The sequence below is a fragment of the Brassica napus genome, chromosome C2, assembly GCF_020379485.1.
Source record: "Brassica napus cultivar Da-Ae chromosome C2, Da-Ae, whole genome shotgun sequence".
NCBI lineage: Eukaryota > Viridiplantae > Streptophyta > Magnoliopsida > Brassicales > Brassicaceae > Brassica > Brassica napus.
This window is the reverse complement of record NC_063445.1, coordinates 33,058,197-33,130,285: the sequence shown is the minus strand read 5'-3', so window position 1 is coordinate 33,130,285 and position 72,089 is coordinate 33,058,197. Positions and strand designations below refer to the sequence as shown.

The following is a 72,089-nucleotide window of genomic DNA, read 5'->3' as shown; positions in this document are numbered from 1 at the left end:
AGGTATATTTAGCTACTCATGCTTTTCTCAAGCTCTAACTTTTAAAGCTGAAATTTAGAGCTTGTGTCTTCAACGTCTGTTATGCATGTTTTCTGCGGACGGTTTTGGTGTTTTCTGTAGCATCAAGACCACCTTTAACAATGATTACAATCTGAGTTGACAGGTTGGCTAGCTTAACGCTTTAGGTTATATAGTTTTAGTTGTTTTTTATTCTTAGTTAGTGTCCTTGGTTGCAGTACAACCGTATATTTACTACCGCCATATAATACAACAACATCGTACCATTTTCTTTAATTTCCTCATATCTAATTGCTGGTAAGCTTTTCTGAATGCAACCTCGGGAACACTTTTTCGACAACGAATGTCAAGCCAGCCAGAGTATTCTTGAAGCGTCAAAATTTTCAACCTCAATCTCTTCTTACCAAATTTATCTAATTGGTGTTCTTGATAAAAAAAAAAACTGTTCTTAGGTTATCTTGTTCTGAGATCGCTGGCAATACATTTCCACCAAGTATGGAGGTGTGACGAAAATAGAAACAGTCACCATTGTTGAGCTGAATAACTATGTTCTAACTCTCGGCCACAAGTATGTCCCGTCAATTTCTGGTCTAACTATATCTTTGCTCTTTATTTATCATGACTGCATACACATAACCATCCTCCACCTGTTGACCTCTAGATGGTGGAGTTTCTCCGCACCGCCGAAGTTGGTGACATTAATACATGGATGGTGTTACATTTCCTGCTATAATTTCTATCAAAAACTGCAGCCTGGATTCACTTCATTCACATGCGGAGGCTGTCACGACGACAATGTGTTTGGGTGTTGTAAGGTATTGTATTTCCACCTTAACTTTAGACATTCTATTTGTAGCATGAAGGACACGTTAGTGCAATACTTCACTTACACAATCGCTACATCCCATAACCTAGGTTATGTGTTCAGATGGTGGTCACCGATTCAACAGACTCAGCCGTGTTCCTAGCTTTGGCCGTGAGATAATGAAGCTTATCAATGTTCCCGCACCACATGTTGCACAGCTCATGGTATAATTCCAAGCTTCAAGTATCCTTACCTATCCATGGACTCCACATATTCTTACCTAAGTTGTTGACATTGTAATATTGCACAGAGGAAAGGTCTGGAAGCTCACATGCAGCACTTCCACAATGAATCCAGGAACTTTTGCTCTCGGAATTCAATTTCTCCTCCAAGCATCAATCATTCACTATGTTCAGAATTTTTGAGAGCAACCAGCATCCACATGTGTTTGCTTTTGTAGACCAGGTTTGTATCATATGTCGATTAAACATTTCAACGATCACAAAAGTACAACACTAATCTCTGTAAATCGAAGCTGACAGGGTAGTGATGACTATCCCGATGAGGACATGCCTGGAGCTGTCAGAAAATCTCATCAGCCAACTCCTACGCTGAAGAAGAGTTTCCCGGACAACACCACATGTAGAGATGATGATCCTGCAATTGGAGAAACTCTGGTGGACCGATCAGCACAACCTTCTCAGACTGATGCAATTGGTAGCTTCGATGATGAAACTTCTGTTTCCAAGAAAGTACCCATTTCTAAGAATGCGCAAGGCATGTATTTTTTTTTTTACATATATTTGATACTTGGCTTACCTTGAACGAGTAATGAATTTTTCGACTTGTACTTGACTTGTCAGAAACGAGTATTTGTTATTTCGAGTAATTGTCCAAAAATATGTTACTTATAAGTTACTTGCCTTGTTTGATTACTTACTACTTACAAGTATTTATTAATTACTTGGATATATTTTCAAGTTTCTAAAAATTATTTGATAGATGATATTTTACGAGAGAAGGTTATGAAAGTTTGTTTTATTTACTCGACTTGGTAAAAACACGAGAGTTATTTTAAATAAAATATTTGCACCTAATATAAAAAAAGAAGATAGAATTCGATAAGAAAGTATTGTTTACTTCTTACAACAAAGAAATATATTTTTAGGGCTTTGGTTTTTATGTTTTAGTTATCATTTTTTAGTCGTAAAACAAGTAACGAGTAATATCAAGGCGAGTCGTAACTTTTTTTATGATATTTGTTACTTGTCTTGTACTTGCATGTAGCAAAACTCAACGACTTGATACTTGATTTGGCAACGACGAGTACTTGAAAAAACGAGGCGAGTACGGGTCAAGTAACGGGTATAAGGCAAGTGTAACGAGTATTCGTGCCCAGCCCTACCCGTCACACCTGAGCTCTTAACAAATGGAGATTTAGCGCTTAAAACAGAGTCTGAAAACACATTTGCTATCCTTAATTTTAAGAGTTAATCCAAAAAAAGTACACGAACCCTATGTGATCTGCCTATTGTCATTTTATATTTGAGATGTAATTCTGAATGCTTTTGTTTTAGTTATACCAATTTAAAGAGTTTAAATTGAAAAGAGTTTGTCCCTTTTATTATTGGCCGAGTTATTTAAGATGAGGGATCACACCCTGAGATTATAACCATTATGTTAAGTCGAAGCTGAGGATAACAATATTCCGAAAGATAATCCTCGCGTCGAACCAATGGAGTTCCAAACCTGACATCCATCGACACATTTTTATTTTTACCTTACATATCAGCAGAACATATTAGCAACAAAAACTTTGCCCTCATACACGTTAAAGCGGGGGCGAACCTAGAAAATACTTTAACATGTGGCACAATCTATATTTATTAAAATGTTAAATATAATTTGTTTCATTAAATTATATCTTTTAAAAAAAAATTACATTAGTCACTAAAAGTTTACATTTTATAAATTTCAGAAAATAGATCATATAAAAAGAGATAAATGTTTTTTATAAATTTATAAATTTCATTTTATGTAATATTATAAAATTATATATAGAAGATAATATTTTTATTACAAAAAGATTTATTTATGCATTTCAATTTTTTTATTTTAATGTAAGTACTGAAAAAATAATAAAATAACTGTTAGAGTGAAATTTGAAAAAATATATATTTTATTTTTGGAAAAATTAATATTAGAAAAAGGAAAGAAAAGAAAACAATTGTAAAAAGAAATAGAAACATAATTGTACGTAGCAAAATAAGTGAAAACTGAAAAAATAATAAAATAACTATTAGAGTGAAATTTAAATAAATTATATTTTTTTAGAAAATGAAATATTAGAGAAAAGAAAGAAAAGAAAACAATTGTAAAATGAAATAGAAACATAATTGTAGGTAGCAAAATAAATGAAAAGAGAAAGGTAATTAAAAGAGTAGAAACAAATAAAAAAAGGGACGCTTGGTGGACTCAAACTCAGTCAGAATAGGGCACAACATGATCTTTTGAACCATAAGATCATGATTAACCAGAGTTTTTAATTTGAGATTCTTAACTCATGATTTGACATTTTTTTTTCTTTTTTTTTTACACTTTTCGCCTAAGAACCATCTTTTATATCTCTTATTTAAGAGTCGGTTCTTAGCTTTTTTTAGTTAAAAGCTAAGAAACGGGTCTTAGCCGAAGTTAAGAACTCCACCCTAAGAACCCGGGTTAATCATGGTCCAAGAACTGCATAATAATACATGTAGGTTTGTTAACGACACAAGAAAGTTATATTATTTAGTATGTGGCATGTGCCGCACCTTTACCACACCTGGGTCCGCCCCTGCGTGAAGCAATCTGTAAGAATTATTCCCAAATCCTCACAGTACGTCTACGGCAGAGTCAGCGCAATCATCTCTTCTGTACAAAACCCGCAGCTTCCTTTCGTTACAAGTTTTATTAAAAGCACACCTTCATAAACAAATTCCTAACTTACTTCTTTTCTAACGTTAAAAAATATTTGTCTAGAAAAATAAAACATATTAGCCCTTTGTTCAAACCAACGACAGGTCCCTCCAACTAATTTAAAATGACGCCAAAAAGAATCAAAACATAATATAGTCTCAAGAAGATTAAAAACAAAGCACAGGTTACAATGAAGCTAATCATTTTTCACTTGCACGAGTTAGTCAATACTTATAATATTTATCCGCTCCATTTGTTAAGTTCCACCGCTGTTACGCCAAAAAGAAAAGGTTCCACATGAGCCCGTTAACTACCACTCACAACAACATAACCACATTCAATCTGTTTCCACACGCAATTGCTCAAAGGTAGCATCAACTTTAAGTGAGAAACTCCCCACGTATGCAGCCTTAGCGAGAACCACCTCAGTTATAGGGGTTCACCAACTACAACACTGTTCACCTTTGTCCCAGCCCAACAAACCAAAAATATAGACACACATCAGGTCCACCGACTTAAAGAACAATCAATATAAACAATCTATTCCAACTCTTAAACCAAACCAACTATTAATTAAAATGAAAGTAATTATATTCCATCCATCTAATGATCATCCACATATAGCAACCTAAGATTAGTAAGCATCCACAAGGAACAACAAGAGTACGAACAATTATACAAAACTAGAGCTTGATCAGCACGCTGTGCGGCTTTCAATTTTTACTTTTTTTTTTATAAATTGTATAATGACTTTTCTAAACACAAAGGTTATTTAGATTGTTTAGGCTTCTACAAACCTACTCAGACCCGAAAGGATCTGACTCGAACCCGGTCCGGAAATTGATAATATCTGAATAGAGTTTAATTTTAAAACTCAAAAACATGATATCCAAAAAAAATGATTCGTACTCGAATGAGTACTACTTGGATGTCCATGTCTAACTGATTCTGTAAACACAAGTCCACAACATGCATAACATTCAACAAACAAAACATAGCACCCCGTCCAAAGCGCGGACACACCACTAGTATTAATATAAAATTATAATTCATTGTGTATTTCAAAAACACTGGCAGCTGTGAAAGAACGCCATCTATTTCAAAAACTGAGTACCTACAATCTTTTGCAGCAGAACCACTCAAGATGATAAATCATTACATTCATTAAATGAATCAATCTTTAGATAATGACAATCTAGAGGCTCACTACATCAAGGGCTTAAATCAATTGTTCTACCACCGCAAACCTATCAAAGGAATCAACCATCTTTGCCAATTTGCAATTGGAAAATATGACAATGGTATATATCATTATGGTATATTAATGGGAAATTTCGAAGAGGGAAAAAAGTATCTGGATAAGCTATCCAAAAAAATAGTCAATTCAGATCCAATCACTTAGTGGATTCTTAATCATTTTGAAAACAAAGTATGTAACCAATACGTCTAAAATGAAATCCTAACAGATTCCTACATCCATGACATTTATAAAACATGCGAGGATTGTTACTACTTTAAGAGGATGAACGAATTTACACGATTATCACAAACAAACACATGCATTTACATTTTTTCATTTTGGAACATCAATTTAACTTTATGTTTTAAGCTTAATTTATATTAACTTTGATGCAACTATCAACTATTTATTCTATTTTTAGTGAATCAATGAAAACAACTTATATTACTGTCACTAACCACTATTAAATGGATCGAAAAAATAATCTTGAACTCATTGGAGAATAAATCTTACGAACCTGGCGCGTAGCGCCAAAATAGCACTTGTAAATATATAAAATATACTTTTTAACAACAAATGTTTATATTAAAATTAGACGCCCGATGGGTTAAGTAGGTTATGACCGGAGAGATACTCGACTGTAAGCTGATAAGGTAACATAACTAAACATAACAAAAGAAAGTGGTGGCTAAGGAGAGAAGAACCCCGTAGAAAATCTTCACTTTTAGTTCTAAAGCCCGCGTTCGAAAGAACACAAAGAAGTCAAAATCGACGTTGAAGAACCCAACCAATGGGTTTTGAGAGCAGTTGAAATCTGTCTCTGAATATGCATGGATCTCCCGACGTTGCAGTGAGGTGCGGAGAGGCTGCCGGAGTAAGACTACACACAGAGTCGTCAATGGTACAGCCTCTAAAGGATAGCAGTTGACAGAGTCGGGAGATGCTGAGTTTATGTGACATTGCAGTGAGATGGTGGAGAGGCTTTGCCTTCATCGATTTGGAAATATATTTCCGGCTGAACATAGTAAAGGGTGACAAAGATACAAGCTTAACTCGAGATGAAGGCGGCCGCGGCAGCAAGCGTAAAGGCCGATACATCGCTGTTAACACTCCTGAAGGTGGTGAAATCCTAGTTTTGACGAGCCATGGTCTGAACACGCCAGCTGAGACTCGATGAGCAGCGGTGCCGCGTCAGCAAGAAATCCAAGAATTCCCGTAGAAGATAGCAGCTATGGTGAGAAAGTCGGAGACACAACTCTGTGAAGAACCGTCAATGTTTAAGACGGCGTAATGTGATGGAGACGCAGCGGTGACGTAGTAGCGAGCAGGTCTGGCGAGTCCACACTCTTGCACAGTAATTCCGGCGACGTGGGAAGGGGTGAGAGGGCTATAGAGCCGATTGTGAAGAATCGTCTATGTTTGAGACGGCGAAATGTGATAGAGACGGAGGGTTATGTAGTAGTGAGCAGATATGGCGAGTCCACACTCTTGCACACTAAAAACACCCCTGGCTGAGACTGAATTCTTGACAAACACAATTACCATTTTTGCAGCACAATAGCAAACTGAATCTCTGAGAGGCCTATGCCTGAAATGACAAAACCATAAGCCCAACAAGGAAAGGATGCTCAAGCTGAAGGTGACCGGGTCTGTAGTTGCCGTCGCTGAACAAGAAGCAAAGCTCGTCGTGTCAGTGCAGAGCTCGACATACTTGATTTGAAGTGGAGGAGGAGGAGAGGTCGCAGCTGGAGAGTCTGTGAAAAGTTGATGATGTAAATCCGGAGGAGACGGCATGGCTTGTAGATCCGACATAACAGGCAGGCGAATTTTAGATCTAGTGAACAGATGACGGCAGTGTGACGAGACTGGACGTTCCACAGCAGGAGAAAGTGCTAGTACCAGAGGAAGTGGTTTTAGATGGTCGATTATTTTCCGACGCAAACGCTTATGTAGAAGTTGTGGTCACAAATCGAACACATAGCAAAGAAGATGGAGATGAGAGGTATGAGTAGAGGAAGGAGAAAGAGGGACGAGGCATGCAAGCTTATACTCCACTGGTTAAGTGCTCAAATTATCCAAGAGAAACTCTCTCAAATAAGAGATCGATTGTAGTACTTGAGGATCGTATCATCAGAGACTCGATATCTCACACAATAGACTTGAGTTTCAGATCAAGCAAGGTTAAAATATTAAAAGCAATAAATAAAATAAGAATGTAAATAAAAGAGTTTGTTTGTGATGGAAGAAGTGGTGCTTAGAGTTCCATTCAGGTTATCAGAACTACAATTAATTGATGTTAAGGGTCGATCCTAGAACTCGAATACTAAAGTAAGATATCCAGCTCTCGCTGTGAGTATGATCAGATGACTAAGTCATATGTTTCAGCTCTCGCCGTGTGAACAAGGAACGAGTATCAATCGATACTATAGAGTGAGTGTTGATCAATAATTCATTAGATAAGTGTTAGCGACCTAATCGATATGTTCACTAGATGTCTAGACCAGCTCTCGCATGTATCTAACAACCTAGCTCAACTCAAATGGCTCAACTCAGACATGATCAGAGAAACAAAAAGCATAGAAAGAATAAATGAAATAGAAATCCATGTAAGAACCAAAGGAGTTCCAGGAGGACAAGGAGTTCCACGAGGACTCTGAAGGAGTTCCTCCCTTCTCTCTTAATCTAATAGAGAAAACTTAATAAAATAAAAGCTTCGTCTAAACAATGGCTTAGAAAACACATATATAGGATTTAAAGTCGGCCGACGGCATTCTGGTAATTTGTGGTGACTTCTGAGCCTAAGTTGGTTTTGAAATAGACTTGGCCAGTCTTCTGGCATCAGCCTCGAGAAACACCAAGGGTGTAGTGTCGATCGACACTCCTTATAATCCTCGACAACTTCCTCTCACGACTCAGGCATACCACTCTTCAGTAAAATGAGCTTAACTTTATATCTAACTGCCAAATAGACCTCAAATTGGTGGTATTGGAAAGCTAACTCAAAGCTATATCTTGTATCAAAAGATGAGCTCAATCTCATCATGGGAAGATATCTATCCATAGCTAAACTTCTGACTCGACTGTGCAGTTCTGCACCTCAAATAGCTCTAAAATCACCAAAGTCCCCCAAAATGTACCTCAATCTGAAAAGACTCCAAACACATCAAATAAAATGTGCATCTTCTTCAAAAAAATAATATGCATTTAATGATATTTTTATAAATAATATGCATCTTCTTCAAAAAAAAATAGACCACATCAAATAAAATGTTTAAATAGCCATAATGTATAGAAAACTTAAAAATAACAATTAAAATCTAAAATCAATATGAAAAATACATTTGAACTTTATTCGCAGATCTTATCACTCTAAATCTTCATCACCTTTTAAAAAAAATTATATACACATTAGGTAAAAGTTATATTTTGAAATACAAATTTCACAAACGTAAATGTTTCAATTATTTAAAGTCTTCAAAACAAGTGATCATAAAATAAAATTTAAACAAAGTGAGAAGTAGACAAAAACAATATCTTGACATGAATATTAAAATTTGTGAATCTTGTAATTTATGAGTTGTAGAGACGACAGAAGAAAAAGACGAGATAAAATACTTTATTAATCTTTATTAAATCTTATTTTTACTTTTAAAAAAGAAAAATTAATTGGTTCATTAACAAAGTTTTGGCTTATATACGAACCGGGGTTTGGTCGGTTCATTGGGTCGCTGGTTCCCTGGTTTTTTACGGTTCGACAGGAATTTTTAACTGTTTCTATTTTAGTTGGATTTTAGCATTAACCCAACCCGGATTGTTTTTGGTTCATGGTTCAATCCAGTCTGACCGCCGGTTCTGGACCGTAGTGGCTTTCGCTAGCGGCTTATATACAGGCTGCTAAGCACAAATCAACAGCTTTTACCGGTGTAATCCGGGTTCATCCAAGATTTTTGGGTGAACCCGATTCGATTTACGTATGATATATGTTTTATGGACAAAAGCTTAATCTAACTCGTTTTTTCTCAAGAACTTGTGTAAACATGTCAGTTTAGATCTTTTTGAAGTTTTAAACATTTTCTTCATCTTATCTTGTGTTTATTTTGATTATCTCTCTATCTATCATGTTATCTCTAAATGTTCCATGTGTTTAGAGGATTTCATGATGATTAGTCAGTAGTCACTTGCTTGTTAGACTCATGTGTTAGGTAGACTTAGTGATGATTTTGGGATGCTTAGATCTTAATCTCTATAATTCTTACTTGATTGGTATTTTAGGCTAGATTAAGGTTGAAAAATCATGAATCTAGATCTAAAGCATTTCATACCCAGAAGATGTTTGAAAAAATGCTTGATTGAACCAATCTATGTGCTTATTATTTTAGGCCAATGATAATATATGTTATTAAAACATAAACATTTTCTTGGAGCCTATTCTTTTTGTAATATTTTAAATTAAATACATCATTTTATTATAAAGTGATACCCACATATATCTATTAATTATCTCCTCCTTATGATTTGAGTGTTTAGGAAATAAAGGAACTAACACTTTTAATTATCTATACTATTAAAAGGGAAGGTTTCTCAAAAAATCTACTTAAACAAGGTTATTGAACCATTTCATTAGACTTAACTATTTTTTGGTCTTACCTTATATTTTTCTAACTATATAAATATTTTACATAATTTAAATGAACTCATTTATTATTCTCCCATAATCTATTATATAATTACCCTAACAATAAATTTCCATGAATTTAGGACAGATTATTCAAACATGTTTACACATGACGTGATCATTACCACATATATCTACTAATAGTATAAAATTTACAATGGTTTAGTTATGTTTAATAGGTATACAATTTGTATTTTAAAAATTTAAGTACTCATTTACTTCTCAGTTTGGTTTATACTTTTTTGGTTCCAAAGATATAGAATATGCTCGGTTATTTATGAAATTCATCTTAAATTTGATTTTTTTAAGTTTGGTACGTTTCAGTGCACTCGGGTAAATGTACTCAAACCTATACATTATCTTATATAGAATTTATATAAAAATAATTTATTTAATTTCATAAATAAACTCGTGCTTTCTAATCGCGAATCAAAATCTAGTATATCTTTATGAATCATCATTTTTAGATCTATCTATTAATTATCATTTCCTTATGAATCAAAACATGTTCGACAGGTGTATTATATCTAATATAATTATTTTAACAACTAACCTACGTACATGCTTTTATGTAATTCATTTTTTTAAAGAAAATTGAAAATGTAACACGCGCAGATTCAGATCTAGTTCATGCTTAATATGATTTGTGGTTGTATGGACTAGTTATTAATGCATACTTGAATGTGCTTACCCAGTGAGAATTGATGTTAATTGTATGATTAGTATAAGGATTAAAATTAGGAAGTGGGTTAATCTAATTGTGTGTTTCTAGACCTAAGGATTTACATTTGAATGTTTGACTAACATCCTAGATGACCATTAGATCACCTAATCAATTGTGAAACTCCATAAGTCTCTATTTATAAACATTAATTAAAGCTTATTTATTGTTTTAGTAATTGATTGAGATTGAGTTCATTTGCTTATTTTCTGTTTTATTACTTCAAAAAATCATCTTTGACTTAGATTAATTATGAATTTGTATTCTTTTGTTCTTGAAATACTTAGGTTTGATTGACACATTAACTGTTACAATTACATTGTTGTGGCTGACAAAAAAGTACATTGTTGTGCTTACAACTTAAGTGATTAAGGAATACAACTTTTTCCACAGACGCCGCCAGCTACCGGAGAAAAAATCCAACGAGAAGGGCGAGACAGAAACTAGGTTTAGAGGCGGAGAGAGAAAGTTCAATTCTTTTTCCTTCTTTCCCTATTACTATTTGGAAAAATTTCGGACAACTAAACAAGAATAAAAGAACAGAAGAAATTTTCTGTTATCACTTTTAAGGTGACGTAAGGAGGAATGGAGTCGACTCAAGTCCCAACGGGTTTCATACAAATGGCTCTGGAATAATGTCCACTAATTTGGTGATACTGTTTACTGAGAAAGTTCATAAAAAACCTTGGTAAAAACCATACAATAACATTCAAGTGGATTATGGGGGTATATACAAGGTTATATAAAATGTCAGTAAAATATCACATTCACAAAAAAAGCAAAGTTTATTATTAGATGTGTTTTGTTATTCGAAACATATGATGTATAGAGATGAAAACACCATGCACCATGATGTTAAGTTATATTTTATTTGCCAGAGTGTGTCACAAGGAAGAAACAAGGAATTTAAACTATACATGATATACTATGGGTTCACCAGTTTTAGCCATAGTATAAGTCCTATTTAGAAGCTTTATATTATATTTGGAGTCTATTTTAAAGTCTTTTGAGGTCTAGGTACGTTTTGAAGTATTGTGGAGATCATAGAGCCATTTGGAGCTTAAAAATTGCATAAACTAGTAGCTGTGCAGGAAAAAAGAAGCCAGAATCGAGATTTTGAATGAGTATACGGGGTCGACTCTATTTCCAGAATCAAGTTTGGCTTAGAAGTTTCTACAAATACAAGATTGCCCCTAGTGTTTTAACCTATATATTATTTTACGGCCATTGTTTAGGATAAACTTAGTATTATTCTTAAAGAGGTTTTTGGAGAGAAGACAAGACTCCATTAAAGATTTTATTGGAACTCTAGTATTTATATCTCTACTTTTAAAAAAAAATCATTAATTTTATCTATATGTCTTGCTTTAATATGTCCGAGTAGTTTACTTGTTAGATTTAGGATTTTCTAGGGTTTTGGCGAACTTGTAATATATAGAACTGATAGGATTATTCTCTTTGATCCTTCACAATGTTGATTTTATTGCTTGTATTCTAGAATATCTAACTAGTTAAACATGATCATGGGATAATCGATAACCGCGAGAGTGGGTTCGACTCTTGAATCTAATCCTGCTGAGCTAGGTTGGGTTGGTTTAGAAAACTAGTGAACATATCGAACTGAACATTAATGCTTGTCTTGAATAATTAAAATCGCACACGAGAGCTAAAATTTAATAGTTTAGACATCATATTAGACTTGCAGGGAGAGCTGGATATCTTACTAACCGAACTTGAGTTCTAGGACGGCTCTTATTAAAACCCTTAGCATCTATAGGTTTGAGTTCTGATTGCATGTTTGAAACCTTAAGTTTTGCCCTTTTCCCATATATCTTACAACCGATTTTATTGCATCAATTACTGATTTTATATATTTTGCCTAGCTTAATATTGATTCTAAAGTCTATTGTGTGATCCACTCTCCCGGTGGATTTCATTCCTAAGTCTTGCAACCGATCTCTTATTTGAGAGAGTTACTCTAGAGTAATTTGAGCTACATAAAATTGGGCAACTTTGCCGGAGACTGTACGATTCGACACTAGACTTGGTGGAGAGATTTATTCTTGTTTTTTTTCTTTCCATTTGTTATTTTAAAAATTTTCTTGTGTCTTTCAGGTGCATGCATAGCAGTACCTCTTCTTCGTCGATTTATTGGAATTTATTGGAATTTTCAGATCCTCCATGACTTGAACATACCCTCCGCAAAAAAGAAGCGAGCATCATCGATTGACACCTCCTCTTCGTCGATCAACACCTCTTGCGAGCAAGAAAATATCGACACTTCTGAGGCTTGATCGGCGCTTCTGAGGCGTGATCGACACCAACCTGCAAAAAAGAAAAATCGTCGCAACTCTTGTGTTGATTCAGGATGAGAATGGTAACCTGGATGAACTTGAGGGTCATCTGCGTAATGCAGCATGTCATAAGATTGACAGTTATGGGGGTTGTAATCCCTGATCCAGGAGCAGCTGCTGTAGAAGCTGCTAATGCTGAGAACTCTGCAGCTGCTAAAAATGCTCTGGCTGCTCGACCCAGAGAGTTGGCTCAGTACAACCGTTCAGATCAGTATTACACAAACAGGTCTGCGATTTATCCTTCTACCTTTCATAGGCACGATTTCGAGCTTAAACCAGCTTATTTTACACTTGTGGGACAACAGCCTTATCATTGGCTCCCACATGACTATCATAAGGACCATCTAGAGCGGTTTGTGGATTTGGTTTATGCTATAAAAATAATGGAGTCCCTGATGACTACCTTCTGTTTAAGCTCTTCAAGTACTCACTTGCTGGAGACGCTTTCATACTGGCTTAAGTAGTTACCACCTGGATCTCTTACTTCCTGGACAGCCATCAAAAATGCCTTCCTGCATAACTTCTTTGATGATGCTAGATCTGAAGACTTGAAGAACATAATCTCCATGTTTACTCAGAGGCCTATAGAGTCTTCTAAGAGTTTCTGGATCAGATCAGATTCAGATCAAATCAGAGAGACTGTCTGCACCATAGGTTCAACGAGGTACAACTGCCAGGTACTTTTTTCAGAGGTCTCGCCTTGGTTTACTAGATGGCTCTAGACACAACTAGTGAGGGAAATGTCAACACTATGAATCTAGAAGAAACTGTGAGGTATTGAGAACTTGGTGTCTAGTAACAACACCAAAAACACCGATTATGAGAGGAAAAAAATTGGCTGACAACCTGGACAAGGAGCAGTTGGTTTAGGTTAAGGCAAAAATGGAGAATGTTCACAATCTTTTCAAGAAACAAATCAGTTTCGCAGAAGATGTACAGGCTTTAAAGGCCGCATATGATAGAGGCGACAAGGAGAACGCGAACTACGTCAGTGGTACTTGTTTTCAAAGTTGAGTCAGAGAGAAACAAAAACTTCAATGGCACTGGCCCAAGAAATAATTCCAGCAACAACCAAAATTAGCAGTACCAAAAGCCTTTCAATATTCCAGCAACCTAAGCATCCAAGGAGAGAGGCCAGTGTATAAAGAGATGGATGATTTCACAAAGAGGGTACTGAGGATCCATGAAGAAGAGTATATTGATGAGGCTTACTACCACTACAGGTTCTGGATGTTCTTCAGAGAGAGAGAGAGAGAGAGAGAGCGAAAGAGAGAGAGAGAGAGAGAGAGAGAGAGAGAGAGAGAGAGAGAGAGAGAGAGAGAGAGAGAGAGAGAGAGAGAGAGAGAGAGAGAGAGAGAGAGAGAGAGAGAGAGAGAGAGAGAGAACATTAAGCAAATGTTCTATCAGCTCAGAGGCAAAATAAAGTAAGTGATTAAGTTGAAGAAGGAAAGTGACCCTGGGAAATTTTGTGGTTCCATGTACTGTTGCAAGCCACATCTATCCAAATGTTATTTGTGATACATGTTCTTCAATGAGCATAATACCAAGAACGATGGCAAATCAGCTGGGTCTAAAAATCAAGCCTTTTCGTGACACATTCACTTTTGTGGATTGCTCTATGATTGATTATGGAGGGTTCATCAGAGACCTGCATGTTGAAATAGGAGATGTTGTGTTCCATGTGGACTTCCATATGATGGACATTCAGATTGAGTAGAATACATCCCTTCTTTTTGGGAGAGCCTTCATTGCTACTGTAAAAGTGTTTTGCAACATGCACACGTATAAGTTGTGCCTGATGTTCGTTGATAAGAATGTTTTCTACGACCCTGTTTCAGTGTTCAGAGGGCACACATCCTACATTGAGTTGGGTGATGACCCAAAATTCGTGGCAGCGATTGATTCTGATTCTAATCGTGAGAATGCAGAAGACGATGAAGTGTTGATTGACACCCAACCAGCATCGTTCGACATCATGATATATGTTGTTTTTAATACCATTATATGTGTGTTTTGAGTTAATTCTCAGTCCTAATTCGTGCTTATTTGATATCATTCTAGGTTTGGAGCAGGTGAAAGAGCAAAGAAGAGAGTTCCATGAAGAAAGATGTCATTTTGGAATATCCGACGCAGAACAGCCAGTCAGACCAATCCGAAGGTTGTTCCCAAAGAGAACAAGCGTCTGACTGTTCCCGATCACTAAGGAAACTTCCTAGATTTCGGAAGTTTGCCCTAGATTCCATCTCTTCTCTCTTTACCACCGGCGCCTCCATATAAAAAGCCTATCCTATCATTTCTTTTTGACTACGCTAGTTTGGCAAAAAACCTAGAACTATTTTGGCGATTTAGCAACTTGTAAGGGAGAATGCTTCATCTCTCATTTTCACCAGAAGATCATCCTGAACCCTTGTCTTTCTACTTTATTTTATATGCAGTATTATTCAGAAATCATGTCTGTATCACTTTCCTTTATGATTGAGTAGTCGGCTAAGCTTGCTTAGGGTTTTAGAGTGTCAATTGCATGAGCTAAACGCAAATAAGTGATTTTAATTGTTCTTCATTCATATTGTTCTTACTGCTTGCATTTAATTGATCACTTAATGTTCGATCTCAACTTTAATCACCTAGCCAACCGCTTAGGAGATAAATTGACATATATTGAATGAGCTTCATATCCCTAATCAGTGAGAATAGATATTAGGGTATTAAGTGAACTAATCGGACCTGATCTCTAAGGCTTGGTATCGCGTCTTGTTCCAAGTGAGAGCTTAGGACTCAAGACTGATCAGCAAAGGGAACAAGTCCACGATAGTGGATTGTTCTAGCCGAGTGATCCGAGTGCTAGACTGCACCTCATTGCACTTGAATAGTTGTTTGGTTCCGCATTGACACCCGATGAACAACCCTAAGCCGGCTTTCATTTAAATCGAATTTGAATCTCTAGGTATTCTAGTTACTTGCGTTGCCATTGATTTTAAAACCCCACTTGTTTCCTAGCTTAATATTGAACTCATAAGAGTAAAGAGTAAACTGGTCCTCTGGATTGAATCTCAAATATTATAATTACCACTGTTAACTTGACAGTAGCAAGGATTCATTTTTAGTGTATCAAGTTTTGGCGCCGTTGCGACGGGGACCAGGCTTTTACCTTTATTTTTTGGTTTAATATTTAGTCTGAGATATCTAACTTGCTTTTAATTCTTTGTTGAAACAGATGATCCAAGTGCATGACCAGTAGACATACTCGGAGCAACGCACAAGGACAACTATATCAACTGACCAATGACAAACTCGCAAGATTAGAAAGACAAAACCGTCAACAGCCGAGAACAACCGACACCAACATGGGTGATCACGGCAATCAGGATGATCTCACTGCTGCACTGGCAATCATTCAACAACAAATGCAGACTCAGCAACAACAGATGTTGCAGATGCAGCAGACCATCTAGAATCAGCAATAAGCTGCTCAAGAAGCAGCTGAGAACACCGCGCGAGAAGAGCGTGGTGCTCCTACTGGGGAGCAGAACCTTCTGCGGAACTTCGCTACTAACCGCTCCCCCATCAACCCTCCTCCTTGCACTCGGCAAGACTATGAGATCAAACTTGCACTGATAAGTCTGGTACAGAAGAGCACGTTCAGCGGTCTCACTACTGACACCCCGATGGACCACATCGAAGCCTTTGAGAGAATCTGCAATTTCTCTCGCTCTACGGAATGCCACCGGACTATGTCAAATGCACCCTGTTCCCATTCTCTCTTGAAGGGAAAGCTTCTCGCTGGCTCAAATCTCTGCCAACCGGCTCTCTTACCTCATGGGACCAGGTCCGATCAGCTTCCTGAGCCACTTCTACACGAAGTCTAAAACCACGGCTCTACGGCACAGGATCTCCAATTTCAAGCAGAAGTCTGATGAACCTTTTCATGAAGCTTGGGAGAGGTACAAGGAGTACCAGAGAGAGTGCCCGCACCATGGGTTTGACGATGACTATATATGGGAGGTGTTCTATGATGGAGTGAGCTATCAGTTTCGAAACACCCTTGATTATTCGAGTAATTGAGATTTCATGACTCAAACCACTGGAAACAAGAAGAGGAAATTCTTAAGAGAGGCGAAGCAGTATGTTTGGGATGAACCACACTTGTACAAACATTGCAAGGATGGCATATTCAGAAGGTGTGTTCCAGAGGCAGATATTCCAGGGATTCTACATCATTGCCATGGTTCCTCTTATGCAGGGCATTTCACCACATTCAAAACGGTTTCCAAAATCCTCCAAGCAGGTTTCTGGTGGCCAACTATGTTCAGAGATGCTCACGCCTACATAGCTCAATGCGATGCATGCCAGCGACTTGGGAACATCAGCAAAAGGAATGAGATGGCTCAGAATTACATTTTAGAAGTTGAGGTGTTCGACTGTTGGGGAGTCGATTTCATGGGACCATTCCCTCCGTCCTTCAAGAACGAGTACATCCTGGTCGCCGTTGACTATGTCTCCAAGTGGGTAGAAGTAGTGGCGAGTCCCACTAATGATGTAAAAGTGGTGACTAAGATGTTCAGCTCCATCATCTTTCCGAGATTTGGGGTGCCTAGAGTGGTCATTAGCGATGGCGGAACACATTTCATCAACAAGGCATTTCAGGGCCTATTGAAGAAGAATGGGGTGAAACACAAGGTGGCTACCTCTTATCATCCCCAGACGAGTGGACAGGTTAAAGTTTCCAACAGGGAGGTCAAGAACATTCTCTAAAAAACTGTCAATACCTCGCGCAAGGACTGGTCGCTTAAGCTGGACGATGCTCTCTGGGCCTACAGAATAGCCTACAAAACGCCGCTAGGGACCACCCCCTATCACCTGGTCTACGGTAAGGCTTGTCATCTTCCTGTCAAGCTAGAATACAAGGCTGCATGGGCAGTCAATTTACTGAATTTTGACATCAAGCCAGCAACTGAGAAGCGCATGATCCAAGTCCATGAGCTGGAAGAGATAAGGCACCTCGCCTATGAGAGTTCCAAAATTTATAAGGAGAAGACCAAAGCCTACCATGACAAGCGAATCATTGCCAGACGTTTCGAACCAAACGATAAGGTCTTGCTCTTCAACTCCAGACTTAGGCTGTTCCCAGACAAGCTGAAATCTAGATGGTCCGGACCCTTCACCATTAAGGAAATCCGACCTTACGGAGCTGTTGTGTTGCTGGACAGAAAGGGAGATGAGTTCGTCGTCAATGGTCAGCGCATCAAGCATTACCTTGCTGACTCCACTATCGCAGAGGGTGAAGAAAATCCCCTAAGCGATCCCCCATCAGCCTGATCGGCTGAGCCAAGTCAAGCTAATGACTTTAACTAAGCGCTTGGTGGGAGGCAACCTACTGGTGAGTGTATATATTGTTTTCTATAGTCTATTATATTTCTTTTCAGGTTTAGTTTGTAAGTCAAAAACAAGAAAAAGCGAACACTTCAGTCAGAACAACCGAAGGACTGTTCTCCTAGTGGAACAACCCATCGCTTGTTCCAGGTAAGTGTCTCGGACCCACAAAAAATAAAAATAAAAATAATAATAATAATAAATAAAAAAAATGGGGGGATAAAAGGAAGCGGTTAGGGTTTCGCCTATTTAAGGCCTCACTCTACCTCTTTCCCGTCTCACTCACCGTACACCTCCCCACTTGCGAATTAGAGCAATCACCAAAACCTCAATTTTTCATTCATTTTAAGTGATTTTTGCTTCTAATTTGCTTGGATTTTCGAGTTCTCTCTGTCTTTTCAGTCAATTTCCCCCGATTCATAAGATGCCACACACTAAGCAATCGGCCAAGAGAACGAGGGTGAACCTCGCAAGCAACACGCCACCGCCGCGAGAACAACAACCAACCTCCGCGTCCTACCCATGGCCTTGTGAACAAGAGGGTGAACTGATTGATCTCAACAGCCCAATGCTTTTAGACTTTAACTGCGAGGGGTGGGACAAGGAAACAGCTGGGCGTTACAACTCCCTCCTCAAGGTCGATATCCTACCTACTCGTTTCGGCCATGCGGAAACTCTTGCTGATCTCGGGATCGACGAGGATGTGTTCGAAACATTGCAAGCAATGGGGATAGCTCCCCTCTGTTATCAGGCACATGAGCTCTACCCAGACCTTGCCCGCCAAGTGCTCGCTACTGCCACCATTACTTACGAGGACTCCTCTGCGCCCTTCTACGCCAACTGCTCCTTCTCATTCATGGCTGATGGAGAGTATTGCTCACTGTCCCTCGACAAACTCAACGAAATCTATGAGATCGCGAATGAGCCGAGAGGGGTAGCAATGGCGAAAAAATTTGCCCCATCAAACGCCTTCTGGGACTTCATCGCAAATGGGAACTTCACACCTGGCAAAGCCTACCAGTCGCAGATCAGGAACCCGGCACTTAGAGTCATTGCAAAGATCATTTCAAACCTCATGTTCGCCAAGGTTCAGACTTCCAAAGTGACAAACGGGGAACTGCAAACCCTGTATGCAGGTATTGAGGATGAGATCCGCGCTTCAGGGTCTAGCATTCAAATTCAGAAGGTCAAAATGAACCCAGGCTTTCATTTCATCACCATGCTTTGCGAGAGGAGGCAGTGTCTTATGCACGGTTCGAACAAGAAGGACAGAAGCGGTAGCTTGCTCACGCCGCTCTTCAAGCATTTCGGCATTGATCTCAGCAAATACAAGGTGAACACGGAGATTCAGTACCTCGACATCAGGTACCTTATGGTGTGCCACATCATGCGAGATGAGGATACCTACAGCTTCTTCGACAAGGAGGGTACCCAGCTGTTCACCAAGCTGCCTCACCCCGAGATCACCAGGCTCAGCGTTTCGACAACATACGCTTCCTCCCACCACCCGAGCTCCTAAGCATTGATCCTCGTGCTGCTGCACCTGACGCGAATACGGAGGATGTCGAGGACATTACCCCAGAAGCTGACCCATCATACGACCTCGGAGAGCTGGGGGATGTGACAGATGATCAGACTTACCGACGCTGGATGGTTGACTCGCAGCGGAACAGCAACAGTCTCATGCGGAGGATCCTCCATCTCGTTACCGACAGCTGTATTGGCGGAAGTAACCAGCGACAGTCACCAGCAGCGCAGACCCCACGACCACACCGTCTAGGCAAGGAGCCTATGGGAACAGGCCCTTCAACTGAGGAGGTTCATCGCTCGCGCAACAGACGTTCGCTTGATCCAGCCGAGAGCGGCGAGTCCGATTGAGTCCACCAGGATTTTTCTCTATCCATTGTTTTATCCATCTGAACTCTTTATCTATTTGCTGTGTATTTGGCTGACTCCGATTTGATGTCACACCATGGATGGTGTGAATTAAGTCTGGGGGAAGCACTTGTTTGTGTGCTGCTACTCTATGTTTTTATTTCTGAGTCAGTCCTTATGTCATTTGGATGTTTTATTGAGTCAGTTTAGGATCGAGTCAGCTAAAACTCTTGTGGGAATTAGGACCTTGTGTTGTGATAATCTTTTAACCACCTCGTGCTCTAACATTCTTATCCAGTGACCTTAGCAGTGATGAAAGACCCACACTTGGACCTGGAACACCCCTGACTTATCTCATTTGATTCTCCAGAAGCTCTCAACCGATCAGGTTACACTGGGTAGACTCAACTCCACCTAACTTGAATCTAATCTTGACTGAAATTCTTCTTGTTATGGGCACCAGATCAAGGAAACGAGACTTACACTCAGGACTTCTTACTCTTTTTACCAATCTTACTGATCCTGAGTGGCTAGCTCATCTTTAGCTAGTTCTCACCTTGCGCCTAAGCCTTTATTTTCACCCTCATGCACTATGTTTTTCAGTGTCATATGTGCTGTGCAAAAGGGTCAGAGAGGAAAGGATCGACGCAGCCTCTTACTCGTTAATGCCATACATTCAGAGAAGAGAGATCAAGCATGAAGAGAACAGTCGATGAGACCATGCTCTAACAAGAGAACAGTCTATGGCGACCAGTGAGAAACAAAAGAATAGACCACCAGTGGCTACAAAACATTCATTATGTTGCCTCTCCCTCCCAACCCTATTTTTTTTTTTCTATGGTGATGGAGATGGGGAAGGTGAATCCGAAAAATACACGCCATTGGGAAGGTTGAGCAAGGAGTTGGTACCAATTTTTGAGGAGTAGGCAAAGGAAGTCAAGAATTGAAGAACAGTCCCACGGTTGATCCGAAGGAGAGAACAACTGCACCCGTGAAGCAGAAATGAGTAAGGGCTGCGGACATCAATGGATCCGTCCTCTCCTGCTATTTTGCGCGATATCCTGCATCCACTTAAAATTGGTAGCCCCTAAACACTCTTAGCTCCACCATGAAATAGCATGTTCCTTACCTAGCCCGTCTTCCTTGACTAGTGCCTGTGATGAGAAGGTCACGCTGTTCTTAATTGAATTTAAGAAGTTTTGTCTTGATAGTGTACCCTTTTCAGGTATGAGATACAGAGTATGGAGCTGATTTTCGAACAGCGATCGTGGGTGTTCTGGTAAGGGTGTGTGGCCTGAGTCTACAGCTTGTATGGTTCAGAGATGTGTGGTAAGAGTATGGTTATTGAGGACAAGCGAGTTCCCACTCTTTCAAACCTTTCTCCCTGCTCTTGAGGCTTGGCCTTGTTCGAGGACAAACAAGGATCTAAGTCTGGGGAAATTGATATATGGTGTTTTTAATACCATTATATGTGTGCTTTGAGTTAATTCTCAGTCCTAATTCGTGCTTATTTGATATCATTCTAGGTTTGGAGCAGGTGAAAGAGCAAAGAAGAGAGTTCCATGAAGAAATATGTCATTTAGAAATATCTAACGCATAACAGCCAGTCAGACCAATCCGAAGGTTGTTCCCGAAGAGAACAAGCGTCTGACTGTTCCCGATCACTAAGGAAACTTCCAAGATTTCAGAAGTTTGCCCTAGATTCCATCTCTTCTCTCTTTACCACCGGCGCCTCCATATAAAAAGCCTATCCTATCATTTATTTTTGACTACGCTAGTTTGGCAAAAAACCTAGAACTATTTTGGCGATTTAGCAACTTGTAAGGGAGAAGGCTTCATCTCTCATTTTCACGAGAAGATCATCCTGAACCCTTGTCTTTCTACTTTATTTTATATGCAGTATTATTCAGAAATCATGTCTGTATCACTTTGCTTTATGATTGAGTAGTCGGCTAAGCTTGCTTAGGGTTTTAGAGTGTCAATCGCATGAGCTAAACGCAAATAAGTGATTTTAATTGTTCTTCATTCATATTGTTCTTACTGCTTGCATTGAATTGATCACTTAATGTTCGATCTCAAGTTTAATCACCTAGCTAACCGCTTAGGAGATAAATTGACAAATATTGAATGAGCTTCATATCCCTAATCAGCGCGAGTAGATATTAGGGTATTAAGTGAACTAATCGGACCTGATCTCTAAGGCTTGCTATAGCGTCTTGTTCCAAGTGAAAGCTTAGGACTTAAGACCGATCAGCTAAGGGAACAAGTCCACGATAGTGGATTGTTCTAGTCGAGTGATCCGAGTTCTAGACTGCACCTCATTGCACTTGAATAGTTGTTTGGTTCCGCATTGACACCCGATGAACAACCCTAAGCCGGCTTTCATTTAAATCGAATTTGAATCTCTAGGTATTCTAGTTACTTGCGTCGCCATTGATTTTAAAACCCCACTTGTTTCCTAGCTTAATATTGAACTCATAAGAGTAAAGAGTAAACTGGTCCTCTGGATTTAATCTCAAATATTACAATTACCACTGTTAACTTGACAGTAGCAAGGATTCATTTTTAGTGTATCACGTCACTGTGATTTCAGAACAGCTGAAACCTTTAACCCTTGAATCTGCCACTCCTCCCAAAGCTATTCCACAAAGACACCCATGAACAGTCATTGCACCTGATGAACATGGGGTCTACAGAGATATAGAAGGGCGTGCTCGAGGTATAGATGGAAAGGTTATTGATATATCAAAGGCTGATCCTCGAAATGGCAGAAAGTGTGGGAAGCCACTATGTGAGTCTACATGAATATGCAGAACCATTTTAGAGGAACAACAACTATGCTGATCCTACTATCAGACTGAGTCGGCTGCGACTAGGAGAGATCATGTTGAAGTCATGATAGACCAGATTGTTGATGCCCATGAGAAGATGATAGACGATTCTGCAGAAAGCTGGATGCAACTTACATTCAACTAAACAACAGTATCGGTTGGGTGAGTGACTGTTTGGAAAATCTGGGACTTTTAGTGGATCATATCAGTGATATTGTGAAGAAGCAAGAAAAACATAGAACTAGAGGAGAAAAAGCCATAAGAAGCTTTGTGGGCTAATGGATCAAAATAAAAAAAAGAAGATGTTGAGACTTGTTTTCCAACAAGTTCTCATTTGCCTCCAAACTAGCCCATAACTCCAAAATGTCAAGCTAAAGACTATAAACAAGCGCTGAATGGGAGGCAACCCGTTCGTAAGTTTCAATTTCAATTTTAATTTTATTTTTTTACTAGTTTTCGCATTGGTTTTATTTCAGTTTTTGATAAATATCCGAGGACGACGAGTCCTGAACCAGCATCGATCGACAACTGGCCGCTGTCGGTCGACACTACATGAGCATCGATCGCCACTTCACTGTGTCGATCGGCACTCATATCAAACGGCAGGTATGACATGATTTTCCTTGTTAAATTTTTATAGTTTTTATTTATTTACTTCTTCAGACTGGATAACGCTGGGGGCAATGTTTTTTAAGCCTGGAGGAGGAAGTTACTGACATTGTATTTTGTTTTGAGTGTCAGTTGAGTCGTTTTATAGAGTCAAAAATGGATGATGAACTTTTTCTTGAAACAAACCGCCTAACCACTCTATAGCACAATTTTTGGATTTACTGACTCGAAGGTGTACTGAATGAAAATCTCAAAGTGGATCACCTGCCAATAACATCCATACTTGCTGAGAATGTCTAAGGGAACCAAAGTTGACCTCAAACCTAATCAACTCAAATTGCTTGTCTTGGGCTTGGAATACACTGGATCGGATTCCTCTTGCATGTCTGGAAGGTAAAAGTCTATGTGTTTCTGGTTCTCCTCTCTCCCATGTTCATCATCTAGAAAGAGAGAGAAAAAAAGATCGATATGACTTCCAGAGTAGTAAAGGAGTAGGGAAATTTCATATGACGCCATTATTTGCCTAGACTTTTCAGAGTTGAAAAACAGAAGAAAATTAAAAAAAAAACAAAAAAAAGAGAGAAAAAGATTCAGAGAAGAGAGAAAGAGGCAGGAAATGGACCAGAGAAGACTGCATGTGTGTTCAGAAACCAAGTTGAGTAAGAGTATATGTGTCCTTTGATCGATATTCCCAAAATAAAACCTACACTTTTATATTTAAGAGATGGGGTTAGTAGAGGATAATGTTGATGGTATCTAGTGAGCTGTGGTATAGCAGAATTGCTAAGCTGGAGTTTAGTACATGGAAATGCCTCAGATGCATGTGGCTGCAACATTGTAGAGGTGATGGTGGTGTTATAAAGAGCTGGTGAATCCCATCGTTTACAAACCTCTTCTGCAGGTACATTCTTTGTTTTACTTGAGGCCAAACAAAAGATAAGTCTGGGGAACTTGATATACAATGGGTTTTACCGGTTTTTAGCCATATTATAACTCATATTTAGAGTCTTTATAATATGCTTCGAGTCTATTTTAGGTTCTTTTCAGGTCTAGGTACGTTTCAGATTATTGTGGAGATCATGAAGCCATTTGAAACTTAAAGATGAAGAAATACGTAGATGTATAGGAAAACAAAAGCCAGAGCCAAGATTTTGAAGGAGTGTCAATCGACACCTCTTTGGTGTCGGTCGATCCCGACGCGAGTATGTGGGTCGACTTTATTTCCAGAATAAAGTTTGGCCTTGAAATATCTAAAAATTACAAGATTTTCCCATAGCCGTGTTTTTGACGTATATATATTATTTTACAGCCATTGTTTAGGCTAAGATTATTATTATTCATAAAGAGGTTTTTGGAGAGAAGATCACAAGAGTCCTTTAGAAATTCGATTGGAACTCCAATATTTATATCTCTTCTTTTTTAATACAATTCATACATTTTATCTCCATGTCTTGCTTTAATATATCTGAGCAGTTTACTTGTTTGATTTAGGGGTTTCTAGGGTTTTGGTGAACTTGTAAAATATAGAACTACTCGGATTATTATCTTGGATCCTTCAGATGATAGATCGTATTGCTTATATACTAGAATAGCTAACGAGAAATATGATCATGGGATAATCGACAACCGTGAGAGTGGGTTCGACTAATGATTCTAACCCAGCTGAGCTAGGTTGATAAATACAACGAGAGGTTGTTTAGAAAACTAGTGAACATATCTTATTGAACATTAATGCTTGATTAATCAAATTCACATAAGGGAGTTGGAATTTAATAGTTTAGACATCTGATTAGACTTGCAGAGAGAGCTGTATATCTTACTAATTGATTCGAGTTCTAGGACGGTTCTTATTTAAACCCTTACCATCTATAGGTCTGAGTTCTGATTGCCTGTTTGAAACCCTGACTTTGACTGTTTTCCCATATATATCTTACAATCTCTTTTGTTGATTTATTTACTGCTTTTATATATTTTTCCTAGCTTAATCTTGATTCTAAAGTCTATTATGTGATCCACACTCCCTATGGATTTGATCATCAAGTGTTGCAATCGATCTCTTATTTGAGAGAGTTGCTCTAGAGTAATTTTGAAGAGGTAAGATGTCTACTCCGAAGTAGTCACTGACGTAGTTACTGAAGCAGACGTCGTGGTGAGTGGTGAAGACCATGTGGAGTTAAAGTGCTGAGCTGGAGTCGTGTAGATTTGGAGAGCAAGAGAGTATCTTGGAGACAAGGAAAGATGAATAAACTTGATGAGCAAGTTTATGACTTAAAGGAAGAGGAATAAGTGCATTCCAAGAAAATGAAAGTTGCACTTAATGTTATGGAAGATGTCCATATCCATGTTGCCTTGGAGACTAGGGTTTCAGGAATGTGGAGAATAATATAAGATAGCTATGGGTCGTCTGCAGAGAGACATAGACACATAGGCTGATCTTATAGAGAGAGAGAAGCTCTTGGGAGTGTTCTGGGTTGTGCTGAAGCAGTAGCTGAAGTACTTGACGAAAGAGAGACATAAGCGGGTAGCTTAGGATTCCTTCCGTATCGTGTGTTAGGGTGTTAACACTAGATGTGCAAAGATTAATAAACAAGGTCTTGTAATAGATTGTTTAAAGGAGATTCTAAGAAAGCATAGTGTTTGCTTGTAGTTGTTTTGTCTCTTGGTTTACTTTCTACAGTACTATTGTACTATCATCTTGCACTAACAAGTGGTATCAGAGCGAGGCACCTAAGTTATCGGTGTAATCCTGAAGGTGAAGATGGACAAGATTGTTTCTATGCAGAAGGCGATCATGTTGAATGCGTACCAGTATGGTCATTGGAAGGCTCGTATGAAGCAGATGATTCGAGGAATCAATGAAGATGCGTGGACAGCTGTGGAGATTGGTTGGGAGGAGCCTACCATAATTACAAGAGATGGAAGGAAGCCTAAGCCAAAAGAGGATTGGTCAGAGGCAGAACGCAATGCATCGAAGTTTAATGCAAAGGCGCTTTCGATGATTTTTGGAGCTGTTGAAGCAGAACAATTCCAACTGGTTCAGAGGAGTACGTCAGCTAAAGAGGCGGGGAAGATCCTGCTGAATTCATTTGAAGGAGATGAGAGTGTCAAGAGGACACATCTGTATCATCTTGGGTCGCAGTTTGAGAATCCCAGATGCTCTGGTAATGATTATGTGGGAAGCTTCAGTGCCAAACTCAGTGCTATGGCGCATGAAGCATGTGTACTTTGGAAGAAGTACAAGGAGAAGAAGCTGGTAAAGAAGTTACTACGCTGTCTTCCAACGAAGTTTGGGGCTCACAAGGCGGTCTTGAATATGACCAAAAACACAGATGAGCTCAAGTTTGACAAATTTGTGGGTATACTGAAGGCAGAAGGGATGGAGACATACAGTAGCTCGGTCTCTACGTCAGCTGGTGCATCAAGGAGTACATCGCTTGTTGCTGACAAAGATGGAGATAGATCTCTGAATTTTGAAGATGCAATGGGTATGTTTGCTAGGAATATTGGTAAGATGATGAATCCCTCTGGTGGGAGGAATCAGTACGGTCGCCAGGGAGGTGGTCACGACAGTAACAGAAGAAGAGAAGGTCTCAAGTGCTACGAGTGTGAAGGAGTTGGTCATATGAGGACTGGCTGTCATGTTGCACAACAAAGGGAACTCAAGTGCCCTGAGTGTAGAGGTGTTGGACACACACAGCGTAAATGTCCAAACTCAAAAAAGGGAAAAAGATTTTTATTGGAGTCGTCTGATGATTCAGAATCTGAAGAAGATGGAAAGGTGATGAAGAATCTTGTTGTATTTGGTGCACCCAAGCAGGAATCTAGTGAATCCTCGGATTCAGATGTTGGTACAGACGATGAGGAGTATCACGTGCTGTACAACAAGTGGTTGAATCTCAAGGATCAGAACTGAGATGGGAGGATGTGACTCATAAGCTAATAGAGATGCTTAAAGAAGTCAGTGAAGAATTTGCGGCTATGAAAGAGAAAAATGTCTCTAGAGCAGGAGGTTAGCAAACTGAGAAAGGTTGCTATTGATTAACGACAGAGAGAAAGGATGCTGGAAGGTGATTTGGCTGACAATCGCAAACAGATCAGGATGCTCAACAGTGGATCCGAGGACTTGGATAATATACTCTCGATGGGACAACCAGCCAAGGCGAATTGGGAACTGGAAAACTGAGGAGCTGAGAGTACTGATGTACATCACAAGGGGCTGTCACAATTCGTGCAGGGAAGCACATCAAAAAGTGGAGCCAAAGAAGCTTGTCAGGAAGTACTTCGGGACGTACGACAAGGACTAAAGCAGGAAGTTCTACAACGCGTAGCTGTGAGTAACAAGCCAAAAGTAGTACATCAGTGCAACAACATGAAGGTCAAATAGGAGGTTCTGAAGCATGGTTGTGCAACTGGTACAAGGAAGGAGACTGATCGGTGCATCAGCAACTGTGTCAGGCCAAGCAAGAAGCAACATCGGATGTGCTGTTGGTTTAGTGGGAAGGTTGGACACAAGAAGGTGGATTATTTTTCTCGTGAGAAGAGCAAAAACATGGCCAAGAAGGTGAACAAGACGCTCATTAAATCCAAGAAGGTTGAAGAGGTGCTCTTAGCCAAGAGTGACTTACTTGATGAGGTCAAGGAAGAGACGTCATAAGATGGGTGCAGCTCTGTTAAGACTGATCTTGAGGTTGATCAAGAAGCACCAAGCATGGAGCCATGACACGAGGTTGCTTATGGCACAAAGGGGAAGAAGATCGAAGTGCGTCAGGAAGTGATGCGAAATGATCTTTAGGAGGGTGATAGTGAAATCACTCCAAGACAATAACAACGAGTGCATAGTGCACTCGGTGTGGATGGGGAAGGGCTCATGGTCAAGAAGACGGCACATGACGGAAGCCAGGTCCTCAACAGAAGCTGGTCGAAGGGTAGTTCGACAGGTGCGTCAAATCGTGATGCAGTACTTGTTATTCTGCTGCAGCAGGGGCTGTGTCCTGATTATACATGAAGAAACAGACGGGTGGGTCTGTAAGGCTTGACATCTAAGCATCTGTGTTTTAGCTTAGTATGCAATCAAGCAGGGGGAGAATGGTGATGTTCTGGTCCAGAGTATGCATATCTCATGGGAGAGAAAAGCATGGTGTGGCGCACATCTCGTGGGGGAGAAAAACACATTTGGCGTGGAAGTTTCCAGGTGAGGAACGTGGTTGCAACTTGGTTGCTGAATCAGAAGATTGTTGTGCTTGATCGGCACACAAAGCTGAAAGGAGGATATTGAAGATGTAAGATGTCTGCCCTGAAGTAGTCGCTGACGTAGTTGCTGAAGCAGACGTCGTGGTGAGTGGTGAAGACCATGTGGAGTCAAGGTGCTGAGCTGGAGTCGTGTAGACTTGGAGAGCAAGAGAGTATCTTGGAGATAAGGAAAGAGGAATAAACTTGAGGAGCAAGTTTAGGACGTAAAGGAAGAGGAATAAGTGCATTCCAAGAAAAGGAAAGTTGCATTTAATGTTATGGAAGATGTGCATATCCATGTTCCATTGGAGACTAGGGTTTCAGGAACGTGGAGAATAATATAAGATAGTTATGGGTCGTCTGTAGAGAGACAGAGACACAGAGGCTGATATTATATAGAGAGAGAGAAGCTCCTGGAATTGTTTTGGATCATGTTGAAGCAGTGGCTGAAGTAATTGACGGAAGAGAGACATAAGCAGGTAACTTAGGATTCCTTCAGTATCATGTGTTAGGGTGTTAACACTAGACGTGTAAAGATGAATAAACAAGGTCTTGTAATAGATTGTTTAAAGGAGATTCTAATAAAGCATAGTGTTTACTTGTAGTTGTTTTGTCTCTTGGTTTAGTTTCTGCAGTACTATTGTAGTGTCATCTTGCACTAACAAATTTGAGCTACATCAATACACATAGAATAAATTCAAAAGATGTTTGAAAATTGTTGACAAAAAAATTCAGTGTAGTCATAGTTAAGGATTGGGGAAGAGGATGACTAGATGTGAAGATAGAGATTCGTGAGGCGATCCCTTGCTACTTTAACTGAAATATACACAAATCTTTTCAACAAAATTGGCAGGAATGGCTTGTTAAACCCACTTGGAATGGACCACAACTTAAGTCGTAGAAAACATGGTCAACGAAGCTGCAATAGAAATTTCGATTAATATTATTTATCTTCTTCTTAAATTTCAATTTCTTATCCATAAAAGTAGAAACTAAAACGCAAAACTAATATAAATATATAAAATATGAATATAAACTCAGAAGATGTCTTAGTCTTTTTTTTTTTGGTTTTCCATAAAAGTAAAAAGGCGCTTCCTATTGCTTTGTTTTTTGTCCGGTGAAGTCGATGGTGCTTCCTTTAGAATGCATGCAACTATGACATAAAATATACATTTTTTTCTAAAGCACCAATGCATGTATCCCATCGTAACTCTGCAGTTCAACATGTGCCTTGACGAGAGTAGTACTATAATAGATAATCTTTCTAGAAGTCTTTGTGTTGCACTTTTTTAATAAAACTCTGCGGTTAAGTATGCTTAGTGTAGGTTCCATCAGAACTCTACAGTTAAGCATGTTTGGAGTAGGCTCTATTGTATCCATAGGATAATTTACGCCATGTCATCGGTATTAGCATCGGCCGGGCATGGAGAAATCATTTGGGGCGAAAGCCTAGACACCTCCTGGTTTACAAGAAAAAAAAACAGTCCATAGTTTTTAGACATATACATTATGACAAAACACATAAATATTTACTTACTATATTACATGTTGTTAAAGGAAAAAATAATATACATAATATACAACAATTAGTTTACATTATTGGCAATAAACTAACCTTACATTATCAAAATCATCCGAACAACTAGCTTCGATATACCACATGTACTAATTTCTTAGCTAAGACATTTAACTTGAAACATTTATCTAGATTGATTGCACTTCAAATGAAAACAATCCCATGGATTTTATTTGAAAAGTGATTTTTTAGGTATTTTCACCACAACCATTCTTAAAAAAAGTGAGAGGACCTATTTACAGGACCTATTAAAAATGGTGAAAAGGCCTATTAAAAATGGTGACATATATTCTATCTAATTATAACATGGCTTAATAAAATTATGACACAAATTTCAGTTGTAAATATTCAAATATAAAAAATAACTATATGGTAATTACCATAATTAAAAATTGTAAACAAAATAATTTATATCTTAGATAAAATTTATTATAAACGTAACACTAAACAAGTTAATAAAAATATTAGTTTATTTTATTAGTATTTTATATAATTTCAATGTTTCTAATGAGAAATCATCCAAATATAGTAAAACTGTAACAATATATTTCATTTTTATACATATATTTTCATGATTAAATTGTTCTAAATACTGTTTATGTTTTTTCTTTTTCAAAATATAGTATACACACGATACTATAATTAAGAGATAAAATAACATAATATAAATTATCATATGTAAATAAAGAATGATAATATTTTATAAATAAAGAATGATAAAATACCATAATATAAATTATCATATGTATATAAATTATCATATGTAAACGGGCTTTTTTCAAATATGACTCAAGACAAAAAGTCAAACCCAAAACTAACCCATGATATTTTTTGGAACTTTCATTTGCCAATTTTACTCCAGAAGTTCAGATTATTCACGAAAATGCCATTATTTTTTGTTCTTTTTTTTCGAAAATGAGTATTTTACTCTAACATCATCATCTTCATCAGGTATTTACAATATTGCCATTGCCACCAATAAACCAATCCTTCATGAACAACCAATTTGAAGCTCTTAATGCACCAAAGTTTTGATTTTTACTCTTCGTATAACATTACTTATGCACACAAACTACATATCTTTCACTTTCTCTTTATATTCATCAAAAAAACCTCAAGATTCTGATCCTAAACTTTGTAAGGTTCAAACTCATGATTCTTGGTCATTAACAAGCGGATCTGTTTTGTGGTGAAGTTATGTGTGATAGGAAAAGCTAATCAAGTTATCTCATTGGTTGAAAGTATGAAGTTGATTTGTTTGGGGAAACGATATATTTCTCTACCAAAAGTATCATATAGTATCAAATACACACCATCTTTCATGTTCGTCATAATTGCACACATTTTAAGTATATAAACTTATTTACCCCCATTTTCAAAGATCCAAACCCGAATCCACATAACCGTTGGTATTCTTGGTTTACATCATAAACTAAATACCAAACTAAATTAATAACCCAAATCCAAAGAGAACCAAATCCGAATAAAACCAAACCAAACCAAACCAAACCAAAATTCAATTCATAAATCACCCAATTTCATTTTCTTCTTCCTCTCATCATCGCCATTTTTTAACAACAAGCTTTATTAAATGAAATTGTATACATGAAATGAATTAACCAAACAGGAGGAAAATTAAAAAAAAAAAAATCAGAAATTTGATGTTGCAGAGCCTTTTTCACAAGCGTACGGCTATACCTCTGCTGCGAGGAGGTGGGGATGCTATGTATCTGCGGCGGCACTAATCCGGAGTTCTCTTAGAGGTTGAATGATGTTGGTGGAGTAGTTATGTTGTTTCTTCTCTGATCTCCGTAACTGAACTGACGATTGAGACGGTGGTGGTGACGGCTGTTTCTTCTTCCGTTTATGTCGCGATTGATCATAACCAGTGCTCGTCGGAAAAATAGACTCCATGTCAAATCCTCTGTTTCACCCAACCAAGACGTTTCTGAAGACAGATTTAATTAAGGACTGGAGTTGACATATTAGTTTTTTTATTTTCATATTGATATGGTCGGTGAAGAAGATGGAGATCGGGTCGGGTTACGGAAGACATGGTTAATTATGGTTTGGTATTTTTGAAATTTAATCTGATTAAATTGAGTTAATTTAATTTAAAACCAGGTTTAAAAGTGTATTAACTGGTCTAATACTAATTGGTTAAAAAAACAGGTTAAAACTGAAATTGAGAAATAGTAAACCAATCTAAACCAGTTCAGTGTCGGTTTTAGTTCTCATCTATTACAATATGCGGATTTGGGATTCGATCATTGAAAATAGGGGTAAATAAGTTCATATACTTAAAATGTGTGTAATTAAGACGAGCATGAAAGATTGTGTGAATTTGTTAATATACGATACTTCTGGTGGATAAATAGGTCGTTTACCCTTTTTTCAAGATCTGTTCGCTAGAAGACTTCCGTGTAAGTATTATGGTCGTAGAAGACTTATACGGATGTCTTCTGGTTAATATAGAGGTTAGTTTTGCAATTCACTTTATGTGTGTTTTTAGAGATTTCTCTGGAAGTCTTCCAATTTTTCTTTGATAAAAAAAAATTCTCGAAAATATCAGAGAAGACTTCCTGGTAAGTCATCTAGGTTACACAAGTTAGTTTAGGACACGCAGTTTGTATGTGACCACATTCACCACAAGAGAAGCAATGTAGAACATTCATACGTGCTGGTCGTGATGAAGCTATTGTGTCGCTAGTGGTTCATGTTTTTGCGAGGTTCGCACGTTGAGTAGTGCGGTCTGTTTGTTGCGTTGAATTATCTGTCGTTGCTGAAGGTTGAAAACGAGAACGAGAGGAAGATGTCCAAGACGGTTATAGTTGGAGATCCAAGGAGACCGCACGTTGGTATGCTTCTGACTCCGAAGTGGGAATGAGCTGTTCTAGTGCGACTAGTAACTGAGAGTGTAACACCCCTCTCCCCCATGAATCGTGAGATCAGTTGCTTCTCGGTCTCTGATATATGGTGTTTTTGGCATCTTGTATATATGTTTTCTAATTGGTTTTCAAGTCTTTATCGAGTCTTCCTAGTCCTTTTCGAGTCATTACAGGTCTGGAGTTGCATTGGATGGGAAATAAACCAGTTGGAGGAAAAGAAGAGAAAAATAATGCAATTTGGAGTTTTTTCACGCAGAGCACTCGTGCGGAGCACTCTTGCGTGCATGTTCCAGCGACAGAGATTTTTAAGCAAGTTTCCAAATATTTCGGGATTTTACCTAGGGCTTCCCCCTTTTTCTCCTGCAGCCGCCAAAGACCTGCAATATATATTTTCTTATTATTCTAGACATTCTACGTGATTTTTTCAGAGAGATTTTAGAGAGAGAAAAATTGTACTCTTGTTAAGGGAGAAGAATCTCAACATCCTTTGGAGAAGATTTCTAAACCCTCTTTGCTTTTTATTATTGATTCAGACATGTTTTCTTCATCTGTTATCTCTATGTTTTCTCTGTCCATAGATGAGTAATCCACCTGCTTAGTCTAGGGTGTTAGGGTGTTAAATCTGTGAGTTAAACATAGATAAGTGAATACCTTGATTGTCATCATTCATAACTATTCTTAATGCTTGCATTAAACTGGCCGCTTAATGTTAGATCCTAGGTTTAACTTGTTCATTAACCGTGTAATAGGTTACTAGATCTGTTATGAATGAGCATTGCATCCCTAGTCAGTGAGAGTAGATATTAGGGTGTATTGTGAACATATCGGACTTGATCTCTAAAGCTTGCTAGCGCGTCTTGATCCAGACGAGAGTTTAGGCATCAAGACAGACTTGCAAAGGAATCAATATCACGAGAGTGGGTTGATTCAACCTGAGTGATCCGAGTTCTAGACTTACTCTTAATTGAACTTGAATAATTGTTTGGCTCACACTTGTTTAACACCCGATCAAACCACCCTAGGCTAGCATTCTTAATCATCTGAAAAACCTTAAATCAATCTCTTACTTGCTTGTTACGAAATCAACTTTAAAACCCCCATATTGTTTTAGCTTGATATTGATCCTATAGAAATAAAGTGTAATCATTGGTCTTTGTGGATTCGATCATAAAGTGCTACATCGACATACCATTCGATTGTGGTAGTGTGCACATTAGGTTAATTGGTGTACGTATACACGTAATATCAATTTGGGGCCGTTCCGGGGACCATCTTTTTACCTTTATTTTTCGGTTATTTATTTAGTCTAAGACCTCTAACTTGATCTATCCTTTTTGTTGCAGCTAATTTTTCAGGTGCATAACCAGTAGACATACTCGGAAAAACGCACAAAGAGAGTTAGTTACATTTACCAATCAGGAGCTAGCAAGGTTAGAAAGAAAAAATCGTCAACAACCAAGGCAATCCGACACCACTATGGGTGATCAAGCCAATCAGGATGATCTTATTGCTACAATGGCACTCATGCAGCAGCAGATGCAATAGTTGCAGCAGATCATTCAAGTGCAGGAACAAGCTGCTCAGCAGCAGCAGGAACAACAGGCGCAGACTGCTTCAATCGGGCAGAGAAACCTTCCTTGCAACATCCCTACTACTCGTTCTGCCATAGTTCCTCCACCCTGCACTAGGCAGGACTTCGAGATCAAGCCTGCTTTGATCGGTCTAGTACAGAGAAAGGTGTTCTCTGGTCTCTCTACAGAAATTCCAATGGAGCATATTGAGAGCTTCGAAAAAAGTCTGCAGTTTCACTCGCGCGATTGGCGTACCACCAGACTATATCAAGTGCATGCTATTCCTATTCTCTCTTAATGGAAAATTTGCACGGTGGTTGAACTCCCTCCCTACCGGCTCTCTCACTTCATGGGAACAGGTCCGACCAGCATTCCTCAACCATTTCTACTCTAAGGCGAGAACAGATGCATTGAGGAACAAGATCACCTCCTTCAGAGAGCTCACTGATGAGCCTTTCAGCGACGCATGGGAGCGCTTCAATTACTATCACAGAGAATGTCCTCACCATGGATTTGATGATGACTACCTCTTGGAAATTTTCTATGATGGAGTTGACTGGGAATTTCAGAGTGCTATGAACTCTGCCAGCAATGGAGACTTCATGACTCAGACCACTGATTGAGCGTTTGAGCTGATTGAGAACATAGCTGCTACCTCAGCCAATAAGAACGAGGAGAGCGATCGCTCCAAGAAAGAAAACAGTTCCGACACCCAGAAGATAGATGAACTGACTGCCAAGGTTGATCAGCTACTGAAAAACAACCAAGGGCACGTCTTCAGCATGAAGCAAGCTACGGCCGGGCAGATTCAGAACCAGAACCAGCGACAACCGCAGAGCAATCGACAAGCTGTTCCAGCTACCGGGAACAGTCAACCAGATGAGCTGAAAGGTCTGGGTATGATGATGCAACAGCTGTTGCAGGGTCAGCAGGTTCAGGCCAAGGAGTTGAATCAGGTTTCTACAGACATCAACACCAGGATGGACAACATGTTCACCGAGCTGAATACAAAGTATGACACTGTGAGCAACCACATAAAGAGGATTGATGTTCAACTTGCTCAAACAGCTGATAGTGTTAAGAGGCAGCAAGGTACCCTTCCTGGAAAGAGTGTGATGAATCCTAGAGTTGAGCACTGTAATGCAGCAGAGCTGAGATGTGAGAAAGCTGAGGGAAAAGAACCAGAGCAACTGTCTGCTGAGACTGCTTCAGGCGCAAAAGAGAGAACAGAGCAGCCTGCTAGCTCTGAAGTGACTGCTCCCGACGAACCTATTGAGATTCCACCAGTGCGAGTCTATGTTCCTAAGGTTCCATATCCAATTCCACCTAAACATATGATGGATCCTATTAGTGCAGAACAGCTGGCTGGGTTTAGGAAGATGGTAAGAAGGCTTCCTCAAAATATCTCATTTGAACATGCTTGGAAGATTCGGCCATTGGATATGTTTTTCAAAAATCGCAGAGAATCTCAGGAGGATATCAAGGCACTCTTTACTGAAGCACTGACACCATCGCTGAAGGTACTGCTTAAGGTTGATGACCCTGGAAAGTTTGTTTTTCCATGTTCCATTGCTGGAGTGGAATTCAAGGAAGCTCTTTGTGATTCTGGGTCTAGTGTGAACCTTGTCTCAAAAGCGATTGTAGACGAGTTGGGCATTGTTGATGTTGAGCCTTCTCTGGTGACTCTGGCATTTGCAAACTCTTCCATGGCAGTCCCTTATGGCACAATTCGCAACCTTCCTGTCCAAGTTGGGAACTGTACTCTCCATACCGAATTTCAGGTTGTTGAGATGAGCAAGGATCATGAGATGCCTTTAATCTTTGGAAGGTCATTTATGGCTACAGTAGGAGCAGTCGTCGACATGCCTAATAAGAGAGTCTCCTTCTCCAACATCAACAAGAAGGTTTTCTACAAGGCTGTCCCAACCATATCACAAATCCGCTACGCCTCTTGCATCTCAGTGGTTAGTGGAGAACAACTGGATATTGTTCCTAAGAAGGAGCTTGGTAAAAAGGGTGAGATCAAAGAAGTCCTGGATGGAGATCCTCACACGGATACCAAGAAACTCAGTGGAAATGCAAAGGTGAATGAAAAAGTCGAGAAGAAAAGGGTCAAGGGTTACCCTATGATGACTTTGATACCGCGGAAGTATGATGAGAAATCCATTCAGTATGAGGTAGTGCAAGGGTACCTCTAAACATTTCTGTAAAGTCAGAGTAATTCTCACACATGAGCTGAAAGAGAAAGGAGAAGTTGTTGTGAAGGGGTTGCTGAGCAGAGTTTTGAAGCTGAACATGTCTGATTGTGGAGCTTGTTTTGGAACAAGCCCTCATGCTCAACCCGACTGATCCCTATCACCAAGTCAAGCTAATGACTTAAACCAAGCGCTTGGTAGGAGGCAACCCACTGGTAAGTGTAAATATAACTTGGTTTTGTTTTTGTTTGCTTATTTTTCGTTTTAGTTTATTGAGTCTCAGGTTAAAAAGCAGAAAAATTCGAGATACTTAAAAATTATGGGTTGTTGAAGGAGTGACTGCTCCAGGCGGAGATCTTGCGATGGATCACACAGGATTTTCGTGGAGCGCCCGCTCCACTCAGGAAAGTATTTCACAAATATATATATATATATTTATTTATTCTTGTTTTCACTTTCTCTCTGATTTATTTTCACACCAGGGACGTTGTGAAGTAAGTCTGGGGGAGGGTTTTCATCGTTTACTAACTCGTTTCTTTCTTTTGTTTTTCTTTTGAGTTAGTTTGAGTCAGTTTTTATGATCGAGTCAGTCAAAACTTTGTGGAAATTAGGACCTTATTCCGTGTTGATCACTAACCACCTCGTGCTTTAGTTATCTTATTCAGTGACCTTAGTGGTGGTGAAAGACACACATGTGGACCTGGAACACCCTGACATATCTCACTTGATTCTCCAGAAGTTCTCAGCCGATAAGGTTACACTGGTTAGACTTAACTCCACCTAACTTGAACCTAATCTTGACTGGAATTCTTCTTGTTATGGGCATTAGATCAGGGAAATGAGAACACACTCAGGACTTTTTATCCTTTTTATCCATCTTTCTGATCCTGAGTGGCTAGCTCATCTTTAGCTAGTTCCCACCCTGCACCTTAGCCTTTATTCCACCTTCATACATTTGTTTTTCAGTGTCATATGTGCAGATATGTGCAAAAAAGGTCGGAGAGGAAAGGATCGACGCAGCTTCTTACTCATTACTGCTATAGAAATTCAGTCAGAAAGGAGAACAAGCAGATTAAGGGAGCAACCGCTCCATAACTAATGAACTGCGCAAGAGCAGGAGTGGAGAATCAGAATCAGAACCACCAGTGGCACTCAGAAACATCATGTATTACCTCCTTCTTCGTCACATCACCATATCAGTCTTAAAAAAAAACGAAAATGAGGTGATGGAGAAGGGGAAGAAATCAAAGAAACATGAGCCACTGGGAAGGTCAAGCAAAAGAGTGGGTACCAAGTTGAAAGATTGGAGCAGGCAGATGATCTGATCATCCAGATGGCTGATCCAAAACGGAGCAGTCATTCCAGATAGAGCAAAAACGAGTAGAGGCTGTGGACATCAATGGATCTATCCTCTCTTGCCATTTTGTGCGATATCCTGCATCCTCTACAATGAAATGGTAACCCCTAAACACTCTTAACTCCACCATTAAATAGCTTTTTCCACACCTAGACCATCTACCCTGAATAGTGCCTGTGATGAGAAGCTCACGCTACTCTTAAATGAATGTAGGGAGTTTTGTCTCGATAGTGTTGCTTTTTCAGGTTTGAGATGTAGAGTATGGAGCCGATTTTTGAACAGCAGTCAGTGGGATTCCGGTAAGGGTGTGTTGTCCTAGTTTTACTGCTTATATGGTTCAGAGATTCGTGGTAAAAGTATGGTTGCTGAGAATAGGAGAGTTCCCACACTTTCAAACTTTTCTCCCTGTTCTTGATACTTGACATTGTTTGAGGACAAACAAGGATCTAATTCTGGGGGAATTGATATATGGTGTTTTTGGCATCTTTTATATATGTTTTCTAATTGGTTTTCAAGTCTTTATCGAGTCTTTCTAGTCCTTTTCGAGTCATTACAGGTCTAGAGTTGCATTGGATGGGAACTAAACCAGTTGGAGGAAAAGAAGAGAAAAATAGTGCAATTTGGAGTTTTTTCACGCAGAGCACTCGTGCGGAGCAGTCTAGCGTGCCTGTTCCAGCGACAGAGATTTTTAAGGAAGTTTCCAAATATTTCGGGATTTTACCTAGGGCTTCCCCCTTTTTCTCCTGCAGCCGCCAGAGACCTGCAATATATATTTTTTTATTATTCTAGACATTCTACGTGATTTTTTCAGAGAGATTTTAGAGAGAGAAAACTTGTACTCTTGTTAAGGGAGAAGAATCTCTACATCCTTTGGAGAAGATTTCTAAACCCTCTTTGCTTTTTATTATTGATTCAGACATGTTTTCTTCATCTGTTATCTCTATGTTTTCTCTGTCCATGGCTGAGTAATCCACTTGCTTAGTCTAGGGTGTTAGGGTGTTAGATCTGTGAGTTAAACATAGATAAGTGAATCCTTTGATTGTCTTCATTCATAACTATTCTTAATGCTTGCATTAAACTGGCCGCTTAATGTTAGATCCTAGGTTTAACCTGTTCATTAACTGTGTAATAGGTTGCTAGATCTGTTATGAATGAGCATTGCATCCCTAATCAGCGAGAGTAGATATTAGGGTGTGAATATATCAGACTTGATCTCTAAAGCTTGCTAGCGTGTCTTGATCCAAACGAGAGTTTAGGCATCAAGACCGACTTGCAAAGGAATCAATACCACGAGATTGGGTTTATTCAACCTGAGTGATCCTAGTTCTAGACTTACTCTTAATTGAACTTGAATAATTGTTTGGCTCACACTTTTTTAACACCCGATCAAACCACCCTAGGCTAGCATTCTTAATCATCTGAAAAACCTTAAATCAATCTCTTACTTGCTTGTTACGAAATCAACTTTAAAACCCCCATATTGTTTTAGCTTGATATTGATCCTATAGAAATAAAGTGTAATCATTGGTCTCTGTGGATTCGATCCTAAAGTGGTACATCGACATACCATTCGATTATGGTAATGTGCACATTAGGTTAATTGGTGTGCGTATACACGTAATATCAGTCTCGCCTAACGTCATCCTATAAGTCATGTAGACAAACTCAGTTGTGTATCCTCAACATCTTGTGTACCTTGTTGTAAATTTTGAAATTTTTTGTGAAGAGTACGTTCGTAGTTGTATGGGAGGAATGCTCGACGCATGTGCTTTGTTAAACAAGCCCACGAGTTGATACGTGGCTTGTTATGTTGTATGCGTGATTATTTGAGTTGTTGCCGCCAACCCATAGCTCGTCCTTTGAAGCGTGTTGCGAAAAGAGGGACTTGCATGTCATCGGGAACTTGTCGGAACATGAGAATCTCTTCGACCGTATTTAGCCAATCGATAAAGTCTTTCGGGCTTAATGTACCATGCAATTTGGGAATATCAGAGTGGAAACTAGATTCCCAACGATTTGGAGGGTTGAAACGGTTGTCGATCTCTTCGCCCTGAGCATGGTAACAATCGTTATAGTGAACACCACGACGTCAACGTTGCTCATTGCCTTGATCTGCGAACACGTTGTCCAGTATCTCCTCGTTGTCTGATTCAGTATGTTGATCGTTGCGTTTCTGAGGGTGATTGTGTTGATTCACAGCAGGGAAATCGCGTTGGTCGCATTCTTGTTGCCGTTGAAGCACCCTTGTAAGGATGTTTTTAACCGCGGCTTGTAACGCTGCTTGCATACCTGTTGTAAACGTTTCAAACATCCGACAAACTTCTTCCTGCTGTTTGTTTGTCATTGTCTTGTGTGGTCTCATGATCGATTGTTTGATTGAGAAATCAAATGGACTGATTTTGATACCAACTGATAGAGTAACCGATAGTTGTAGGAACGAATTTTTAGTCTACGAATGCCCAAAAGAACCTACGAAATTGAATCCGTTGAGATCACCTATGATGTAGCCCCAAACAAGATATGAAAGCAAAGTCTCATTTTATAAAATCAATAATAATTTGTCTCTTTACAAAATTTAAAGATCACTATATATAGGCATAGGAAAAATCCTAAGTCGTTAAAGATTATGACCTAATATTATATCCATAAGTCTTGATCCTAACCTTCGACTTTATCTAAAACAAGAATAATAAAGGAAAACTAAAGCCAAAGCTGAAAAAGAAATACGATCCACGCCGCTGCATCAATTTCTATAGTTAAATTATGACGATTCACCTCGCGGACATGATTATAAATCAAGGGATTCATCCACTGTGAGGAAGTTTGCCTTCTATTACGCAATGACAACGGTACCTATACTACAGTTGCATAGTAGTAATAAACAAACTTATTTTTGGTCTAATCATGAACGTAACTGAACATGAAACAAGAAGCTAATTGATTAAGAAGATAATTAACATAGGATCAGAATTGTGTAGTAATGTTTCTAACTGCAATTCATATCCATATGTATATTATTGACCCATTAGATGATTGCAGGCTTGCAGCTGACCCTACAAAACATACAAAATCATATTTGTTAAAGCCGCCAAGGACCACCGATGATGAACATTTCTTTGACTAGTAAAAAATATTAATAATAATTAAAAAATACACAACTATTTATATTTGACTCATAAAAAATCCAGTGTCATATGTCCTTTACTAAATAGTTAATTTAAAAATTATTTAATGTACTATGTTAAATATTGTTATTTAAAAGATTAGAAACTCGCTTTAATAAACTCACAAGTTGGTTGGTGATGCTCTTAGGAAGTCGAGCATTACACGTTTTCTCATGTCATGTATATAAATATATCGGAGCTCTAAAAATCGATAACTTCCTGGCAATCACGAAAATACAAGAAAAACAAAAGTTGATGTAATTACTAAAAAAAAATGGGGAAATGCTGTGCGTTGATGATCTTGCTATTGTCTTTTCTTCTTCTTGTCCTTCAAAACCTCCAAGTCGTTAGCGCCGTCGGGTGTGCCGGAAGCTTTTTCAATGCTAACAGCACCTTCCTTCAGAACCGGGACGATATATTCTCTACCCTTGCTGATAAAGTCATTGCTAACGGTGGATTCTACAACGCTTCACTCGGCAACAGTCCCAACAGAGTTTACGCTCTTGTCCTCTGCCAAAGAGGCTATGACCAACAAGCTTGTTCCAACTGCGTCCAAAGCGCGACTCGGGGTATACAAACTAACTGTCTGAACCGCATGGATTCGTTCACGTGGGACAAAGACGTTGAAGACAATGTTTCTTGTCTTGTACGTACCTCAAACCCCTCAACTTTCGGGAAACTCGAGCTTAGACCCGCTATTATATACCCAAGTCCACTTGGTATCGAAGCATCTAACAACATGACCATTTTCGAACAAGAGTGGGATGGGATGGTTAACGGGACTGTCGAGGCTGCCACAGATGCTGAAACTTCCTCGGTAATAAAGTACTTTGGTGCCGTAAAAGCTGAGTTTACCGAATTTCCGAATGTGTACATGCTGATGCAGTGTACACCGGACATAACTTCTCAAGATTGCAATACATGTTTAAGAGAATGCGTGACGTTATTTAAAAACCAGTTTTGGGGAAGACAAGGAGGCGAGGTCAATCGTCCGAGCTGTTTTTTCAGGTGGGATTTTTATACATTCCATGGTGCTTTTGGTAATGTTACTAGAGTTCCTGCGCCTCCAAGACCTCCGGCTCAGGAAAAGGAGAGCTCTGCAACCGACAAGAAAGGTATTTCAAATAAAGTTCAAGCACTGCTAAAATTTGTAAGTATGATATGTAGGTTTACAGACTAAAAAGAGTTTGGCCCAATCCTGATAGATAAGCTGATAGATAAGGCAATCCGAAATAAACTAAATCTGGTCCAAATGAAGGGAGTTAAAGGCATGAACTTCATCCTCCAGTACTGGTTTGGAACTAGAGAGTAAATATTTTTTGCAGAGGTTTAGGAGATTAGAAAGAGCTAAGATTCTTATGTAAAGAGTTAGGATCTTACTTCTTTTCACATAGGACCCACTTTGTAAATAGGTTTTTTTTTTATGAATAAATTTAGCATTTATTCAAAAAAAAAAAAAAAAAAAAAAGTTTGTAATTTTCAGGAAGAAGCACAAGGTCTTGGGTAATCATAGCGATATTTGTGGTTCTTACTTTGATCAATATTCTGGTATTTATCGGTCTCATAAAGTTCTTTGCTGGGAGGAGAAGATCAAACAACGGATATAATAGTAAGTGTACCTTGATTCTCATAAGTTCTTTGTGATTAGATTTTTATTTATTAACAATAGTGAACCAATAAATTTTTATAATACTGAGACAAGAGAGAAAGACTTATTGTTGTTTTTCTTTTAGTTGGCAGTGCAGAGTACTCTGAGGCTGATGGTCAATTTATGCTACGGTTTAATCTAAATATGATCATGACGGCTACCGATGACTTCTCGTCTGAAAATAAGCTTGGCCAAGGTGGATTTGGTACTGTACATAAGGTATAAATAACATTTTTGTAATAATGAATGATTGATCTTAATATTGTATAGGTAATAAATCTTGAAAACCGGTTTCAGGGGATATTACCAAACGGGCAAGAGATAGCGGTGAAGAGATTAACTAAAGGTTCAGGACAAGGAGATACAGAGTTTAAGAATGAGGTTTCACTTTTGACAAGACTCCAACATAGGAATCTGGTTAAGCTTCTTGGGTTCTGTAGTGAAGGAGATGAAGAAATTCTTATCTACGAGCTTGTCCATAATTCAAGTCTTGACCACTTTATCTTTGGTGAGAATTCGAAAGAAAGCTGCCATTTTGTTTAGTCATAGAAACTTTTATAAAAAATGTTTCTTTAAACTGTGCAGATGGAGAGAGACGTTCACTTCTTACATGGGATGTGAGATTCCGAATTATAGAAGGCATTGCTCGAGGTCTTCTTTATCTTCATGAAGATTCTCAGCTGAAGATTATTCATCGAGACTTGAAAGCAAGCAACATCCTGTTAGATACAGAGATGAACCCTAAAGTTGCAGACTTTGGGACCGCGAGGTTGTTCGATGCTGATGAGACTCGAGCTGAAACAAGACGAATAGCTGGAACCCGGTAAGAACATATCAATCAGCAAACATGTACATATATGGATATTTAGACAATTTTGGATTAAATATTCATGAATTAATTTGCATATATGTAGTGGATATATGGCTCCTGAATACCTGAATCACGGGCAAATCTCAGCTAAGTCTGATGTATATAGCTTCGGTGTTATGCTTCTAGAGATGATAAGTGGGGAAAGAAACAATAGCTTTGAAGGAGAAGGACTTGCAGCTTTTGTAAGCTTTCTTCTTCCATTTTCTGTTATCTTCAAACCTTTATGTACAGTACGTAAAACAAATACTTTTTGGTGCAGGCATGGAAGAGATGGGTTGAAGGAAAGCCTGAGATTATAATTGATCCTTTACTGATGGATGAACCGAGAAACGAGATCATTAAGTTGATCCAGATTGGTTTATTGTGCGTTCAAGAGAATGCAGCAAAGAGACCAACTATGAGCTCGGTAATACTTTGGTTTGGCAGTGAGACAATGATCATTCCTTTACCTAAAGCTCCTGCTATGACGGGAAGTCAATGTCAATCTGAATACGGTACAATGTCAATGAGCAATGTCTTCACGGAGTTGAGTTCCCGTTGAGTTATAAAATAGTGAATCAAAAAGTTGTTTCAAGATATATATACTGTATATGTCACCTGAAAACGGATATTGCCTCCCTTTTGTTTCCTCATTTATGAGATGTGTCGATGGACTAACATTTCATAGCTTAAAAAAAAAAAATATTATTTTGAAACTAATGTAAATTTTATTCATACTCAAAAACATCATCTTCAGCAAGTGTGACTTCTTATTTCATTATCTGATGACTAAAATGAAATTTCTAAATGGTGTTGCGGCTGATTAGCTATGAGCGGAGAACTATCCGGAGAGGCAAGTCTCTTAGTTCTCATTCTTCATTGCTCTACTCTGTGTCTGACTTGCTTATCATTCTTATGTGTAATGGAGGAGTTGGGATTTTTCCATGCCTTCTTGAGTTTGTCTTCTCCACAGACCATGTAATGTTGCTTGGAAAACATTCCGGATCAAAAACAAAGAGTTGTGCTCTTGTTGTGAATCAGATATAATCGATAGTAGAGTGGTTATTGGAGGTGGGGTTCACCCCACTCCCAACTCGGTCCTAGAATCTGGTTCAATAGTCTAAAATTCTGTTAAAAAGGATGAAATCAAATTTGTAACCACAAAAATTATAAGAACAATTTTCTGATCACTTTAAAAACTCAGTCAAAACTAAAACTCTTTATGGTTTTCTTATTATGGAACAACTTATCCATAGAACTCCTATTTATATATAAACTATTTTCTTATTCTACATGTAATGTAATATGATAACAAAAAACTTATCCAAATTTCTTAATCTTATCTAGATTTCCTTATTTGTGTATTATCTCTAACTCACTAAACACCTTTTTAATGAGATAGCTATGATATAACTGGTGGAAGCTCCCTTGATCTAGTGGTTTGACTAAGGGTTCATTAATAATTCTATACCATGATATCTGAGTTTCAAATCTCGGAGAAAGGAGAATTATGCAGATTAAATGTGGAAAGACTTACAAGAGATCTTCAAGATCGAGCAAGAAGTACTGTCAAGCTTGGATATCATACGAATATGAGAAATTTATATAAAGTGTGATGTTTTCAAATTTAAAGAAATTAGAGAATTTTAGAGTGATAAATATTACATTTTTGTTGCAAACAATTAAGAGAAAGAAAGAGAATATGTAAATATCTTCTTTATATATAAAAGAGACTTTCAATCACTCCTGGTGCTGCCAACAGGGACGACACGTCAGAAATTCGATGCTTCAGGAGTCGACACGTGTCCAGCCGGGTGAAACACACCGTTTCATTTAACGAAAAGAATAGATTTTGTGGGCTTTTGTTAATCCTAAGAATTAAAGCCCAAAACATGAGAGGCCCTTTAGTCTTCGTCTTCGTGTTCTTCTGAGACCTAAAAAAATTCTCTTACGTTTTCTCAAACCATCAATGGCGTCTTGAGAGATTGGATGACTGAAATCAAGATTGAAAATCTCTTTGTTTGTCTCCACTCATGTCGTTTAGCCTTCTACTCTTACAACCGAAACAGTCCGAGTTACAGATTCAGCGCCATTATTCCCTTCTTAACTCCATATACCAACGGAAGCACGATCTGACATTGATTACGAGTTATCCCTTTTCAAGGCGGCCTATTCCACACCTATAAAAAGGTTAGCTTTCTTCACTTGAACATCATTCTCTCAATCCTTCAAAACACCAAATTTAATTTTCTGCGAAATGTCGAACTCATCGATCCTCTTCTCTGATTTGAAATCCGGCCGCTGCTCCTCCACCGTTCAAGTGTGGTTTCGCAAGTTTTGGTTCCGTTTGATTTTATTGTTGTTAGGGATTTTGTTGTTCGATTTTACTCTTAGGGTTGATGTAGTTCGGTTATGTTCTTATGGTTTGTATTTGATTTTGTTGTTGGTGTTTGTGTCGGGGTCGTTTAATTTAGACTTATAAGGTGACTAAATGCTAAGACTCCTACTTTTTTCCTAACTAGACAATATTCCATGCTAAAGTTATGTCGACGGTGAATCTGTTTTTGTTTCAGAGGGTCAATAACAACATGGATTATTTTCTCATTCTCTTAAAGGTACAACACTCGCCTGCTTCTTTTTTTCATGTATTCATTTTTTTGGCTTGGTACCATGAACTTAGATAGAGAGGTCTCTCTTCTCAGGAGAAGAAAAGAGTATTGTGGATAGGTTTAAGGGGATTAACTTGGACTTGGATTCTGCTCGCGTATGTGGCTGTATAAGATCTTTGGATCGTTTGGTTCGTTTTATGATTTGAGCGGTTGATTTCCAGTTGTTTTATGATTGATATGTGCGTTTATTGTCTTTTCTTCAGATAGTGCTTTGATCATCTATCCAAATGAGTTAAGTAAAGCAGCCCAACTGGTATTCAAAAAGTGACATTCTTTTAAATGATACAGTTATAGTTTGTCTCTCCATCTGACTTTTTGTTCTCATGTTACAGTCATTGGCTAAAGCTAAGTCTTTCAAAGAGGTAAGAAAAAAATGGTGTTATGCATTTGAGTTTGTTGAGCTTGGCCTTTCAAAGAGGTAACTCAAATCACCATGTAGCAAACAATCGTTTAGTTAGCTACTACTGCTGCTAAGATCTGAGATAAACAAATTAAACATTTATGCGAGGGTTAATCCTCTGTAATGAGATCTTCTAACAAATCTAGGTACTTAATTAAGTTTCTTCTTACAGACAAATGGAAACTACACAAGAGTAAGGACTTCGATTCAGAGTTAACATCTATGCATAACTAAATACAGGTGGGAGCTGGATAGAGTTTGGCAGATTCAATTTTTTTTTAAGGTGTTATTGTTTTTTTTAAGAATATGTGTTATTGTTTATTTGGATATATTTGAGTGTGTCAGTTTTTAATTATGGAATATTATGTGGCAGCGATGTCAAAAACAACTTTCTGAGAACAAAGGAAGCAATGGAAAATGCATAATCAAGTTTAGTGCTTGCCTTTTTGAATGTCATTGATTGTCATGATCAAGAGACAATTTCTCAGCTGTATATCTCTGTTCCATAGAAATTTATTTACTTTTTAATTTTAGACAGAATAAGCCTACGGGCTGTTTTTTTTTTCAGCCTACGGGTGTTTGGTTTTTAATTTTTGTGCCACGTTTTTAATTTCTGAATTTCTTTTATAATTACCCCTATTATGTTAAACTTTTAATGTTTCCAGTACCTTTATTTAATACACATGAATCTTAACTTGGTTATCAAACAAAATTTGGTCATACAAACTCAAGCTTGGATTGTAAAATTAAACCTTCAACCGTAGTCATATAATAATTTCTTGCGATGTAAGTTAACGTTCTAACATATAATACCACAACACACACGTCCGCACCAACGAGCATGAGCCCATGCATCAAAGTTATAACATAGAAACATTAAACCCACAAAGAAATCAACGAATTTTAAGATATAGTATACAACAATTCACCCCTATGTTTAAATATAAACATCAAACAAACAAAAATTAAGAAAATACAAACACACAAAAAACAAAATAAAACAACAATCATATAACACATAATGATTCAATAAACGAATATAACTTGATCCAAAATTATATAGCACATGATATATTTTTAACATCATACCTATATTATATTCTAATTTATATTTTTGTTCCGTAATAAAATTATTTTAAAATTTAAAAATAAAATAATAGATTATTCAGTAAAACCAACTAAAAGAAAAATACAGAAGGCAATATAATATTTTAAACAGTCACTACTTATACGCTGAAACTGAATAATAATATTGTTAAAAGAACATTCTAATCCCTTTAGATGGCATAGTTCATTTAATAAATGTTTTAATATAATCTATGTCAATTTTAAAAATATTTTTACTGTGCCAACAAATACATCACATCCCGCGCATAGCGCGGACCTGTCCTAGTTCTTTATATAAGAAAACAAAAAAAAATAATTAGGTTAAAACAATTAGGTAGAGAAGATTTTTCAAGAAGTCTTCCAATGAATAACTTCTTGGAAGAACCCCTAAACTTTAAAATTAAATATTTAATTATATCATAATAAAAACTTGTTAAACATAAAATCAATTTATAAAATATTTAATATATAAAAAATAAACACTTATGTGTCAAATTTAGGTGCAGCAAGATATCCCTTCGTATCCAGAACCTAGTCCATTGATAAAGCCCTTTCCAGTAAATATACATAACCAGATAACCTTAATGTCAGACCCACTGAATGTCACAAAACTCATCATGCCGAGACTTCTACACTGGTCCTATTCCTAGCCATATAAACCTTTCTTATGAAACCACATTTAAACACTATAAATAAATAAATTTTGTCCGATCCCAAGTTGAACCGGTTCAAAATATGAAACAAATCGATAAAATAATAAGATAATAATATTTTATAAAATTCTAAATAAATATATGGTCCCTTTAAAATCATAAATTAATAATTTATATATATATATATATATATATATAAATTTTATATAAGTACAATCAAATAATTATATTATTTTCTTTATTTCAAAATAAAATTATCTATATATTTTCTTAACACTTCAATATATTTTGCTAATATTTAGTAAAATTACATCTAAACCACAGTTAAATTTTATAAAACATATTTCATATACACCAAATAATACAATAAATATAATGTGAAAGTCAAATTTCAAAATTTGAATAATGTATATATGCTAAAATTAATTATTTTTTATTTTATAAAAAAAAATTCTAAAATTAAAAAAATCCAGAAAATAAATTTTTGTAAATTAATATCTCTATAAATTGATAAATATCATAATATCTCTACATTGCAAGTCAAGTTTTGACAAGTCTGGTAAAGGATTATTAAGTCTTTATATTTTCTATCTTCAAACTATTTGAAGATTTTGTTGTTAATTAAAACTTTTAATTCAATTTGTATTTTTGAAAATTATTTTGCTAATTAGAAAGTGTGGAAGTCTCTTTGGTCCAGGGGTTTGACAAAGGGTTCATTAATGCTTTTACACTAGGAGGTCCGATTTCGATTCTCAGCAAAGATGAATTATGCACAGTGTTGGAAAAAAGCTTACCAGAGATTTTCAGCATGACACCAGAGATGTTCAGCAAGGCACAAAGAGTACCGCCACTAATGCATCTCATAAGGAGGCTTCGGGTTTATGCAGTCAGACGTGAATCTTCATAAGGTAGATAAAATTTTCGACTGTAATATCATCTATGTAATGTTTCTCGTAGTTTGTAATAGTATAGTGGACAAAAAAATTAGAAAATGTGTAAACAAAATGAAAGAATATACTTTTAAGTTTTATTCCAAATTCATTAACTAACGGTTCATATAATTTAGTATTTTTCTCACCCTTCAAGAGACATGTTACTTAGATTAAGATTAGTCTTGGTTGTTTATAGTCCTTCATTTGTGATCTTGTATTGTATTTGTTTTTGTCTTAGGTTTCAGGTACCTTTTAACATATTGTATTGATAGTGATACAAGTTGAGGTATAGCGTTTTGAAGCAACGTTAATTTAACATTTGTGGATCTACAAAACGCGTAAACATGTAGTAATCAACAATCAAAAGAAAAATCTACTTAGCTGCTGGTTTGTTCAAAGTTCTATTGTCAAGACTTTACATATGCATTCAAGAGCGAAAACAAACACCCGTGCAATAGTACTAAATTAAGGAAACACATAAACATTAATGAATTGGACTTTAATTTTCATAAATATTTTTATTAGTCATGCTTAACAAATTTGATATATAAAACTATAACATGATAATACTATAACAAAATATGAACGAATTAGTGGGGTATGTGGAAGTATGAACACAAATATATTGGTGTAGACACTAATCTAACCCAAAATAATTAAATATTAATTTGTAGAGGTATATGACCCCCTAATTAAGCTTTTTACCTTGTTACTATATACATCACTAGGGATGTGGGTGTTTTGAATTTGTCTTATTAAATTGTTGTAATAAATTTATCATACGCAAATGTATATAGTGTAGTTTTCTATTTTGTATTGTTAAAATTTATTGATATTATAGGACGTTTTATTATGAAGGAGGTTCTTTTGTTTAACGGTTGTCTATGTTTTAAATATTTGGGCGCATGTGACAGCATCTAAAGTCCAACATATACGATGTGAAGATGGTTTTAAATTTATCGGTCTACCCTAATAGAAGGCATTTATAAACATGTAAACGCTAGTTTTTGTAAAGAACATTTTTTTTGGTAAAATTTTTGTAGAGAACATAGACAACTGTTTGTTAACATATTTGGGTTGTATTTTTTCTATTACGTATAATTTTCTTTAAAATTGTTTATGATAGATATGTGTAGGGTTTTAATTGGTGCTTACATAGTTTTTTAATATAATATAATATATTTTATAGTTTATATAATTGGTGGTTAAATATTAGTCCCTCTGTTCCCGAAATTAAGATTTATAAAGTGTTCACGCTTATTAAGAATTCAATAAATATTTATAATTTAATTTTTTTTTACTTTATTATATACTTTCCAATAACTTTTCGCCAATGAAATTTAATCAATTCAAATATTTTCATTTAATGTTTTTAAAAGTATAAAAAAATACCTTAAACATATAGAAAATATATCTTTGTGGAACAAGTAAAAAATCTAAAACATCTTAATTTCGGGAACGGAGGGAGTATTTAAATACATAAAACCCATTTTAGAGAGATAAATGGATCCGATGGTGACATTGGATTTGTAAGTTAGAGAAGGGCTTAGTAAAGCAATCTTGGATGAGAGGCCCAGAGTTTCGTATGTCTCTGTTTTGCTATCGTTATACAACATTGGCGATGGAGTGGAAAAGTTATTTTGAAATCAGAAAATAAAAAGCCAATTAAAACAGAGAAAGCTATAGTTTCATGGAGTTGGTTGATTCTTCAGAGTTCTCCTGTTTGAAGGAGTAGACACAGTTTGTGATTGTTCGGTTGATTACTGAGAGGATTCAGTCTTGCGGAGGTAGTAAAGAGGGCCTTACTTAAACATAACAGTATAGAAGGAACTTTGGTATGTCTCTGTTTTCGTGAACGGTATTGTCGTTTATCTATTTTTTGGTACATATTTAATAAGAATTGAGCATATGAGGGAAATCAAGTTACTGAAAATCTGATATTATGTTTTGTCAAAGTCCTAAAGTAAGCCAGAAAAAATGAATTGTATGGTAAATTAGAAAACCGTCGTAGTCATTGCTAATCCTAGGAATCTGGGAAACTTTGTTTCATTAATGGATACAAAACATTTCCATTATACGCACAATTTTTTTGTATATATATATATAGTTTTTTTTTGCATTTGTATTTAAATACATAATAGCTAAACCATTACGAAATATAAATGGGTAGACATATTATAATTTATTTTTAATTTTTTCATGGTCTTAAACAAATTTGAGATGATTAAGTCTCACAATTTATTGTATTTTTATAACTGAAAGTCCTATATATAATAATGAGGAAGATGATCAAAAGTATATCAAAATGATGATCTAAATACTCTTTTATGTTAGTTATTTAAGTTATGCGAAATCACTTTTAAGTTTACAATTGATTTAAGATTTGTTTTGGTTTAATAATCATTAAGTTCCAAAATTAAAGAGTTTGTTTATATGTTACAAAAAAAAGAGTTTCTTTATATATTTTCCCCCTAGAAATTCTATACAGTTATGAAATGTGTGCATTTAAATATATCAAATTTAAATCCATTTCACTAATTTCGGTAACAGCAAATGAGAGGTCACCTCAAACCCCTAAATCTTCCCAAGACATATCAGTTACTTGTGTCCAAAGAAATCATATGAGTGTTCATTTTGGTTTTTCTCTTTACTCTGTTTCCTCTTAAATTTCATCCCCACGTCATTTCTCATCTGCCTGTTTCTATATATTATAATGAACATTGACGTTGTGATTCTCTAGAATATAGTACAATATTGGTTTAAATGAAAACAAAAGAAACCCTCTAATTCCAGGATTCTGGAGTTTAAGCAATTGAAATCAATAAACGCGAAAGTATCTTCCACCAAGATTCTGTTGATAATTTACTGGTGACCCTTGAGCCTCTCCTTTTCCTCTCAAGATAACTTGGCCACCAAATGGTATATCTATGTATGTTCCTGCATAATCTCTTGAGCCTCTCTTCCGTATCTGCGCATTCCTTCATATTTTCTTGAGTATTAGCTATCATATTTGTTTGAATCAAAAGAAACATATTAATTTAAGTATGTATCATAAGCGGTTGAAATCAATACAAATTAGTTTGAATGAAACAAGAATGAAGTTCATAAGTTTCTGAAATCAATATCAATTCTAGAACTCAGCATCATAAGCGGTTGAAATCAGGAAGACTGCAACACAATTGTTTTGTGTTATTTTAGTATAAAAATATAAGATGTAACATAATCGAGCAAGGAAGTATTCACCGAGCAATAATTTTCTTTGGATAATGGATTCTGTCAACTTGAGCTTTTCATCCAACTTAGCCAACTCCTCAGTAAGCTATATTCACACATAAGATGAAAACGCAATGGAAAAAAGTCACAACTTACAACCAAGAAAGAGAATGTGCATAACTAAAAAGCCATGTCTATATCGAATAGAGTGAACCTTCACTGAACAGGTGTTTGTTCTTCTTCAGACGGTAGGAGTTAACAGAAATGTGGATGAACGTAAACTGTGGCCGAAGAGCAATTACATGATTATTTCACAGACGTAACAGAAAACTAAATAATAGAACTCTGGCTACAACGCCCATCTATCAAAACAGTGAGAAGGATACGTGAGGTGGCCAACAGAGGTAGGTGAGCTTGGAATCGAAAGTTTGAAAGGTTTGTTGGGAGAGATGATTGCCATGTCCTGCCTCCGGCGTATATATAACCCTAGGTTTCAGACGTTACCATGGAAAGATGTATGATAAAATCAATTCGAAGGAGTGGAGAGAGTGGTTTAATAGTTGTTATCGCGATCATTATATGAGACTCTTGAATGCTAAAGGAAAACGTTACTTTCAATCGTCCCTGTGATTTTTTTTCCTGCTAGACAACATTAGGTCTAGAAAGAAGATGGCCAGATTATTTATATGGGCTTTAGGCAAACAGACCCTATAAAACCAGGTTAGTAAAAGGTCGTAAAGAAGTAAACGAAAGTTTCGTCTTTTCTTCAGATATATAGAATTGGACATGTGTCCTCTTTTGCTCCTCCTTCGTGATGATGTGGCAGAGTCTTTTCTTTTGTATATATAGATAGATAACCAGGATTTGTGGTCTGATGGTAATTAATTTGTGGGTAAAAAATCCAATATGGTGAAGCAACCAAAGTTCGAGTCCCGACCATTGGAAAATTAACATTTCGGCATCGCCAAAGACAGGGGACCAACAGGTGGCAACACATGACTAGTCTGAATCATTTCTGTGGGACCAGAATACCCCAGTATAATTCAAAAAAAAAAAATAGATAGATAGATTATAGAGTTTAATTACTGAAATCACTAAAATAAAGATGTAAATTTTTTATATTGGTTTACCATTGACAACGTACAGATTTAGTCAAAGAAACGGCATACAGTCGTCGGTTTAAAATCTCAGTAGAAAGACACCAACGTGCAATGGTTTTCACTAGTATACAGAAATGATTAAAAACATATTTTTAAATACATGCATTAACAAGATACATTCCAATGGTTTCTGCATATATCGAATTCCTGTTTTAAGGCTTGAGACCAAGAGTGAGCTCAAGGGACGATTCTTCTTCACCTTTGGAAGCCTTTGTTGATTTTACTGACACAGTAACAACATTACCATCATCTCCAATATCACAAACAATTTTACCATTGTCATCATCAGCTTTACTTTTACTAACTCGGACCTGTTAAAGCAAAAGTATAGAACTAATTATTTCTAAACTAACATCTCTATTTTTGCAAGCTGAGATGGGAGATGGACACATGCCGGTTAAGATGATATCAAAATCCTTTTCATGTTTTCATCGTTATAGAGAACATTATCTATATTATTAAAATAGAAGCACAAAATAGAAATCACCTTAATTTTACTACTTATTTACACTAGAATGTCACTGAGATATTTATTGAACATATATCTAAGCATACTTGTATTTTCCTAATTTAAACAATAGATTTAATCCTCCAATATTTTTCATAATTTAAATAATAGATTTTTTAATCGAATTTTAACCAAAATAGATTTCTCAATAGATTTCCCTATATATTTTGTATTAACATATTAAATATTTTTAATAATTATTAGTAATAAATAATAAATTAAAACCGCACATCATAATCAATTTATATAATATATAAATAAAAAATATAAAATAAACTATTCATACATTATTGGTATAATGTTTTCATATATATAAGTCCAATTATTTAAAAATATTGTATTTACTTATATCACTGTGATCTAATTGACGACTAAAATCACAAAAATCTATATTATTAAAATAAAAGTACAAAATAGAAATCTCCTTAGTTTTACTACTTATTTACACTAGAATGCCACTGAGATATTTATTGAACATATATCTAAGTATGCTTGTCTTTTCCTAATTTAAACAATATATTTAATCCTCCAATATTTTTCTAATTTAAATAATAGATTTTTTTAATCAAATTTTAACGAAAATAGATTTCTCAATTGATTTCCCTATATATTTTGTATTAACATATTAAATATTTTTTTAATATTTATTAGTAATAAATAATAATTTAAAGCCACACATCATAATCAATTTATATAATATATAAATAAAAATATAAAATAAACTATTCATACATTATTGGTATAATGTTTTCATATATATAAGTCCAATTATTTAAAAATATTGTATTTACTTATATCATACACTGTGATCTAATTGACGATTAAAATCACAAAAATCTATATTATTAAAATAAAAGTACAAAATAGAAATCCCCTTAGTTTTACTACTTATTTACACTAGAATACCACTGAGATATTTATTGAACATATATCTAAGGATGCTTGTATTTTCCTAATTTAAACAATAGATTTAATCCTCCAATATTTTCTAATTTAAATAATATATATTTTTAATCAAATTTTAACCAAAATAGATTTCTCAATTGATTTTCCTATATATTTTGTATTAAAATATTAAATATTTTTCAATATTTATTAGTAATAAATGATAAAGTAAAAACCAAACATCATAATCAATTTTTATAATATATAAATAAAAATAAAGTATTCATAAATTATTGGTATAATGTTTTCATATATATAAGTCCAATTAGTTAAAAATATTGTATTTACTTATATGATACACTGTGATATAATTGACGATTAAAATCACAAAAATATAATTATTCAAAGTAAAAAAATTGTTATGTTTTAAATGTAATACAAAAAATTTGTTAATACATTTAAAGCCAACGGGTCAAGCTCTAGAAATATATTCAAAGTATTAAATAAAATTATTATGTTTCAAAATGTTATATAAAATTTTTTTAATACAATTTGTTAATATATTATACCATTTAGTATAAAAAAATTGAAGTAAAAAAAAAATTCAGACGGTCACGGCCAGGCTCTAGAAATAAGTAATAACAGTGCATGATAATTTTTCGTAAACAAATTTATTTGAAGAGAAATTATCATTCCAAATATTTTTATATATTTGTGGATTTATAAAATTTATTTAATTTCTTTTTCAGGGGTGCTAAATTTTTTGCAATTGGAAATAATTATGACTCACCCCTATACTATTTTATTTTTTGTTATAACCGCATAGCTTAGATTTTGATCTAAATTTATAAACTGAAGGTGTGAATTTATTTTGTGATATACGTTTGTGTTTGTGAAAATAATTTAAAATATATACTACAAAGCTTTATTGAGTTAGAGCAAAGAAATATATGACTTTAAAAATCATGAAGTTATCTGCAAAGATGGTAGAAGAAGAAAAAGAAGAAGAAGACCATACATGTTGACTATAACATTATTTTGGTTCGAAAAAACTATAAATGTTTGAAAATACGGTTAATGTTAAGAATATTTACTATTAAAAATGTTGAAATAAGATTTTTACTATATAGAAATGAAATCAAACATCCGTGCGGGATTTAGTTTCTAATTAATAATCTACTGAAATTAAATTTCATATATACGCTTCACTTTTAACTACATGTCTATACTAGACTTACAAGCTGCATAAGCATTATATTGTTATCAACTCACAAAATAGTTAACAAAAATAAATAACTATTCACTAAATACAGTTGATAAAAAAAACAAAATTATATAAACAGGGTACACAAATTTCGATAAACCATATATAGTGAGCAATAAACTTGGAAATAATATATGGCATGTTGAATTTATATATAAATATATATATCATTCAAGTTTATATATATATTTGTCAACTGTATATGTTAGTGTATAATATATATCATTTATGATAGTGTAAGAAATGTTAGTGAGATAAATTTTACTAGTGATGACTAAAAGAACAATCTGGTAGTATATATCAATGATTTCTTTTCTTTTGATAAACCATATCTATCAATGATAGAGCGACAGAAAATTCATCGAAAATTTACCCTTGAAGACTCATATAGAGACGTGCAAGTAAAATAGTCACTTGGTACGTCCTTAATTCCATTACTTGATTCTCCAAATGTTATTATGTTTTCATAGATTTCGTCTTCTCGCCTACAATAAATTCATATAAAAAATGTATACATATATAGTTGTGGTTCACATTTAAACCAAGAAGTGTTGACAAAAAAAAAACCCCAGATGTATATTAATAAACTTTTCAATTAATAACTAGACGATACCTTAGTTGATTTTGGAAAAGGTTGGCGTTGCCTCGGAGACGTTGATAATTAAGAAGGTACTGTTGAAACTGCCACCAAGTCACTTCTCCTGTCACTCTAACACTTCTCTTTGCTAATATCTCGTCTGCCAAATATTGCATGTATATGCAAGCATTATGTTTTTTTTCTTTTGAAAATGCAAGCATTATGTTGAACATCAATGTATGGTCCTACCGTCCTAAACAAATACATACAATACGTACATCATCGTATAATGTTAAATTGAAATGTAAATTATATATTTTTACCTTGCATGGATTCTTCCAACTTCATGCTCCTATACATCTGTTGGAGAGTAACTAAGAGATATGGTTATCCAAACTAAAATCTACTCCATCCGTTTCATATTAAGTGTCGTTTTAGAGATTTTTTTTGTTACAAAATATGTGTCGTTTTCGATTTTCAATGCAAAATTTATTAATTTTATGCAAAATTTATTTTTCTATTGGTTGAAATATGGTTAGGTGTATAGGTAATAGTGTTTTTTGTAGGAAATGTACAAAATTAATTATTTTCTTAATCCGTGTGCCGAAACCTAAAACGACATTTATAATGAAACAGAGGGAGTATTAACTATGGTTTTACAAAAAAAAAAAAAATCTATAAAGTAAGATGCTGTTCATAAATACACATATAATGATATAGGTAGGTTATTTATAAGTAGCTATATGTATATAATTTTTAGGACCTGGAGATGACTCTTCACGTGTGATATTGTGAGTCCTCTTACATCCATTAACTGTAAAACCATCTTAGGAGTTGCTCCTGCATTTTTCAGAAAAATATGAAATTCAGACACATGTGACAACCCAGGATAATAAATTTGTAAATATCTTGATTTTGAGTGAAACGAAATCGAAAAGGGTCTTTACTGCCAGAAGTCAAAGAAATAACCTCAAAAGGAATACAATTTCCATGATTGATAAACTTTACTAGAAAAAATGTTTTTTTTTTTTTAAGTACTAGAACTAGAACAAATGTTGTTGACAGAATTTGAGAAATTCTTCATTCTTGAGATAATTAGTAACTATAATTTTAGAAGAGAAAGAAAACTGCTTACTATGTTCTCCACCTAGTTGTTCAACGGCTTGAACAAAAGAGTTGTGAAGATCAGAATTCCATCGCAGCCGCGGCACTTTTGACCTAACATATGATCTAACGATAGGGGTCTTCATCGTTTCTTTTCCTAAGCTTACAATTTGTTCGAAAACTCTCGGTCGATTCAATATGGTTGCAGCAAATCAGAAAGGGGTGAAGGCAACTGCTAGAAAATTCTCTATTTTCAGATAGGCAAATTTTGTATGTAGGACTAGTTGTCTTCGTAACCCCTGTCTTATTTTTTACTTTCTCATTTTTCTTAGTGGGGAAAAACGGGAAATGTAGACCTTAAAAAGGAGATTAAATTATTTTAAATTTGTTGTTGTGATTTGTCATGTTGTGGTGCTTTTCGTCAAATATATTTTCCGTTTCTGTGAATTCCTTTGCCGAGAGAAAGAATTAATCGACGCCTCAAGTCTTGTTTCTTGTGACAATAATATGTATGAGAACTTCGTCTAAAAAACTCAAACCATAAACCAGTACTTCTTCTTATTTTTTTAAACAATGGTAGAAGCCAAAAAGAAAGTCAGGTTAATTAAATGACGTAAAACTCATGTAGCATATATAATCATTTTGAGCCAAATGATTTAGAAAATCAAATAGTATTCTGAAAAAAAAATAAGTCATATAATATAGTGAATTATCAAAATTTTATAAAAATAAAGAATGGCGGTATTTCAGGGTTTTGCATCAATTCATTGACTATTTTTATTGTCTTTGATATCATGACAAAATGTTGGTCAGAAGACTCCACTTGATCAATATTCATCTTCTCGTCAAGAAAATATATAAGGAACCTAAACGGCTTAAATTCGCATTAAACATAGCACTACAAGAAAACATCAAGGATTCTGAGGGAAAAAATCGTCGGAATTTCGTCGGAATACCGTTATTCCGACGCAATTCCGACGAAACACGTCGTCGGAAATAATTCCTCGGAATTTCTTTTTTCCTCTGAAATCCCTCGGAATTTTCCGACGGAATTCCGAGGAAATAAATTTCCGAGGAAATTCCGAGGATCCCTTGTTTGTCGGAAAAGTCCTCGGAATATACCGAGGTAGAACTTCGTCGGGATAATTCCTCGGAAGTTCATCGATCGATGCGTGTTTGGACATATATACATCGATCGATAGGAGTATACCGACGGACTTTTTCCTCGGTTTATTCCGAGGAACTGTTCCCTCGGTATATTCCGAGGGATCCGTTCCTCGGAATTTTCCGAGGGAGTTGTCCCTCGGAAAATTCCGAGGGAAATGTCCCTCGCTATATTTTAAAAAAAAAACGGATCGATCGATGCGTTTTTGTTCAAAAACGCATCGATCGATGTAGTGAAAAATATAATTAATTTCCTCGAAATGTAAAAAATATTAATTTTTTTGAAAAAATAAAATTTCTGAAATTTAAATTCGAAAATATGAAATTAAAAGTAAAATTGAAATCATACTAATTAATATTCAAAGTTTCACAAATAAAAATAAAACATTCCGAGATTGGGGAAAAAAAAACTACGGGTCTGGCACGTCCGGGAACACCTCGTTCGGGTACATCCTCTGCATCATCTCCATCATTTGCTGGTTCAGCCTCCTCTGTGCCTCATAGCCCGCCTGTTGAGCCGCCATCTGGGTCTCCAACAAAGATATTCGATCATCTTTGTCCTTCAACTGAGCCGTAAGTACTTCTGGATCAACAAAGGGCGGTGGTGCAGAAGAAGGAGGAACCGACCGGGTGCGACGACCCAAACCGAACAAACGTCCCTTCTTCTTTGGAACCGACTGAATAGAAAAAAGCCAAATTTAGAAATTTAAACCAAGAAATAAATGAATTGAACTTAAAAAAAAAGAACTTACGGATTCAACGATTTCGTTGATTCGAAACCGGGACAAGTTGGTCGAAGCCGTCGAAGCGTCATCCTCGGTTTGAAGCTGAGACACTTCGTCTACCACCTGAGTTTGGACCAGGTCGACCACGTCCCTCACAAGACCGTCATCAATCTGGCCGGTCTTCTTGTTGGTATACGCCCTCCTCATTAGGGCGAGATCATCGACCGGCTCGCCATCATTTTCTTCCGCCTTGAAAAAAAACATAAAATTAAAGAAACATTAGAAATTAGAAGAAATGCACAATAAATTTAAATTCTGAAACTCAAATAATTGAAGAAAAAGCGGTTGAACTTACCATGCGATCTCCGAGAGTGGCAATAGATTGAGCACCCAAGTTATGCTTGTAGATGCCCTTCCCTTTACGGTCGCTCCTGCGGTTGGTGGAGTTGGTGGAAGAAGTTTCTTTCGTCTCCTCCTTATCCCAATGCGCACACAACTCCTTCCAGACCGTATCGTTCATCGACTTTGGGACCTTTTAATTAAAAAAAAAAAAAAGTTTAATAAATTAAAAAATAGTTTAATAAATTAAAAAATTGTTTAATAAATTAAATCGAACCTTATTGATTTCCCACTTCTTCTTCCACTCGTGGATCTGCTTCCCATAGTTGTCCATTACTTTATGGACGAAGTGGTGATAGATAAAGAGCGTCTCATCGGAATTCCAGTTGAACTCTTGCTGAAAAAAAACACAATTAGTAGAAAATTTATATTAAAGATTAAAAATATAAGTAAAAAATTAGAATACTTACCGCAAACTGACGAAACCACAGAACCTGCTTGTCGGTTGGGAAGTGAGTGAAAGTCGGATGTCCACTGTCGAGGGCCGAGTACATCATACGGTTGATCCATGCGCTGATCCCGTTCCCGGATCGGTTGAACCTTATTAAAAGAACAAACGGTTAATAATGAATCCAAATTTAAAGAAAAAAAAATGTTTAATTACCATGTTTGACCCCGTCCATGTGGATACGGAGTGAGATACGGAAGATGGTCACGACCGGGCTGTTGAACCAACTCCGCAACCCTCATCACTCCCGGAGGACCCGGAGGAACAGGAGCGGATGCAGCAGCGGGAGCGAGAGGAGCATGAGCGGGTGCAGCAGAGGGAGATGTATGGTTGGAGCTGTGGGGCGAAGGGGAATCCTGAAAATGGCTGGAATCCCGAGACTGGCTCCCCGTACCACCACGACCACGACGCTGTCGAGGCCGGGTCTGATCATCATGAGACCTGTAAATTAAAAAAATATATTTAATAAATACAGAAATATATAAATTAATTTTTTTATTAAAAAAAAAATTCCAAATAATTTAATCACAGAAAAAGATTTATATATATTAAATTTTTTTAATAAATATATAAAAATAGTTCTAATAAACAAAAAATAGTTTTAATAAATAAAAATTGTTTAATAATTAAAATGTTTTGTAAAATCCAAAAAATCGAATTTATATAGAATTTTTTTTTGTAAAATCCAAAAAATCGAATTTATATAGAAAAATCGTTTTGTAAAATACAAAAATCGATTTTATATACAAAAATCGATTTTATAAATACAAAAAATAAAAAAATTATAAAAAAATTCTAAATCAATTCAACAAAACAAATTATTCAACCAAATCACAATTCTAAACCTATTATACAACCAAATCACAATCCTAACCAATCACCCTAACAAAAATCTATCAAAACTACACAAAAACCTAACAAATAGAACCTAAGAGAGTGGGATAGGGTCCTTACATGATTTGTGTAAGAGAAGAGGGAGATCGCCGGAGATATCGTCGGATTTCAGGGGGAAATCGCCGGAGAGAAAGAGAGGAGTCGCGCAGAGGAAGAAGAGAGAAATGGGGAAGAAGAAGGGGCTCGTGGTTATAAAACCTAGGGTCCGACGGACATTATCCGTCGGAATTCCGTCGGAATTCTAATTTCAATTTTCGCGAAATATTTGCCCGGTAAAATGAAAATATTCCGAGGAAATTCCGACAGATAGTAAAATATCCGTCGGAATTTCCTCGGAATATTCCGAGGAAATACCGAGGAACTAGTGTTTGGGGTTTCAAAACATCAATTTTTTTTGCCGTATTTCATTTCTTATACAATTGTAATGCATACCATTGAGGATTCTTTGTATACATGAGCATAAACCATGAAATAACAAATTTCAAAACTAATTGAAAGTATTCCCTTTACCGTTCGTTAAAAGGTATAAGTGTTTCTCTTATGTTGCGAGATTTCGTTCATACAATCGGAAAAGTGTTAATTATACGGTAAGGAACAAATTTTTGACTTCATAATGAACGTAAGACACTTAATAAGGGTTATATAGGTGTTATTCAAACGGCAAAACGTTGTTTTCGGTTTAAAAACCCTATTTCCTCGGAATTTCCTCGGATTATTCCGAGGGAACTCCGACGAAACCCTCTTCTTCCTCGAAATTTCCTCGGAATATTCCGAGGAAATTCCGACGAACTAGTGTTTGGGGTTTCAAAACGTAATTTTTTTTAAAAAAACGCATCGATCGATGCGTTTTTGAACAAAAACAAATCGATCGATTACTAAGATGGCCCGGGCCGTAAGATTGTGATCGATCGATGAGAGTATCCCATCGATCTATCGACAATCTGAATTGTTCCTCGGAATTTCCTCGGAAAATCTTGTATGTTTTTTTAAAAATGCATCGATCGATGCGTTATAGAACAAAAACGCATCGATCGATTACTAGGATGGACCGGGCCGTAAGATTGTGATCGATCGATGAGATTAACCCATCGATCTATCGACAATCTGAATTGTTCCTCGGAATTTCATCGGAAAATCTTGTATGTTTTTTTAAAAATGCATCGATCGATGCGTTATAGAACAAAAACGCATCGATCGATTACTAGGATTTACGGGGCCGTAAGATTGTGATCGATCGATGAGAGTAACCCATCGATCTATCGACAATCTGAATTGTTCCTCGGAATTTCCTCGGAAAATCTTGTATGTTTTTTTAAAAATGCATCGATCGATGCGTTATAGAACAAAAACGCATCGATCGATTACTAGGATGGACCGGGCCGTAAGATTGTGATCGATCGATGAGAGTATCCCATCGATCGATCGACAATCTGAATTGTTCCTCGGAATTTCCTCGGAAAATCTTGTATGTTTTTTTAAAAACGCATCGATCGATGCGTTATAGAACAAAAACGCATCGATCGATTACCAAGATGGCCCGGGCCGTAAGAATGTGATCGATCGATGCGTTATAGAAACAAAACGCATCGATCGATGCGTGTTCGGAAAACAGAATTATAAGGCAAAACCCGACCTTTTTTGGATCTAAACCTTAGAACTCTCATCCCCTCCGATTTCCCCTATAATTCGCCCCCCCCCCTTTCTCTCTCTATAATCATCCGATTTGAACAATTTTGGGCTCTATTCCACTTGATTTTTCGAGCTCTACCTGATTCCTACACTCGTCTTCACCCTAAGACAGGTATACTCCGCGAATCTCCACATTCTGAAATCGTGTTCTTGAGCAATTTTTTGGGTTTTGTGAATTTCTTATTTCCGTGTTGATTCCTTGATCAAATATGCATGAAACAGATGTTTAAACATGGAATAGAACACAATTGTCTGTGATCAACGAGTTTGGAACATGATTTGAGATGATTTAGGGATAGAGAATTTTTTTCAATTTCGTTTTTTTTTATCACAACTCGATTTTGCTTTTCATTTTCATGTTCAGCTTTGCCTTCTTAATTGATTATAACCATGTTGAGAGCAATGATTCTATTTTGTAGAGAATGAAGCGCACGAAAACATCAGCAAAGAAAAACACACAAGAAGCGGGTTCGTCACAGCTGGAGAAGCAAAGGCCAAAGAAGTGGGATAAGTCTGATACCACCCACTACAACAACATGAAGAAGGTAGCCGTTCCGGCTACACAACTAGCATGTCCTGAGACGATGACAATATTGGGAATCAAAGCAGACATTGAAGGACTGTTCCAGAACATGGGTCTAGGCCAACTATGCAACCTCAAGGAACCCACTTATCCGGAGTTGGTACGCCAGTTCATAGCATCCGCATACGTCACCCGTCCCGATGATAGCCATCAGGAAGGTTTTCTGGCATTCGTAGTGCAGAAAGTATACTATGAGGTATCTTTCACAGACCTCTGCGGACTATTTGGATTGAGTGCGGGGGAGAGGACATATGGTCTTTATTGGACTTCAGAGCTGTTGAACTTCTGGGAAACGATTGGCACAGGGGTTTATAGATCTTCTCAGGCAAAGGAGTCACTTATCCGGAGCCCAGTACTGAGATATGCGACACGCCTCATTGGCTCATTGCTATACGGGACAACCACAGCCGCATCAGTCACGCAATGGGAGTTGTGCCTCCTGTACCAAGGTGTGAGGCATTTGCTACCGGCATTTGGAAACTCTACATTCCCACCTGCTACTGCCTTCAACATGGGAGCGGTGCTGGCCGCAAACTTAGCAGGATACAAGGGGAAAGTAACCAAATCCAAGAGCAATGCATGTGGATTTGGTGCAGTGATTACTCGGATCCTTAGACATGTGGGTGTAGACTGTGAGAACCACCAGGTAGCACTGGACAGATCGAACAACATTGCTTGGAACTACCTGGATGTCATTTCTCTAGTAAGTAAGGAGTTCATAGCTGGTCCCCACTCGAGGATCGATCGGGATGGTCCTTACGTCTACGTATTCCAGGACCGAGCGAAGAAAACACTCTACTGCCACCTGCCTCAGATCGGCCTGACTGCTCTACTTTCAGAGGCTGCAGTTGAGTTTCTACCCCCTGCTACCGCACTAGTAGACAAGCCATCCTTCTTCACGCCAAAATATCAGACCAAAGGCAAGGGCGTGGTTGATGAAGAAGGACAAGATGAGGCTGCACAAGCCATTCCAGATGATTCACAACCCCATCAGCTACTCCCATCAGACTCCAGCCAGTACAAGCTGCAAGAGCTTCCACCGAACGCCACTTCGCGCCAGCAACAACATTGGAGAGATCAGAGCATAAAGACAAACAACGACATGCTACACAAGATCTGGGCTGCCATTTCACGTATCAGGCCGTGTCGTTGCCAAAAGGATGATGTAGTTCATCGGGACAACTCTCCATCCAGCTCTGGTTCGGGTTCGAGTGGTACACACAGGGTAAGAAAGAGGTCCAAGAGACCCAACGATGCAGGAACATCTGGAGCAGGAGACGAGGAGTAGGAGCTATCACCGGCTATTTTATTTTCTTTTCTATTCTAACGTTTTATGGTCTTATTTTCTGTTAATTTTGAACTGAGTTTTTTTTTAGGTTTCTTAATTATGAGTTCGTATTTCTTTTACATGGTTTCTTTGTTTTATTTGGTTGTGTTTTGTGTAGCTTTTAATTCGTATTCAGCTTTGCCTTGCTAGATAAACCAAATAACTATTATCCGAGGAAAGAGGTTATATCAAGTGTTCCTCGGAATTTCCTCGGTATTTCTTAAAAAAAAAAAAAAAATAAGTTCAATGGTAGTCTGTTTCCGAGTCATCATCACCAGATGAATCTGAATCTGGATCTTGGTGAAACTCTCCAATTACTGGTTCATCCTCTACGTGAACGACGGCTTCCTCTCCAAAGTCGGTTAAATCGACTACAAGGCCAACTCCAGCTAAATCTTCTGCTGCACTACAGTTGCCGGATGTGCTTGGTTGTAGTGGGTCTTCCAGCTCAGAACTTCCCTGAACTCGGCCTCTCGGGTTGAGTCTTGTAACAGTAACCCATGGATCATCTCTGTTCCTTACCCGGGGGTACTTGATATAACAAACCTGTAACATTTAGAAAAATTATAAATTAATACACATGATGATGAATCATTCTGAATAATTAACATTTAATTACCTGATCGGCCTGGGAAGCAAGAATGAAAGGATCATAATATTGCAGCTTTCGCCTCGAATTTACTGATGTAACACCAAATGCATCTGTTCTCACACCTCGATCTGGGGTGTTGTCGTGCCAATCACAATAGAAAACAGTACAGCGCAATCCAACCATGCCCAAATACTTGATTTCCAAAATCTCATGTATGTGTCCGTAGTATACATCATCTCCTGATGCAGAACAAACGCCAGCATCATAAGTCGTACTCGAACGTCTCCTCTTCTGAGTTGTGAATGCATATCCTCGAGTACAAAATCTCGGATATGACTTCACAACAAAGTTTGGTCCAACGACCATCTCACGTATCCAATCGTCAAATGTTTCACCTCTGGCCAAACCAGCAGACACCTATTAATAGCACATATATATATATATATATCAATAAATGTGAATTAGTATAAATATGTGATAAAATATATTTTAATTTGTTTAAAGCACTCACATAAGTAAACATCCATCCAGTAAATTCTCTCTGCTTCATTTCTTCTAGTTCGTCCTCTGTGGCGTATCTATACTCGAACCGCTTTTCTGCCATGAAAATCCTGTATATGATGACAATAATGTAATTAATTAAGATTTAAATTTCAACTTGTTAAAATAAAAATTTGTAAGCTCATTTATTTACCTCTCATATTGAAGAACGTCTTCGCAGTTGGTGAGCAAATATGTTTGCAAATGACTGCGCTCCTGCTCAGTAAGTCGACGGTCCTTTGGTTTTCCGCTAAGTCGTCCAACGTCTGTGAAAATGTCTGGAACCGTAACATGATATGTTGCCCGTTCGCCTCTATCATCATGCCGAGCAGGTCTTCTGTTTTTGGTCTGAACTTCTGCTGGAAAGTAGTACTCGGCAAAGTTTGAAGTTTCTTCATTGATCATCTGTGCGACTATAGAACCTTCCACCCTACTTAAATTTTTCACCATCTTCTTCAAATGGAACATATACCGCTCATACAGATACATCCATCTATACTGCACAGGACCACCAAGTTCCAATTCTCTTGCCAGGTGAATAACAAGATGCTCCATAACATCAAAAAATGAGGGAGGAAATATCTTCTCAAGGTTGCACTGAATCACGGCTATGTTAGTCTTCAAATTTTCAATACCTTCAAGAGTCACTGATCTCGTGCATAAATCGCGGAAGAAACCACTTATCCCTGCAATTGCTTCATGAACATTTCGTGGTAATATTTCCTTGAAGGCGAACGGAAGGAGGCGCTGCATCATTACATGGCAATCGTGGCTTTTCAAGCCAGTAAACTTTCCTTCCTTTCTGTCGATACAGTTACGCAAATTTGATGCGTAACCGTCTGGAAATTCCACATCGTTTGAAATCCAATCAAAGAACGCATCTTTTCCCGCTGCATCAAGTCGGTATATGGGAAAAGGAGCCCTACCATTCTCATCAACATGAAGTTCTGAACGAGCACATATATCGACTAAATCCAGTCTTGACTTCAAATTATCCTTTGTTTTACCTTGAACATTAAGGATCGTGTTCATGAGATTGTCAAAAAAGTTCTTCTCAATATGCATGACATCTAAATTATGCCTTAGCAGATGATCCTCCCAGTATGGCAGATCCCAGAAAATACTTTTTTTGTGCCAGTTATGTAGTTCTCCAACAGCATCTACCGGAAAACGCTCATGTCCACCGACTTCTGGCGTCCTTTCTGCACCAAAATCTCTTAGTTGTATCTTCAAATCTTTCCCACAAATTTCCGGAGGTGGACTGTCAAACACCCTCTTGTTCTTCGTAAACAAATTCCTACTCCTACGATATGGATGATCAGGTGGTAGGAATCTCCTGTGACAGTCAAACCAACACGTTTTCCTTCCGTGCTTTAGTTGGAAAGCATCAGTGTTATCTTGACAATATGGACATGATAGCCTTCCATGCGTTGTCCATCCAGACAACATACCATATGCTGGAAAATCACTTATTGTCCACATTAGTACTGCCCGCATTTGAAAGTTTTCTTTACACGAAACATCGTATGTTTCAGCACCTTGAGCCCATAGTTGTTGCAACTCATATATTAGTGGCTGAAGAAACACATCAAGTGATCTCTTAGGATGCTCTGGTCCGGGAACGAGAATCGAGAGAAACAAAAACTCTCGTCGCAAGCACAAGTTTGGGGGGAGGTTGTATGGTGTAAGAATGACGGGCCATAGAGAATACTGTCTTCCACTCTTGCCAAACGGACTGAAACCATCAGTACATAATCCAAGGTAGACATTTCTTCTCTCATACGCAAAGTCGGGATACTTTGATTGGAAATGCTTCCACGCTTTTGCATCTGAAGGATGTCTGATCTCACCATCTGTTGAGTGCTCCGCATGCCATCTCATTGGTTGCGCTGTGCGTTCAGACAGATACAACCTCTGCAACCTTTCCGTCAAAGGTAAATACCACATCCTTTTATATGGCACTGGAACTCTTCCAATTGTATCTTTATAACGAGGCTTTCCACAAAATTTGCATGTAACCCGCTGTTCATCCACCCTCCAATAAATCATGCAGTTGTCGCTGCATACATCTATTACCTGATACGATAAACCAAGACCAGCTACGAGTTTCTGAACCTCGTAGTATGAACCAGGAGCTACATTATCCTCGGGTAGAATACCTTTTACAAAATCAGCAATCGCATCCACACAGTCTTCAGCCAAATTATAATCTGTTTTAATGCCCATCAATCTTGTAGCAGATGATAAAGCTGAATGACCATCTCTGCAACCTTCGTACAATGGTTGCTTTCCAGCATCCAACATATCATAAAATCTCCTAGCTTCTGCATTGGGTAAATCTTCCCCTCTAAAATGATCATTTACCATCTGCTCAGTACCTACACCATAATCTACATCCGTTCTAATTGGTTCTTCTAATCTAACCGCTGGCTGAGGTTCACTAGTACTACCATGTTCATAATCAGTTTCCCCATGATGATACCAAATTTTGTAACTTCGTGTAAACCCACTCAAATATAGATGAGTCCAAACATCCCACTCTTTAATAACCTTTCTATTTTTACAATTAGAGCAAGGACATCTTAACATACCTGTTTTTGCTTCCGGTTGTCGGTGAACTAACCCCATGAATTCAGTTATACCTCGTTGGTATTCTTCCGTAAGCAATCTCGTGTTCGGATCCAAATGAGGTCGATCGATCCAAGAACGAAAATAATTTGAAGAAGACATATTTTTTATGAATCAAATTCGTGTGTAAATAGAGTAAGAGGGAGGATGAAGATATGAAGTGAATGAAGAGGAAGAGGAGTGCTTGTATTTATAGTTTAAATCCTGCCGACATACCGAGGAAATTCCGACGGAATTCCGACGGACAAAACTAGTTCGTCGGAATTTCCTCGGAATTTTGTAAAATCCCCCAACGGCTCTCCAACGGCTATAATATTTCCTCGGAATTCATCGGTTTTTTCCGAGGAACAGAGTTTTCCTCGGAATTTCCTCGGAATATTCCGACGGACTGTAGTTTCCTCGGAATTCCGTCGGTATATTCCGAGGAAATTCCGAGGCAACCCAATTTTGTGTTTCCTCGGAATTTCCTCGGAAATTCCTCGGTATATTCCGAGGATTTCATTTTCCGTCGGAATGTCCGTCAGAATATCGCTGTTTTCTTGTAGTGTAGTGACAAACATGCTAACTAAGACAAATGATCTACTATAGTAACCATTAATTGCAAGGTTGGGATCCCGGAGATCAATGGTTACTACGGGAACCCCACGGTCATCAAAACAAAAAAAAGGGAGAGCGGCTAGAGTTTTCTAAAGCGACTGGAATGGCGATTCTCTAGATCAAAATTGCTTTGAAATTTTGATCTCCTCCGTATCAATACGCTCCTTGACGTATTGGTTCATCACATTCATTGGTGTATTACGGTGGTTGTTGCTTATAGATGATCAGTTCATCATTTTTTTCTCGTTACTTTTTCTGTTGATTTTGCTAGATCTCCTGGTTCTCATCGGATCTAACGTTCTCTTTGGCTTGTTTCAACTGATCTATTGAAGGCAGTACCGGCCCTGATACCAAGCATTGGAAGCTTGAGATTCCGGCCCAAAATAATATGAGTTATTATTCGGCCTTTATTATTCAAAAACTCTTTATATCGTGGTGGTTTAACCAACTGATATGCTGTCTAAGGTCATAAGTTCGAAACACTTCTTTTACTATTCATCTCTTTTTTTTTAAAACATATCTATTATCGGCCATAATTTTATTTTGGGCTTCTGGTCCTAATATTTACCAGGCCGGCACTGATTGAAGGTATCACTACCTCGAAGGTTTCATCAGGCCTACCCTATCAATCAGGTTCTCTGACCTAGCTATGCTCGACAGAAGAGAGACTGAAGATGGCGGCCTCTGATCTAAACGTTTTTTGGCGTTAGATTTCACCTTCTGGCTGCAGCAGATCATCGTTTCTATCCAGTTATCTTGTCTTCATTATCATGACACCGCAATCTCGAGTTTCCTCACTAATTTAGTCGAACATCCCACTACTGGATCTTTCCATAAGACTCTTACATACGTCGATTTGTGAAACCATATCCTCGCATGGGTCCATCAAACCATGTTAGATCTGCTCATATGGAAGATACAAAAGGGAAAGGTATTATTTATGAGGATGACGATGAGCCTATTATGTTGGAGGAACAAGATGATTCTCATACAATCCGAAAGTTTCGTATGTCTCTCATTGGAAAATTTCTCAATCCTAAAAATCAGAATGTTGAGAAACTGTTACAATTTATGCCCACTCAATGGAAAATGGAAGATCGTATCACTGCGAATGATCTTGGTAATGGGAAGTTTCTGTTTAATTTCTCATCAGAGGATGACATTCAAGAAGTTCTAAGGCAAGTTCCTTTTCACTATAACTTTTGTATGTTTGGTTTGGTGCGATGGGAACCCATTGTGCATGATGACTATCCTTGGATCATCCCATTTTGGGTGGAGATTACCGGCATACCTCTTCATCTATGGACTGTGAAGAACATTGGTGGGAGACTTGGTCACATTGATACTATGGAGTTATCTGCGGGTAGGCTGCTAATAGATGTTGATTAAAGAAAGCCTCTTGTGTTTGCAAGAAAGGTACAATCCACAAGCGAAGATGAAGTGACATGCAAGATCAGGTATGAATTGTTGTTCAAGCATTGAAATTACTGCGGTCTGATGACTCATGAAGAGTCATATTGCTCCAAGAAATTAGAAGAGACAAAATCTCAACTGGCTAAGACTGATCTCTTTTCTCGTGTACAACTCCCTCAGCATAATAGCACTCGTCAGACATTGTTGTCGGATCATAATGGGCGACTTCAGCATCACGATCGTTATGACAAGAGATATAATGATCAGAGCTCTCAACTGAACCACGGTGAAGCTATTCCGTTCAATGCACAATGTACATACCATCGTAGGTACGTTCGAGATGATAGACATGGCTCACTAATAGGGATGGAGGTGGAGAAAAACATCGATATGGAGACAAGTATGGTGCGGTGAGGACATTTACTGCAGGGTATAGAGATCTTATGCTCCATATGAGCATAAGAAATATCAAAAATGGCGAGAGAAGTAGCACCGAGCTGAGGAAGCTGGTAGGTTTAAACCACAAAAGTCGTTTCTCATTTCAGAGGGTTCGTCTAGCAATGTGTCCCTAAGGATTAATGATACTGTATTGGAGAAACCCAACGATATGGGATATGGAAAATAGTACCATAGTTACTCCTTCTCATATTGATCTTCATAACGAGGAGAACGTAATGATATGTGGTC

At 37.1% G+C, this 72,089-nt stretch overlaps 4 protein-coding genes and 2 non-coding genes across 6 annotated transcripts; 3 read left to right on the top strand and 3 right to left on the bottom strand.

Annotated features, from left to right (window-relative positions):
* Positions 1-16,641: 16,641 nt before the first annotated feature.
* On the bottom strand, positions 16,642-16,748 carry LOC125582747. Its single transcript, XR_007320201.1, has one exon. It is a non-coding gene; the product is annotated as a small nucleolar RNA R71 (small nucleolar RNA).
* An 18,376-nt stretch (positions 16,749-35,124) lies between these two features.
* Positions 35,125-35,231, bottom strand: LOC125582786. Its single transcript, XR_007320238.1, has one exon. It is a non-coding gene; the product is annotated as a small nucleolar RNA R71 (small nucleolar RNA).
* Positions 35,232-35,619: 388 nt separating this feature from the next.
* LOC106378287 lies at positions 35,620-36,915 on the top strand. The gene has a single exon (XM_013818440.2). The coding sequence runs from the start codon at positions 35,620-35,622 to the stop codon at positions 36,913-36,915; it is 1,296 nt and encodes a 431-aa protein (XP_013673894.2).
* A 4,700-nt stretch (positions 36,916-41,615) lies between these two features.
* LOC106381590 (putative cysteine-rich receptor-like protein kinase 39) lies at positions 41,616-45,660 on the top strand. Its single transcript, XM_013821507.3, has 7 exons — positions 41,616-42,548; positions 42,917-43,042; positions 43,167-43,300; positions 43,379-43,589; positions 43,667-43,904; positions 43,996-44,134; positions 44,212-45,660. Exons 1-7 carry the CDS (start codon positions 41,708-41,710, stop codon positions 44,491-44,493), a joined length of 1,971 nt encoding a protein of 656 aa, XP_013676961.1. The 5' UTR covers positions 41,616-41,707; the 3' UTR covers positions 44,494-45,660.
* A 4,249-nt stretch (positions 45,661-49,909) lies between these two features.
* Positions 49,910-59,269, bottom strand: LOC111203322 (protein PHOSPHATE STARVATION RESPONSE 1-like). Its single transcript, XM_022696987.2, has 6 exons — positions 58,435-59,269; positions 58,063-58,139; positions 57,623-57,659; positions 57,336-57,459; positions 57,096-57,207; positions 49,910-54,376 (listed from the first exon to the last, which is right to left on the bottom strand). Exons 1-6 carry the CDS (start codon positions 58,547-58,549, stop codon positions 54,218-54,220), a joined length of 624 nt encoding a protein of 207 aa, XP_022552708.1. The 5' UTR covers positions 58,550-59,269; the 3' UTR covers positions 49,910-54,217.
* Positions 59,270-70,865: 11,596 nt separating this feature from the next.
* LOC125582350 lies at positions 70,866-71,378 on the top strand. Its single transcript, XM_048749009.1, has one exon. The coding sequence runs from the start codon at positions 70,866-70,868 to the stop codon at positions 71,376-71,378; it is 513 nt and encodes a 170-aa protein (XP_048604966.1).
* Positions 71,379-72,089: the final 711 nt, after the last annotated feature.

Coding starts and splice junctions, on each gene's coding strand:
- LOC106378287 (XM_013818440.2), top strand. CDS start 35,620: ATGATGCAACAGCTGTTGCAGGGTCAGCAGGTTCAGGCCAAGGAGTTG.
- LOC111203322 (XM_022696987.2), bottom strand. CDS start 58,549: ATGAAGACCCCTATCGTTAGATCATATGTTAGGTCAAAAGTGCCGCGG. Junction 58,140..58,434: donor ACAACTAGGTGGAGAACATA/GTAAGCAGTTTT, acceptor TGAAAAATGCAG/GAGCAACTCCTAAGATGGTT. Junction 57,208..57,335: donor CTTTTCCAAAATCAACTAAG/GTATCGTCTAGT, acceptor AATTTATTGTAG/GCGAGAAGACGAAATCTATG.
- LOC125582350 (XM_048749009.1), top strand. CDS start 70,866: ATGGGTCCATCAAACCATGTTAGATCTGCTCATATGGAAGATACAAAA.
- LOC106381590 (XM_013821507.3), top strand. CDS start 41,708: ATGGGGAAATGCTGTGCGTTGATGATCTTGCTATTGTCTTTTCTTCTT. Junction 43,043..43,166: donor ATCAAACAACGGATATAATA/GTAAGTGTACCT, acceptor TTTTTCTTTTAG/TTGGCAGTGCAGAGTACTCT. Junction 43,301..43,378: donor GATTTGGTACTGTACATAAG/GTATAAATAACA, acceptor AACCGGTTTCAG/GGGATATTACCAAACGGGCA.